Below are 72089 nucleotides of genomic sequence, written 5' to 3' on the forward strand. Positions count from 1 at the left end.
ATGTATGTAGGTTTATAGTAAGTAGATGTGGTCTAAGGAAACAGGTACTAAAACTTCTTGGTAATTCTTTTGACCATTTAGATTTTCCTGTTATATAATTATCTATTTTTTATTGAAATATTTGCCATGGCTTACTACGTGTTCTAGAATTTTTTAACTGTTATTACTTCTCTTTTATCTTCATGTCATTTGCTTCTTCATATCTACTCTTGTTTGTGTGTGTATTTTCTCTACTTTTTTATGATCAAGCTTGAGATTTACAGTTTGTTCATATTTTCATTAGCATTTGGATTGATAACATTCTTAATTACTTAATATTTTCAAAATTATGATTTTTTAATTTTTCAATTGTTATTTTCATAGTTTCTTTTTATATTTCTTTAGATTTAAGATTTTAATACATGCACCTAAGTTTAAATATTACCGTTTAATCCCTGCTTAGTTGCATTGCTCAAATTTCAATTTGTAGATGTTATTCATTATTCAACAATAATTGCAACAACAACAAAAAACAACTCTACTTTCCTGTAGGACAAAAAGAGAGAAGAGTTTCTATATTTATGATAGTGTTACTTTTTCCCCCTTTCACCTTTGCATGATTTTGACATTTTCTGAGGCTTCCTTAATCCTAGGAGTGTCACTGTGGGCTGCATTAAGCTCTGTGTGCTGGCTTTATGCTTATTTAAAAAGGTGATTGAAATACACTATCATCTAGGGTCAGGCCTTCTCTAATTAGGCAGAAACATCTGGTCTCCCTCAAGTGTCTATGTTAAATGGTTTATTATTAATTTTGTATGTTAATGATTTGGAACCCTTTAATTTATGAAGCCAGGAGGATTATTATTTTTGCCAATGACCTACATTACATGAGAAAATTGCTAAAAATTATTTTTTGTAATAAAACATTGATGTGATATGAACGTTGCTTAAAGTTACATAGCAATGTTTTACAAATTAATTCAATGATTATTATTTAAATCAATACAGAATAATCTTGCCAAAAAACCAAATAAATTAATTAAATAATTTGAATGACCAATGCCAGAATAGTTATCTCATCAAAACAAATAGTTCTAGTTAGCAAATAATTTAAAATATAAATAACTTAAAGCAATACACAGTAAATTTGATTTTTTCCAAAATATTTAATAAAGGTTACACATTTACATTTATAAGAGATTCAGAACCAATGTTTTAGGAGTGGCTATCAATGGTAAATTGCAGTTTAGAATATTTATTCTCAAATAAACACTGCTTTAAGATTATTTTGTATCTGTCAACAAAATTTGCTTAAAAAGTTTCAAGATCACCCTGAGAATATGCCCTAGCAGGCTATTGTTTGTGTATGTAAATATATAAATATAATACTGACTTATGTGGTTGGAACCAAGATGTAATTTAGTATAATAATCCTATGAATCATTCACACTTTCAAAATGTTAATTTGCTTGAATTAGTTTTTCTGAATTTTTTCACAAATTATTCCGATTAGGTATAATTTACTACTTGCTACATCTCCAAGTCTCTGTAAGATCAAGACCATAGATATTTCACATCCTCTATGCAGCAACTGGCACAGTTTCTCATTTTCAGGTCATCCTTCTTTGTCCTTTGGTTTTTCTCTAATTTGTATATAGTCAATATATTTTCATTATTCAATGTAATTTAGTTTCTATTAAGGAGAAACTAAATATCTTTTATTTCAAACTTGATATATGATTGCTTTTGTTATTGCCATTTTTAAATATAATTTTTCACATTACTTAGCAACTCTAATCTTATGGCAGATGCAGCCAATATAGCATATAGAAATAAATAAAAGCATCGATGTGCATTCTTCTCATGTAAATGTGTTATACATCAGAGATGCTGCCAACTCTTACTCATTTTCAACCTTAAATTAAATGCAGAATGTGGCTGGCAAATTATGTCTTAAATATCTGACTCAAAATTTCAGTAGATATTCTATCCCATTATGTAAATTTAGATATCCATCTGGTACATGGTATTTTTTTTTTTCATGGCCAACCTCAGGATTCAGACTATATTGCTTCTATTTCAAAATAACTAGATTAAAGCTCATGGTATCCTTATATTAGCAGTACCATAAAACTCTAAGTTTCCACAATTATGTTTCCAAATATTTGGGGGAAATCTGAATTGTCAAATTCCTTAGAGCTCTCTTACGGCTAAAATAAGTTAAATATATTATATATAACTTACATATAACTTTTAGCAATTCCAAAGTTAGTAAAACTAGGTTTTGGTAGATTTCCACATGAACTTGTACTTTTAGAAGTATAATTAAGTAATATATTTGCTGCAGGGAGGTTACCTGAAATAGGGTGGTGGAGGCAAAAGCTGGGTTAAAGCCTTATTGGGGGAGTGTAATGCCAATGAAACCAGGGGAAAGAAACAAGGAAGAGGCAGCCAATGGAAGAGACAGCTGAGGAAAGAGAAAATATCAGAGGTACATTTCCCAGCTGGCCACAGTTCTCAAAAACCAAACCGATTGCTCTATCTTGGGGACGTCTAGAGACAGTCCAAGTGAAATGATCACATCTTGGGATTTTTCTTTTTGGGGGTGGGAGTGGGATTGCAACAAATTGTGAGATATTCACTAATTGATCCTCCTGTTCTCCTCCCTCTCACCATCAAAGTTGGCTGCATAATCATTATCATCACTGCAATTCCGACTTGTGGTAGCTGGTCCCGCCAGGCCACTTCAGGAGGAAGAAGCCACAGCTTTAACTGCTTCAATCTGGCAAGTCTGTAGACCTGATGGCTTCTCATTGTCAGTCATTAGTACATGGGTATATTAGTTATCTACTTCTGAGCAATAAATTACCCCAAAACTTAGCGGTTTCAAGCAGCAAATATTTATTACGTTAGCTTCTGGAATGAGGACAGTCTGGTTGTTGCCTGGGGCCATTTTTAAAGGAACATCCAAATTTATTCATTTACGTTTATTAAATGTATGTGTTGTTCCTCTTTATTTTCTTCCCCACTCAAGTGGTGATTTAATTGGGAAATCGGTGCAAGTGTAAGTAGTTAAACGCGAAAACAAATCTTTATTAACAAAAATACTAATAGCTTGTATTTATGGTCTTGTGTATTTTATCATTCACAATTAGGCAGTATTGGTGAACTAGTCATCAGCAGGGTTGGAAGATCATAGACTTATACAACCAAGTATATTCATAACTGAAAGTAATTCAGAAAATTGGCTATCTGCAGCTAGGACAGACCCCTATTAGAAGAGTAAAAAGCAGAAATATGTAAGCCTAGTTCCTTCCTCATTCCAAACTCAGCAGTAAGCTAGGTCAGTCTTCCAGTGGGTAAGATGGTGGCAAGTCATAGGGAATGCTGCTAATGGCCAAAGACTGTAGCAGCACAAGAAAGGAAACAGAAGGAAAAACAATACTTGCATTTAATAAAGGAAAATGAATAAATTTAAATGTTGCAATAAGCATGATTCATAAATTATGAGCATTGGTAAAAATATGATAAAGCTGTTATTAATTTTTACAAAACCAGAATACTACCTAAATTTAAAAATCACGAGTTTTTATTAAGGTACACTTTTGGAAAAATCTCAGTGAGAAAGGTAAATTTATATTACATAACTAGTGATGCATTATGTGCATTTCTCATTGGTTATTTTTGAACTGTTGGCATTTCTGTATAAACTGGTAGAATTGAAAGTTAAGATTTGTGCTTACTAATGAAGAAGGGATTACATGCAACAAATCAGGATTAAATGGTTTACCAAGTCTTTATGAAACTAGGTAATTAATAATAATTTTCTATAAAGAAATAGAAGTTAGCTAATGAAAGTTTCATATTACTTTCCATTAAATATAAGTATTCAATACAGTCATTATTTTACTTTGTTGTGAATTATAAGCCCCGACAACATTTTTAAACGAAATTAAATCATTTTAACAATGTTCTTCTCTTGCATTAATGTAACCACCTGGTGGCACTATTGATTAAACTTGGAAAAGCATTAAATTTTTTATAAGTCCTTTTAAGAACATTTTCTACGTTAAAATTGCAAATGATATGTGATTTCTGTTACCATTTCTTTCTTTGAATATATCAAAGATGGAGGGCTGTTACTGGAAAAACATGTTGAAAATTATTTGAAATTTCAAATGTAAAGAAAATCCTACTTATTTTTTACATTTGCAAAAGTCAAGGACTTACAAATGGTTGTGGTAATATTCAGAAAGTGAATATAAAGATAATATTACACACTTATGATTTCTATATTTAATTGGTGAAATCATTTCAAATGGGATTTATGTATTAAAAATCAGACAAAAGTATGCCTCACTTTCTTTGGTGATCATCTTTGTGATTTGATTTCAGATAGCATAGCAAGAATATCAGTACTCTCTGAAGGAGAGATACCTGCATCTCAAATATAATCTTACATAAAATTCATTTATCTATAAAATTCTCTTACAGATTCATTTATAATCTGGTTGTATGCCTGCCAGAAATTTAAAGGATTGTGATGAACTACGATAGACCTTAATATTTTTGATCCATAAATTATGGAAACTTTAAAATTAACAAATTATGTGCAGGATGTATTTAAAAATATCAGAAGATTTTTAAGTAAAGTATTCTTTGTGAAAGCAGAAAGGAACAGGATATCAGTTTGCTGAGACAGTTTGGAACTCATTTGAGAGACAAAAAGGAAAAATGACCATAAAGCACTAGGAAAAAAAAAAGATTATAAACATTATTTGAAAGTAACCAAGTTCTGAACCAGAGAAAATATATGATTGTCTCACATTAATAAAAACTAAAATATATTGGTCATTTTAGGTTATTATGTATCAATAATTTTCTAATTTCAGAACGAAAATTCTAAGTTTTAATGATTTGTACACAGTTGATTTGATTCAAATATTCCCTTATATTTTGTTTTTGGAAGGATTTAGTTCCTTTATATGTTAAGGTATATAAATTTCCTTCTTGAAAGGATTCAGTTTACTTACATGTTAAGGTGTGCAAATAGGTTTTCATAACTAGCAATTATTTTGAGTCATATATTTTTATAATGTGAAAGAAAAAATCTTTTCTGAGATGTTTTGTGATTGAAATGATTTCAAATAATTCCGTGAAGAATTATAGCAAGTAAAAATAAATGGCTTCACCAACTAAAAACCATGGAATATTTTCATGTGTGCTCATGTAGTGCTGCCGTAGACAGCTAAAGTCAGAATGATATATTTAGGTTACATTAGTCTGGGCATTGTGTTCTAAAGAAATTCGAAAGATAGAAAAGGAAGAAAGGCTCATATTACGAACATTTATTATGTATAAACTATTATAGTTATAGATTAAAGTAGTCTGAATAAATCTAAGAAAAACTGAAGTCCTGGTTAAATTTCTAAACCTACCTACACACATACGCATTCACACACTCTACTACAGTCAGAAGTAGAAACATGTATGATGGTCTGAACACATTTCTCTTTCTTCTTTTGGTCTATAAAGACATATATGTACATTTTGACTTTAAGATAAGTTTACTATTGTAGGTTTATTTTACACTTTTGTCTGTAAGGTTATACACTGAGCCCCCAAATTTTAGATCTTTGTTCTACTGTGACAATCACTGTATAATTATTCTTGTCTTTACTGGGAGTAAAAGATAACCAAACTGTGCTTTGTAGAGTTCAATTACAGACACAGACATCAAAACCAAATAGTAAAACTAAGAATAATTCTTACATGATTTACTAAGTCCTCTGCCATTCCTATTTTCAGACACATGGATTGGACTACATATTTGCTAAGATAAACAAGTTACTCCTAATCATAACTAGATTGATCACATTGATATACCTCATACTCAATGCAAAAAAAAATGCAGAAATCAAAACTTGGCAGACAAATTATCCCATTATTAAAGTATTTTGAAAAGTTCTGCTCATAGTAAATTCACAGTTATTCTTTGAGATTATATTAGCCAGTCCTAAGACAAACAAAATCAGCAGGAGTTATGTGTACAAATATGTATTTATACACACACACACATATATATACACACACACACACACACACACACACTTGGAGAGACAGAGAGAGAATGAGGAATTGGCTCATGTGATGAAGGGGCTAAGTTCTATAATCTTCCATCTGTTCAGCTGAAGGCTCAGGAAAGTTGGTCATGTAGTGTAAAGGCCTGAGAGTCAGAGGGTCAATCGTGTATATTCTAGTCCAAAGTGAAGGCATGAGAACCGGGGTCTTCAAGGACAGGAGAAGATCAGTATCGAGCTCAACCAGTCCAGCAGAAAAAAACTTCAAACTCCTTCACCTTTTTGTTCTGTTCAGGTCCTCAATGGATAGTACGATGCCCAGCCACCCTGACGAGGGCCCTCTGTACTCAGTTGGCCAATTCACATGTTAATCTCTTCTGAAAACACCCTGAAACACACCTAGAAATGATGTTGAACCAAGTATCTTGGCATTCAGTGGCCTGGTCAAGTTGACACCTAAAATTAACCATCACAGTCACTCTTTTCTGGGAAGGACAGAGCTACATTCTCAAGTTGAAACTCAAAAACAGACAATACATACATATGTTCTCCATAATATCCTCTTATGCCTTTAAATGTTATGGCCATGCACTGGCTACACTATGAATACTATGTAATATTGCATAAGATATAAAAAGTTCAGTTAGAAAATATAAGAAAAAATTTGACTTAACTAGAATTCTTAACTAGAATTTACTTAACTTTACTTAACTAGAATTCTTTCTTCTCCAGTGATTTGTTACTAATGAGATTAATGTTTTGTAAAAATTAATAGTGGTAAGTGCTTGTTCAAAAATTTTATAACCTATAGATTATAATTTGTTGAATATAATTTATAATGTATAATGTATAGGTTCATTTAAATGACTACAACAGACACTTGTAATTGTTCCTGCTTCTTGCCTTTCCATACCCCAGATTAATAGGAAAGAAACACAGTCAGCCATGACTGCCTCCTACTCCTTAAAATTCAATAGACTTCTGAATTAACCACAATCCTCTCGGCCTACTACCTTAGTATTTATGCTATCTGCCTCATATATAATTCTTCCTGCAGTTACCCTTTACGTGGATAACTGCATGCAATTGTAACTAGTACTTTTTCCGTGCACTTAACCCTATTTTTCTACCTCCAAGTTTTTCTCTTTCAATTGGTCCACGCTGGAATGCCCTATTTTTCTTTTCTGTCTATTGAAACCAATGATTGTAGGAGACAATAGCTGGTTTTGAGTCTTATGCAATTTTGGAAAGAAATGCTTTTGACTAGATCTGATGATAATATAATGCTGGTAATGCATAAAATACCTCTGCCAACTTTCTTTTTACAAAGAAGCCTAAGTTTCCTAAGCTATCTACTATTCAAATTTTCTTTACAAATTTTACAAAAGTAAGCATCAAAGAAATGTCTTATTACTAAGGAAAAAAAAACTCAAGCCACAAAAGCACGATACATTGAGTGCTCCACTCACATTTCACAATTACTTTGTTCCCTATGCAGCAAACTTTCCCAATATACTTTTATCATATTATGATTCTTAAAATTTAATTTTTTTACTACATCAAAGTATATGTAACATTGTTTTTCAGTGACCTTGTAATAAACTATCAGTAAATATGTACTGAAAAAGTGTGAATAAATTCCAAATTTATGTATAGTTGACCCTCTCTGCAGTTCTTGCATTCATTTTTTAATTAACAAACATTTCATGCATACACTGTCCCAGGCACTGTTTTAGGTGCTGAGGCAATATTAATAGTGCTTACATCTGCAGAGAAGAGCACTATATGAGTTTTAGATGATGTATCCCAGTTGATATATTTTGGATTAATATAAACATTTTCTTGCTCAATAAGGCCAACATCGTATTCTTTTCAAAATTAAAATATGCTTACCTTCAGCCAAGGAAATAGTATAACTCATACGGCAATTAAATGTTGCTCTTAAATCAAATGCATTGCATTCAGTACCTAAAGTTATGAAACCTTTTTATTTTTGAGACACTTCAGCTTTAAGTTAATGTACAGGCAGGAAAATGCTCTGGTTTTATGGATATCAACCCCCTCAAGCAATACGGACTCAAGAGATTTCCCTGTGAGAGAGCACTGCAGCTGTGATTTATTAAATTAAACATGGTTCATGGCAATTAGCCATGGAAGTTTCCTTTGGGCCACTCTTCTTATCACAGAGAAATATGACACAAACGGCTGGAATTTCACTGACGGAACTGCCACTTCCCTGCAAAGTTTCTGCTCTTCAGAGTCCACCTGATACCTCTCACTGTTCTCAGGGCTATGATCTTATGATCTTCCTCAAAATTGTATCAACAGTATTTTTCACTACTTTTTCAGTTTTATATAGGTAAAACTTCCATTAGCTGAGCTTTGTATATCTTTTTTTTTTTTTTTTTTTTTTGCTTTGTTCTATTTTGACTGGTCCTTGCTCTGTCACCCAAGCTGGAGTGCAGTGGTATAACCATGACTCATTGCAGCCTCAACCTCCTGTACTTAAGTGAACCTCCAGCCTCAGACCCCCAAGTAGCTAGGACCACAAGCACACACCACCACACTCGGCTAATTTTTGTATTATTATTATTATTATTATTATTATTATTATTTTGTAGAGATGAGGTTTCACCATGTTTCCCAGGCTGGTATCAAAGCCCTAAGCTCAAGCCATGAGCCTGCCTTGGCCTCCTGAAGTGCTGGGTTTACAGGCCTGAGCCACAATGCCTGGTCCTTTGCATACTTTCGGATTTTTGTTATTGTTTTTACTATTTGCAATGGTTTGGCTGGCAATGGCCAAATCCACAAAAGCATAAATGAAAAACTAAGCCATATGGTATAACTTTTAAGAAAACATGAACTGAAATACTTATTAATAATTATCATTCACTCTTTTCTATTTCACACTGGCTGGAAAACCTTTTTGTTTCCTCTTTCTTTTGTATTTTTCACTGCAGCTGCAATAAAACTCTTAATTAAGTCTTGGCAATGCCATCTAATTGGTTGCATAGTTGCTTCCAAAATGACAGATTCACTGTACCCTACATCCACATTGAACTTTTTTCCTTGCGGTCTCTATGCATTTGTACCTATAATTTTCTCTGCCTAAAATAGTCTTGCCCAGATATTCACACGGCTGCCATTCATTATTTGCTTTTCAATCAAACATTACTTCCTTGGAGATGCACTCGCATGCTATGAGTATATCCTTTGTTCACTAAGTAGCTCTAACTACTTACTTATTTTAATTTTTATTGCACTTATTATTATAGGGAGCCATATCTCATTTACCATAATCATATGTCCGCCACTGAATACAAGCTGAATAGGAACAAATCTTTATCTTTCATGTTCTCTAGGAAAGAGAGCCTGACACAAAGTAGATAATACCTAAATATGTATAAAATAAATACATAAAACTATCTCCAGAGATGCCAAATTAAAGTTGCTGAGAAGTCCTTTTTCTCAACTCTTGAATCTTCCAATAGTACAGACATAAGTGCACATTACCGATACTATTGTAGTGCAGACCTATCTGTTTTATGATATGGAGTTTTTAAGATTATTTTGCTACTGTGAGCTTAGAAAGTCAAGAATATTGGGATTTACTTGAAGATATTAGGGGAAAGCACTGGTATTCATACATCCTGTAACAGAAAAAGTCAACACTCTTCTGTGTAGAAACTCTGCCCTCCTTGTATGTTTATACTAATTAAAGAGATCTGGAAACAAGTCTGGAGAAGGACTAGGAACACTCACCTAAGCAATCATATAAAAATACTCATCCCTAGTGATCATGAGATGATAGATGATGCTTAGAATATCCTTCCATCCAATATCAAATATATTCCTTTTTATGTTGCTCAATTCTCTTTTTTCCTTTTTTTTTTGCACTTTGAAACATAAGCTAATTTAGAAGAGTTTTAGATTTAGAGATAAAATTGCAAATATAGCACAAATAGTTACCTCATGCCTGGTACCCAGGTTTCTCTATTATTGATATTTTACATTAACATAGTACATTTGTTACAGTTAATGAACCAATATTGATAAATTAACTAAAGTCTATACTTCACTTATATAGCTACTCTGTACTTACATGTTATTTTTCTCTTCTAGAATCCCATCTGGGATACAACATTACAATTAGTTGCTCTCTCTCCTTAGGCTCCTTTTGGCTATAATGTTTTTGACTTCTCTTGTTTTTGATGACCTTGACAGTTTTGAGAGTACTTGTCAGGAATTTTAAAGAATGTCCCTCAAGTGGTATTTCCCTGATGTTTTCCTCTGCATTAGACTGGTGTTACGGATTTGAGGAGTGAAACAAACATAGATAACCTATTTCATCACATCATATCAGGGATACATACTACCAACATGGTATCAACATTGGTATTATTCTTGATCACCTGGCTGAAGTAGATCTTCCCAATGTAAATTTCTTCACGGTACCCTTTCCACCCAGTCACTATATGCAGCCCACACTAAAGGCACGGAGTCCATACTTCAATAGAGGGAGTTTCACTCCTCCTCTTTGAAAGATGACTGTCTACATAAATTATTTGGAATCTTTTGCATGAGAGATTTCTATTCTTCCATCTTTATTTCTTTATCTATTTAATCATTTATATGAGTATGAACTTGAGAATATTTATTTTAAAGTTTGGGTTGGAATTCAAAATACTGCTTTTTGTACTTTGCTGCCCAAAGTGTTCCAGCTTTGGTCACTGGGAGTCCTTTCTACAGGCTTCTATCTCCATTTGACATATCCTCTTCACTTTTGTTGTTGTTGTTTGATTACTTTTTTTTTTTTTCAGAAATGTCTGGTATTACAATATGCTCCAGGGTCATCTTGTATATTTTCTGCCTCAGTCTCAGGATCAGCTGTATCTCCAACAAATTCTGGTTCTTTTTATTGGAGAATGGTATTAGGAAGCAAGATTTGGGCACCAGCTGTACTTGTTGCTACTGGGATAGCATTGCTTCTAGGCCTCCTCAGCTAACAGGAAAAAAAAGAAATATATATATATTTCTTTATATATATTTATATATATTTATACACATATTTCTTTATATATATTTATATGTTTATATATATCAGTATATGTATATTTCTTTATATTATATATATATATATATATCAGTATATATACATATATCAGTTTTTGCCTCCCCCACCACCATTTCTGTCTTTTCTAGTTTTCATGGAACATTTTACAAGCATCAATTTATGTCTTTTCTTAGCATAAGAATTATACATCTTTTTAAATTTTTTAGAGACTCCCATAGATAGCAATATAAAGTTTTAAATAATTAAATCTAAGTTTAAATAATACTGTACTGCTTCCATGTAGTATGGGTCTCTAATAACAGAATAGTCCCAATTCTCTTACATTCAACATGTCATGGATACCATTCATTTTACTTTTTCATATAATATAATTACCCATTACATTATTACTATATTTTTTAACAAGTATCTTATAGATTATTTAAATTAAAAAATGTATTTTCACTAATTTCTTATCCAGCATTTTTCTTTCCGCAGTGCAGATCTAAGTTTCTGACTTCAATCATTTTCAATCTCAAAGATGATTTCCTTTTAAAATTTCCTGCTGAGCAGGTCTGCTGGCCATAAATTCCCTCAGTTTTTGTTTGTTTAAAAGTATCTTTATTTCCAGTATACTTTAGAAAAATTATTTTACTGGCTTGAAATCCAAAATTATTATATTTTCTTATTTCAACACTTTAATTATTTAACTCTATTTTCTTCTCTCTTGGGCAGTTTCTGAAGACACAACCATAATTTTATTCGTGGCTTTCTAAATGCTAAGTTCCCTCTCCCTAGCTTCTTTTAAGATTTTCTTATTTTTTTCTGTAAATACATTTTTTGTTTTGTTTTGTTTTGCAGTTCGAATAGTATATGACTAGGTGAAACTTTTTGGGTTATAATCCTTCTTAATGTTCTCTGGAGTGTTATCCTGTCTTGGTGTTTTCTACCTCGATCTCTTGTTTGGCAACTGTCATTAATTTTGTAAACTTCTTAGATTATTACTTTTTTTTTTTATGAGATGGAGTCTCATTCTGTTACGCAGGCTGGAGTGCAGTGGCACAATCTTGGCTTAGTGCAACGTCCACCTCCCGGGTTCAAGCAATTCTCCTGTCTCAGCCTACTGAATAGCTGGGACTATAGTCACTTGCCATCACATCCGGCTAATTTTTGTATTTTTAGTAGAGGTGGAGTTTCACCATATTGGTCAGGCTGGTCTCGAACAGATTGGTACTTCAAATATTTCTTCTGTTACTTTTCTGTCTTTTCTTTCTCGCAGGCCAATATGCAGAAGAAAACCTTTTAAAATTGTCCCTCCGGTCTTCAGTGTTCATTTTCTTTTAATTTTAATTATTTGTTTATTTACTTATTTATTTTTGTAATTGAATTTTAGTTTGAGAAGTTTATATTGACCTACATTCAAGCTCACTCATTCCTTTTGTGGCCACTCTCTGACTACTGATGAGCCCATCAAAGCTATTCTTCAATTTTGTGAGTGTTTTTTATTTCAAATATTTCTTTTTGATTCTTTCTTAGAATTGGCTTCTCTCTATTTCCATTACCTATCTGTTCTTGCATGGTGTCTAATACTTTGTTAGAGGCTTTAAGTCATTAATCATAGATATTTTAAATTTCCTATCTAGTAATTCCAAAATCTGTGTCATATCTGAGTCTGCTTCTGGTGCATGTTTTGTCTCTTTGGACAGTTTGTGCTTGTCTATTAACATACTTTCTAATTTTTGTTGAAAGCCATAATGTTTCAGGCAATAGGAAGTGAAGTAGATAGGCCTTTAGCATTTTAGGTGTGGTCACTCCTGTAATTCCAGCACTTTGGGAGGCCAAGGCAGGTGGATCACCTGAGGTCAGGAGTTCAAGCCCAGTCTGGGCAACATGGCAAACATTGTCTCTACTAAAATATTTAAAAAAAAAATTAGCTGGGCATGGTGGTGGGCACCTGTAATCCCAGCTACTTGGAAGGCTGAGGCAGGAGAATCACTTGAACCCGAGAGGCAGAGGTTGCAGTGGTGAGCCGATATCATTCCACTACACTCCAGCCTGGGAGACAGAGTGAGATTCCATATCAAAAAAAAAAAAAAAGCATTTTAGGCTTTATAATAATAAAGCCTCCTCTGACTAAGAGTTAGCTGTGTTTAATATTTGCAATCATTTCAGGTGCCAAAGGCTTTAAATTTCGTTAGTATTATTTTTGTTTCATCTGTGAAATTTGGGTTTCTTTAAGCTCTACCCTCAGAAAGAGTCTGCGTCTCTCAGCTCTTTTAGCTGTAAATCCTATTATTATACTGGATCCCTGTTGATATGGTGGTAAACTGTGCAGTAGGAGAACAATGCTATAATCTTGTGATTAAATCTTTTAGTGGCCCTGTGACCTTCATAAATAATTCTGAGTTTATTTTATTTTTGTTGAGATAGGAAATCTAGAGATGACTGGAGTAAATAAATGTACCTTTTCCTGGTAGGATAAGGCTCTAGCTATATCTTCTCCCCTAGATCATAGACCCTTGTTACTGACAACACCGTGGGGGCATTTCACAATATTTTTTTCGTCCTCTTCCCCACCAAGGCAACAGGGTATGTCTCTCAGCTCTTCCTACTTAGAATGTGTACCCCTTCCCAGGGGTTCCTGAAGTTAAAACCGGTGAAACTTTGGCAGCCCATATGTTGAGGATCCCGGAGTTTTGCGCTCACATTTTAGCCCATATTCAATCTTCCACAATTTGTTAAAATTTACTATTTTATTGTTTCCACAAGTTTAGAGCTCTACCAGCTTCTGTTTGAGTTCAACAGATATTGGATATGACCCTCTGGAATCATCTATCTCTCCAGATTTCAGGATGGCAGTTGCCCTGTGATCTCAGTTCTCCAAGGGGTCTAAGAAGTCATATATTTTCCTTATGTTTTGTCTTTTCTTGCAAGGACAAGAGTGATGACTTGTAATTTTTGTTTTACCTGTTGAAACTGAAGTCATGAAACTATAGTAACCTTTTAACATTACTATCTCATCATTCTCTTTGGTGTTAATAATACTGAATAAGTATATAGCAATAATTATAGGTTCTGAAAAAAATCGACTGTTTTCTTTGTGATTGAGATTAACATAGTAAGAAAGATGGGGATAGAAGATTTTCCTTCCAAGAGGCACACAGTTACATTTGAAGACATAAACTGATGCTCAGTCACCATTCCAGGAGAGGCATCATAAACTACAACATACAGCATAATTAAACAGAGAAAATTGATGAATCAATTTAAAAGAGTAGAAGGTGGTACTGCTAAGATATATATGCACACTTAAATGACAGTTGCAAAAGTGTGCATATGCTTCTAGTTGAATTAAGCATCTGATTAGGTGATTATTATGTTGATTTGATTTGCTCAATTTGTGTCTTGAAAGACAAGATGCTAATTAAGACATTAAAAAATTTACTTTCACAGTGCTATAGAAAAACCCCAATTTAGAAAAGTCAAAACTTTGCTGTTACATTAGCAGTAGTGTATTAACCATCTGAAGAAATGAAAGAGAAAAATAAATCATATTTTATAAACGATATTTTAAATAGAATGGAAAACATTAGATTTTTATAAAAGAACAGCTTGCCCAAGTTCTGTTTTTACTGAACACAAGTATTTTTAAGTCTATCTTCATGTTTGCTTTTTAGCAAACATGTTTAAAGAGCCTGCTTTTATTACAATTTACTAAATTATAATTAAAATTAACCAATTAACCTTTCAATCAACAGCAGATGCTCCCTATCTCTATCCATGATTCATCCATACAGTGAACAATTTAACAAATAGTCTATTTCCAATATCTTCAGCATGGAAAAAGAACAAAACATTATGTATTATACCATGATAGATAAATAAATATGAATTTTGTAAATTAGAATAGGATTAGGCAACAAATAAAAAAGATGAGGCATTCAGCATTATATTTGTCAAAACTCCAGCAAATTTGCTCAATCCTCTGTTTTAAATAAGTAAGAAAACCAGGAATGAATTGATTGGGAATTGTGGAAACAAACAGGTGAAACTGCAAGATCGACTTCTGTATAACACAACTCAACAACTAAATGATGTTATCTCAGTCGACTTCAGTGGTGGGTCTCTGAACTGAAGCAAACTTTTCTGCAACAAATTGTACTCCAAGGCAGGAAGAGGATTCTATTTGTTTCCAAGACAAACTAGACTGTCAGAAAGTTTTTGGAAATATATTGGTCAGGATTTAGCCTCAATATAAGAAGACCTCAGATGAGTAAACTGGGGTCTGAGAAGAGGGCGGTAGTTGGTTCTAATACTATCTTATTATTTTGCTAAAGTAAAAAACACATCAAAGTAAAAATGAGTTTGAGCCTGCTTCTCACAGGGTCCTGACTGAGCAACTTGTTTGTATTTCATACACTTTGTAGACTTAAAACAGTGTCATATAATCATTTAGCTATTTTTTCAAATGTACATGAAATATCAGTACATTTCAATTGTTTGGTGGTTTATCTCTTGGGTACACCAGGTGCTTTCATACTTCTACTGCTTGGACATATGGGAAGATTCAGCAAGAGCAGGACTATATTACTGCATTCCCATGCTGCTAATAATTTATGATGGTAATTTATAAAGGAAAGAAATTTAATTGACTCACAGTTCAGCATGGCTGGGAAGACCCCAAGAAACTTACAATCATGACAGAAGAAGCAGCAAACATGTCCTTCTTCACGTAATGGCAGGAAGAAGTGCCAAGCAAAAGGAGAAAAAGCCTTTATAAAACCATCAGATCTTGACCTGGGCACCGTGGGTCATGCCTGTAATCCCAGCACTTTGGGAGGTCGAGGCAGGTGGATCATTTGAGTTCAGGAGTTCAAGACCAGCCTGGCTAACATGGTGAAACCCAATGTCTACTAAAAATACAAAAATTAGCTGGGTGGTGGTGGCATATGCCTGTAATCCCAGCTACTTGGGAGGCTGAGGCAGGAGAATCACTTGAGCCTGGGAGGCACAGGTTTCAGTAAGCCAAGGTTGCGCCACCCCAGCCTGGGCAAGAGAGTGAGACTCTGCCTTAAAAAAAAACCAGATCTCATGAGAACTCAGTTACTATCACCAGAACAACATGACGGTAACTGCCCCCCAGGATTAAAAATTACCTTCCTCCCCACCCATGACATGTGGGGAATATGGGAGCTACTATTCAAGGTAAGATTTGTGTTGGGACACAGAGTGAAACCATATCAATGACCAATGACGCATGTAATACATTTAAGCACATCAATGTGATGTATGACATCATATATACATAGATTGATGAGTATAAGCATTTTTTAAATGGAGATGCAATCTACAATGTGTTAAAGCCTTCAAATACTATATGAAAAATACATTTTAATTTCAATAATAAGATTAGCAAGTCAACTTCTGTTAATACATCTTCCAATGGCAATGAAGTTCATGCACCAAGTGGAAAGCATATTAGCGCCTGACACTGATTATTAAAGTTAGATACTATATCCGATTCCATTTAATTATTCAGAAGCTCTGTAGCATGTAATAAGATATCCTCAAGTATAATTAGAAGCACAGCAATATCTTTTTTAAAAAAAACTATTTGTAGAATCTTAACAGCAATTACCACATCATATAGTTTTTCTAAGCTTTGAGGCAGGTTTTTCTAACCATTTACTGATTTCCTTTTTTGGATAGATGAGTTTTCTGCTTTTGTAAAATCAATATATAAAGGCATCACCCCCCTCCAGCAAAAAACATTTGCCTGCTATATAATTAATTATAATTATAAGCTTTATAATGATCTTTAGTCTAAACACAACTCACCTCTCCTGTACATGAACATTAAACACATTTCTTCAACAAACCTGTACTTAATAATGTAACGCAATACCCTTAGCTTCTTTGAATAACATTCTGTTTATAACACTTGACAAAATGTGCTCTTCCTGTAAGTGAAACATGAAAGCTGTATTAAGTAAGTAATACTGCATAAAATAAACAACAAGATTATATTTTTAATATTCTGGTATAAACAAACTTGCATTCTTATAGGTTGGAAGAAAGCCATAAATATAAGGTTTATGGTATTGATTCATTATTTTTCAATTCAGATACAAGTTTACTCTTAGCAGTAAGGTAACTTTTCAATTATTCAACACATTCACATCTTATATATGTTACAATATTAGAGGTTTGACCAAGATCTTACTTTATGTTCTTAATTCCAAATAATGACTTGAACTACCTACTCTTTGACAAACCTAAAGTACTACTTTTGATGTTAATTGATTTCCTCGTCTTATCTCTCCCAAAGGAATGCATAAGAGCAACAAACTCTGGTATTTTTAACACCTATTTTTGTGGTAATCCTCATAGCATAATCCTGCTTTGTGAAAAGACAAACCAGAGATTGCTAACATTAATCCCCTACTTTAGAGGAAAAAAGCTAACAGATAATATTTAAAATATAAGAGGAAAAAGCAACGAATTTATTTGTGAATTCAATACTGAAGTCTTTGTTATTCATTTTTAAACTATATAGCTTTCTTGTAGGGAGAGCATGTCCATTTTATGAATGTAAACCTGGCACTCTATCTAGATACTCCAACCGTGAAAGCCAAATTACAGTCTCCAACTTCTCAATACAAATCCACCATTCATTTGCTCTCCAATGTTGCCCTTCACAATAGCGATGAAACTTCCTTCTCGAAAACACTTTTGAGTATAAAAATTTAGTTTAAATATATATCACAGAAATAGACACTTGTAAAGGAGGACAAGAGACTCAGAATTTGTTAAATATGTTTCATGATTGTACATAACTGGAAAATTACTGTATGGATGTCCAAAAGTTTGACTTCAAATTTGAGAAATCTAAGCTGGTAAATAACATATTTTAGCATAATTTGGCTTGTTTAGAAAAGTTGGTGGGCTGGTATGCAAATGTTGTTGGGAAAATAAGTTATGTTAAATCATTAGAGTTCTGTTATGAAGAAGAAGATACATATTGACTTTCTAAGTGTAAGTAGCAGTATAAACTCTGCAAATCTACTCAGATAGTTAGGGGCTGTTCTTTTTAAAATCCTACTTCTTTAATTATTGGAGGCAAGGGGACTTAATACCAGGAAATTTCCGTAAAATGTATGGCAATTCTAGGAGCATTGTAACATATATTCTCGTTCTATTCAGTATTAAAATACACTACTACTATTACAGATGTTTAATTAAATTTGGTTGATGTTGGAAGAGTGGTGTCGAATGTTACATTAAACTATTTCCCAAATTGCACAGTGTTTATTTATTGAATTTAAGAGGTATTATTATGGAATCACAGCTGCATTACCACCTGTGTGACTTTTGATTGAAATTAGGAAAGTGTTGAAGGTTTGTTTCAGTTATCAGACAAATTTTTTCATAAATCACTGACACAGCTGTGATGAGGTATACATACAGCAGCAAGAATAAGAGAAAAATAAAACAATGATGTTTTTCTTATTTTCCTTCTCAATTTTTATAAGTTACACATGAGAAACATTAATAGGGTTATTTGGGAATGTTATGGGGTTGTCAGTATTTCACTTCTTAAGAACATGAAATGAGTATTTTTTAAAAGGTGAACACTCAAGTTTGCTTATGGTGGGAAAAAGTGCAGTTTTGTGATTAATGGAGCATTTAGATTGTGAATAATACACAACAATAAGAATGTGTCACTTCTTTTTATACCCATTTTTCTCCACAAAAGTAATTCTAACCTTAAATAATGTTTCTATAAATCTGTCACTGAATCAATATGCTTTAATGGAGATGAAATGGAACAGGTTGATGCTCCAGTGATATAATCTAATATGTCTTTAATTACTTTGAATTTCTTACTACTGTGATCAAACCATGCCAGCAATTTCAATATTTTCATTGTGTCATATAAAATGCTGTCCATGCAAACGAAAGAATAACATTTAATTATATTCTTATATTTAAGACTTTTCCATATCTAAAGGTACTGAATTTAGCATGCCCGCTAGTTGAAACTTCAGTACTATTACAAGATAGACTGTAATAGTACTGAATTATTAATTATTAATTATTGGAGGCAAGGGTGTGTCCTATTGCACACCCCCCTGAAACAAGCATATTAAATTATATGAGGTTGAAAAATATCTTTATGTTCAAAAATTTAATATTTTTTCACTTGAAACAGTGTAAACCTTCAAATTGTAGCCATTGAAAATTTATTAATGTCATAAACTTACAAGCCTGTGCAACACACCCATGTAGCCGTGTATGAGCACACAAATGTGGCACTAATCTCTTTGAATATGTCAGGATCAAAGAAGTTGCAACAAAAGAATAAGGAAGCCAGTTAAACATTTCTGGTGTTCCTATGTTTGTTTACTTAGTTTTCCTCAGTCCTTTTTATGTTGCTACTAAATCAATGTATCAGACAGATTATAGCCTCAACTCTAATGATTTTGGGTGTAATGGAAAGCTTTACTATTTCAATCTGGATTAATAGCAGTACTCATGAGGCTACATCACCTTATTTGAACCTATTGATAAAGTTTCATTGTAATTGCCCCACATCTATTTCTTGCAAGAGTTCTGCAGCCTGCACTGTTAGTGCAGGCAATTATTTATTCCCCTGAAAGTAGAATGCCATTGAGTTCTGTTTTGATAGTTACCTTTTTCTTAATGTGTAAAATTCTCTGTAAGGGCAGATTTATTTGTGTTGCTCCTGAAAACAATACAACAGATTGCGGTGTCCATTAGGTGAGATGTAAAATGTCTTCATTTGATGCTTAATACAAAGTGAAATTGTTTAAAAATTGAATTATTTCAATAACCAAGTAATATGGAACAAATTGCATTAAATATTTTCATTTAATCATCAAGAAGCTGACAGTAGTCCACATGAAAAATTGCTTCTAGGACAAGCTAAGTGTTTGATGGGAGTTTGGAAGAGGCATTCAGCATTTTGTTCTCAAATAAATGTCAATAATTTAGTATTAATGCATCCCTTAATTATCAAGTTTTCTTTTTTTTATTAGATTGACTGGCATCCCTGTTGGTATTACTAGTATATTTGTGGTAGGGCAACTATTAGCTAAACATGGGTTACTGTTTATTGCATTGAATTTCTATTTATTATGTAGAAGGAAAGATAAACTCTCACGCTGATTCATATATGTAAGGGATTTAGCAATATATATTCATTGAAATTTTTTTATTTACAATTTCACACATAATTTTCTTGAGTTCTTATTCTGGCTGTAGTACTATTACTGAATATTCTTCGGTCTAAATAGAACAATTCCCATCCCTTGCCTCCACGTACTAACTATTCTTTCATGAAATTCTAGTGCCTATAGAGAGTTCTACCATTTACCTCGAAGAACTCATCTATTTTGCTTAGCTCGACTTTGCTTCAAACCAGCAGATTTATTATTGGTGGAATTCAGTGTTAAATAGTTTGAACATAACCTTGAAGTGAATTCTCTTCTTTCCTTGTACTCAATTACCTTCTTTGAGCTTTTCATAAAGTAAAGGACTGTGCAAAGTTGCACTGTCAGTGCAGCCAAGACCAAAGTGATAGAAGTAGGAAATGCTCTGGGGAATATTGCAAATGCAATTTCTGCTTCTTGCTTGGAAGTCTGGAGCCAGCAACAGTCTAATAGAAACCCTTTGCTTTCTGGATGATCCATTTACAGAGTGATAAGCACTGCTGTGGAGTTAATATCATTTCCAGAAGCAGACCTTTTCATACAGTTAACTATGTGTAAAATTGTCTTCCTTTTCTTCCTTATTTGACGTATATCCCAAATTTATAACCAGTCTGCCATGTACTTCCACTAAACATTCTGATCTTCCTTAGTATTTGATTTATGATCAATTGAAAAAGAGATATGTCTAGAATGCTTTATTACATATATCTTCTTGATACATTTTGCTTGGTTTTTTAATTCTAACGAGTCTTTAATTTTCAAATTCATTTTTCTTAATATTTTTATCATTCTAAAATGTGAAGCAATTTATCTGCTTTTTTTCTTCTATGAATATACTCTTTTAGTGTTTGTATATTCTTCTCCATAGGGCATCATTTTCCTTACCCATACAGAATAATATACTGTTAATAACTGTATTGGAATGAACAATACTTTATATACAAAGTCTGAGTGATCCTGCCCAGGTTTCCCTTTTGTTACATTGTGTCAACTAAGTTTGTTATCAATAAATCAACTTTGGAAATCTTAGCATACTACATAGTAAATTATTAACCTCATTATTTGCAAAGTTGAAGGTTACTATCAAAATTATTCCTTTTGAGTAAGCCATTTATGCCTAGGCTAGTCAAATATAAAAGCTACATCATTGCCCCAGTGCGGTGGCTCATGCCTGTAATCCCAGCACTTTGGGAGGCCGAGGTGGGTGGATCACGAGATCAGGAGATCGAGACCATCCTGGCCAACATGGTGAAACCCCGTTTCTACTAAATATACAAAGCAGTGAGCTGAGATCACGCCACTTCACTTCAGCCTGGGCGACAGAGTGAGACTCTGTCTCATAAAAAAAAAAAAAAGCTATATCATTTATTAAATTACAAATTGGGATGCTCTTCACATTGTTAACATTGACGATTGGATTTGTTTTTATATTGGTATCAATTTAATGCAGTAACTGTTAGATTTTTACAAATATGTGACACACGTGTACCCTAGAAGTATGTATGTCTACTATGCATCAATCGATCAATAATCGAATGTGTGAGATACACTATTTTTGTTTGTCTTGTGTAACTATGCTATAAAAACAGAGCCTGTGGCAATGGAAATGTGCAGCTACTTACTAGTTGTTGAGATCTCTCACAATTTCTGTATCCTCATGGAAAATCCTTGCTTAAAGAGAGAAACTTGTATTTGAATTCTTTTTCTGCTACTAACCTAAGGATTAATGATTCGCTGAAACTTACTTGACTTCAATATTTCCACATATAAAATGCTGGCCAAAATACTACAATGATTAATTTTGCCTGTATTGGCAAAAAGAAAAAAAAAGAAAATAATCACATAAGCACCTTAAACCTGATGGGAAATTATTGTCTTGTTGTTATAGGAATACCTGAACTAAATGTGTCTCCAGGGCTATTTAATGCTGTGACTTGTCTGCTTCATCAGGGACTCACTTTGCTTTCACTTTTTTTTGCACCACCATTTTAACATTCCATCTGTTTTTTGTTTGTTTGTTTTGTTTTGAGACGGAGTTTCACTCTTGTCACCCAGGCTGCAGTGCAATGGTGCCATCTCGGCTCACTGCAACCTCCGCCTCCTGGGTTCAAGCAATTCTCCTACCTCAGCCTCCTGAGTAGCTGGGATTACAAGTGTGCTCCACCATGCCTGGCTAATTTTTGTATTTTTAGTAGGGATGTGGTTTCTCCCTGCTGGCCTAGCTGGCCCCGAACTACTGACCTCAGGTGATCTGCCTGCCTCAGCCTCTCAAAGTGCTGAGATTACAGGCATGAGCCACCACACCCGGCCTCCGTCTGGTTTTTAATTTAGTAACATTTATTGATTCAACATGAGATAGCAATTTTGACATTTGATTTTTTGCTTCCTATTTTATAAAGTTAAAGAAACCCTTCCCAGAAGCCCTACAGAAAGTTCCTACTAATTACTCCCTGAACAGAGTCGCATCACACATTTCACATCTAATCCAGTCTCTCTGGTAGGTGTACTGAAACCACAGTGCTTAGCTGAGGTCAGTAAGGACTTGATAGTGGTGGATGCCCAAGCAAACTAGAGCCTCTGGCAGCAGAAAGTAGGCAGGGATAGATGCTAGGTAGATAATTAGAAAGACAACCTACAAATATAGTAAGTTTGTTGCCCAAGGTAGAATGAGTACATCCATAAGTCACCCAGCACAGTAGCTGTCACATAGTGATACTTAAAGAAAAAAGTAAACTGAAATTACTGCATTCTACCCCAATATATTGAACTTCTACAACGTTTCAGGTGCCCTGAAAGCCACTAGCAACATAAATGTATTGAACACATTTGCTGAAGTCAAACACCTAATGATGGATGAGTCAAAAAATACAGTATATAAATAAAACATATAAACAAATGGACATACTGACTCACAAGTTAATGATACGGATGCTATGATAAAGGGAAACACATACTGAAATGAACACAAATAAGAGAGTATTAATCACAGATTTGGATACAAGAGTGAGAAGCAAGTGAGAGTCAAATTTGAGTGAATACAATGATGGTGTATTTTATTCTAAAAGTATGTTTTTGCCAGTCAGGGGAAGAAGAATAAATCAGATTTTCTGGAGAAAATCCTACACTATGAATTGCAGGGACAATCCTACTATTAGGAACATATGAGGGGAAAGGATGATTGTAGAGGTATAGGTCCCTGCTTCTGGTCATATTTGGTTAGCAGGGAAGGGCTTCATTCTTTTTCAAATGTAACAAATTTGCACTGCATGTAATATTGAAAAGATTTGTAATTTCGGTAATATTTCAATAATAGTGAAAAATATTGGCAAACTTAAATTTAGAAAATTCTAAGCAACATTAGGACACATGGTATATGTTTAACATTAAGTTAAATGAGGGTATTAAAGATATAAATATGGTTTAAATAGGAAAATAGTATATTCAGGGTAAGAAAATATTTTTCTATTTTGTTTCAACCATTTTGTAGTTTTTCTTGATAGCAAAGATTTTCTGATTTCTAAGTTATTTTGTAGAAATTGGAAGAAATGCCACGGAGGAATTTTGGCCTCATAAAGTATATCAAACACTTTATGGCTCCTGTTTCATTTTCGTACTTCCTAGTCCTTTTAAACACAGCAAACATGCCTTGGGGTTTTCCTTAAAATCATTTTGAAAGTGTGTTTCTTCTATGACCCATCAGTATGAAATATGGTTTTCTGATAGCATGCGGGCTAAAATAAGTTTTCTTCTTTTTTTCACAGATGGATGGCAGGTTGTATATGTGAGGCCTCTCTATGTGTCTTTATGTCAAGAATTCAAACATGTTATTGAGAAATGGTGCTTTAAAATGCAAACATGCAATATAGGTTCAAAAGATCTTTTACCATGGAAGGTTATTTCTTTATATTTCAAAACTAATTTGAGGTTCAAAGGAAACAGAAGCCAAATCAACTGTTAAATTTCTATTTAACTGATTAGTGTATTTACATGTTATAATGAAAACCCAACATTAAACTTAATACTTTTATTTTACACTTTACATGTGACATACCTGTCTCAAGCTCTTTTCTTTTAGGAAGTTCTGATGATTGCAGGTCATGTTCCAGTCTATGTGATATAATGTGTTAACAAGTACCACAAATTTCTGTAGATCTTGATGCAGTGGTGTGAGATTGCATTTTCCTGTCACTTACTATGTATAATTATCAGCTCTAAGTAGCCAGTTAGTACTTATGTAGGATCCAGTGGCTATTCTTTTTCTGTTTCTTGCACTGCATGTGGAAAGGCACTCTCCTTCAATGCTCATAGTTTAAGTGTAATAAGCTGTTTGAAATAACAAAAACGTTTTATTTAAGGGATAAACAAAGACTGTAACAGCATAACAAGAACAAGAAACACATTAAACACAGGTAATTAGCAACGATATACTTAAATTTTTGACACTGAAGATGTCTTGATTGCTTTCCATCTTTCTCTTCAGATCTGAGTTTGCCAATTTCTGTTTAGCATTCCTTTTCTACTGAGACTCTTATTTCATTTATTGCCCATATTTTGGGCCATAAAACAAGTTTCAACACTTTTTTTAAAAAATAAAATCATACAGAATCTGTTCTCTGATGCTGATGGAATCAAATTAGAGTTAAATAGCAGGGAAATCATACAAAATTTTCACATTCAGAAATTAAACAAGATACTTCTAAAAATACAGAGATTAAAAAAGTCTTACAAAGAACAAAAAATATGTTCAGGTAAATGAAAATAAAAAGAGAATACACCAAAATTTCTGGGATGCAGGTAAAGCAGTGTTGACAAGGAAATTTATAGCACTAAACGCTTACATCACAAAGGTGGAAAAATCATGAATCAACCATCTAAGCTTGCAGTTTAAGAAACTAAGGAAAAAAATATATACTTAACATGGCAGAGGAGATATCATAATCACAAAGGTGGTTTTCCCAGGGCAAGCCTTATCCACTGCATTCCAGATGTGCTCACCTCTGTGATTTCCCCAAATGTGGAAAACTGGACTGCATAATTTGTGGTAGCGGGGGACTGCATTAATACCTTCCTCTGGCTTTTTATTTTATTTTGTTCATTGTTTTAATTTAAAAAATAGTGAGAAAAGGAGAAAATAAGCCCAATGCAAGCGGAATGAAGGAAATAATAAAGATAATAACAGAAATAAATGAAATCGAAAAAATAAAAAAAAACAGAAAAATCAATAAAGCAAGTAGTGAATTTTTTAAAAAGATCAACACAGCTGACAAGATTTTAGCACAAGTGACACAGAATTTTATATATATATGTCTCTCTCTGTATATATATGTCTATTATGTCTATATGTATGTCTATTATATATGTCTATATATAGTCTATGTATATGTCTATATATATGTCTATATATGTGTCTATATATGTCTATATATACATGTCTATATATATGTCTATATATATGTCTATTATGTCTATATGTATATTATATATGTCTATATATAGTCTATGTATATGTCTATATATATGTCTATATATGTCTATATATGTCTATATATACATGTCTATATATATGTCTATTATGTCTATATGTCTACTATATATGTCTATATATAGTCTATGTATATGTCTATATATATGTCTATATATGTCTATTATGTCTATATATATGTCTATTATATATGTCTATATATAGTCTATGTATATGTCTATATATATGTCTATATATATGTCTATATATGTCTATATATGTCTATATATACATGTCTATATATATGTCTATTATGTCTATATGTATGTCTATTATATATGTCTATATATAGTCTATGTATATGTCTCTATATATGTCTATATATATGTCTATATATGTCTATATATACATGTCTATATATATGTCTATATATATGTCTATTATGTCTATATGTATGTCTATTATATATGTCTATATATAGTCTATGTATATGTCTATATATATGTCTATATATGTGTCTATATATGTCTATATATACATGTCTATATATATGTCTATATATGTCTATTATGTCTATATGTATATTATATATGTCTATATATAGTCTATGTATATGTCTATATATATGTCTATATATGTCTATATATGTCTATATATACATGTCTATATATATGTCTATTATGTCTATATGTCTACTATATATGTCTATATATAGTCTATGTATATGTCTATATATATGTCTATATATGTCTATTATGTCTATATATATGTCTATTATATATGTCTATATATAGTCTATGTATATGTCTATATATATGTCTATATATATGTCTATATATGTCTATATATGTCTATATATACATGTCTATATATATGTCTATTATGTCTATATGTATGTCTATTATATATGTCTATATATAGTCTATGTATATGTCTATATATATGTCTATATATGTCTATTATGTCTATATATATGTCTATTATATATGTCTATATATAGTCTATGTATATGTCTATATATATGTCTATATATATGTCTATATATGTCTATATATACATGTCTATATATATGTCTATTATGTCTATATGTCTATTATATATGTCTATATATAGTCTATGTATATGTCTATATATATGTCTATATATGTCTATTATGTCTATATATATGTCTATTATATATGTCTATATATAGTCTATGTATATGTCTATATATATGTCTATATATATGTCTATATATGTCTATATATGTCTATATATACATGTCTATATATATGTCTATTATGTCTATATGTATGTCTATTATATATGTCTATATATAGTCTATGTATATGTCTCTATATATGTCTATATATATGTCTATATATGTCTATATATACATGTCTATATATATGTCTATATATATGTCTATTATGTCTATATGTATGTCTATTATATATGTCTATATATAGTCTATGTATATGTCTATATATATGTCTATATATGTGTCTATATATGTCTATATATACATGTCTATATATATGTCTATATATATGTCTATTATGTCTATATGTATGTCTATTATATATGTCTATATATAGTCTATGTATATGTCTATATATATGTCTATATATGTGTCTATATATGTCTATATATACATGTCTATATATATGTCTATATATACACATGTCTATATATATATATATATATATATATATATACATATTTACCCAGAAACTCTGAGACGGGTCTTCATTAATGCAGACAGTTTATTTTGCCAAGGTTGAGGACACACACCCGTGATACAGCCTCAGGAAATCCTGAGGACATGTGTCCAGGGTGGTTGGGGCACAGCTTGGTTTTACACATTTTAGGGGGACATAAGACACCAATCAATATATGTCAGAAGTATGTAAGAAGAATGAGACACAAATGAATATACGTAGGAAGTACACTGGTTCACTCTGGAAAGGTGGGACAACTCAAAGCAATTCAAAACAACTCAAAGCAAAGGCAGAAAGAAGCAAGGAGGGGCTTCCAAGTCACAGATAAATGAGAGACAAGTGGTTACATTTTTTTGAGTTTCTAGTTAGCCTTTCCAAAGGAGGCAATCATATATGTATTCATCTCAGTGAGCAGAGAGATAACTTTAAATAGAATGAGAGGCAGGTTTGCCCTAATCAGTTCCCAGCTTGAATTTTCCGTTTAGCTTAGTGATTCTGGAGGCCCAAAATATCTTGGGGGCCTAAGATATTTACCTTTCTCTATATAGATAATACATAGATATATAATATATATGTAAATGCAGATGTAACACACAGTAAACAGGAAGAGAACATTAAGAACAAGTCTACAGACATAAATTCAGCCACTGAGAGGATAATCAATTTATTAAAAAGTACAGCTACCAAAACTCAACCAATATAAAGTAAATAATTTAAATTCCCTTGTAGCAATTAAATAAATTGAATTTGTACTTCAAAATTTCTTCCCAAAATATATCTCCAGTTACTAATGGTTGTACCAGAGAATTCTTTCAAAGTTTAGAGAAAAATTAACACTGATTTTATCCATTCTTCTAGAAAATGAATGAAGAAAGAACAATTTACAACTCATTTTATGAATCCAGTATTACCCACATATTAAAACCAAACGCAAGCAGTACAAAAAAGGAAAACTACAGACAAGGCTTCCTCATGAACATAGGTGCAAACATCCTTAAGAAAATATATAGCAAATAAAATATACCAATATATAAAACTGATTATAGGCTGTGACCAGGGGCTTTTATTCCAGAGATGCAAGGCTGGTTTAGTATTTAAAATCAGTCAATATAATCCACTTTATCAACACATTAGAATAAAAAATTACATAATTTTATCAACTGAAAAAATCAGAAATAGAGGAAAACCTCCTCAACTTGATAAAAGGCATTATAGGAAACCTACAGCTATTATATTTAATGATTAATGACTATATTTTCTTCTTAGATCAAGAATAAGGCAAGGATATCTGTTATCACTTCTCTTATTCAACACTGTCCTGACATAGTATCTTTCCCATTGATTGAAAATAAAAAAATAAAACTGCCCTATTTGGTAATGATATGATTGTATATGTATAAAATTCCAAGGAATGTGCACAAAAACTTCAATAATGGGCCGGGCGCAGTGGTTCATGCCTGTAATCCCAGCACTTTGGGTGGCCGAGGTGGGCGGATCATGAGGTCAGGAGTTTGAGACCAGCCTGACCAATATGGTGAAACCCCATCTCTACCAAAAATACAAAAATTGGCCGTGTGTGGCAGCGTGCTCCTGTAGTCCAGCTACTAGAGAGGCTGAGGCAGGAAAATCACTTGAACCCGGGAGGCAGAGGTTGCAGCGAGGCGAGATCGGGCCACTGCACTCCAGCCTGGGCAACACAGCGAGACTCCGTCTCAAAAAAAAAAAATAATAATAATAATAAAAGAAATATTAATTCAATAACTTGTAAGTAAAATCACTAAATTAACATAGGTTTAGATCCTGACATGAGAAAGGCTTAGTTAAGATTAACAACTGTGTAGGGGAACACAAAAGTAAGAAAAAGCTATTGTGCTGGTCCCGAACTTAAAGAAAATCAAGAAATTGCCTACAGGTCCTTAGTCATTCCCCATGCACATACACAAGAAATAAAAGTGGAGGATTTGGAAAGTAGATTTTAAAAAGAAAACCAAAGCAGAAAAAAGATTGCACAGATTGCAGTGTGTAAATGATGCCAAAATTACCGTAGAAAGTTTGGAGAGTACTACATGGGGAGATGCTGCAAAACCCTCAAAATACCCAAAAAAACACCTTTCCAAGATGACAGGGACCCACACTGGGAAGAAATATCTGCAGAAAATAGACTGTATATTTAACTGAATAGAAATACTGGAAATAAAGAAGAGAGAGAAGATGCAGATACAGTGGTTGTCTAGTTGTCTAGAGATTTATATCTCCAGACATAACAACCCTCATGACATAACAACCCTCTTTGCCACTGATAATTTTTCGTATTGTAAACTCTACTGTGTCTGGATCAAATTTAGTTATATGAGAGTTACCACGATGTAACCATTAAGGAATATGATGATATTTAGAAAAATATTACACTAGAAATTGAGCTACCTATTTGGAACACTTCATATTGTGAATGCAAGAGGATTTTTTTTTTTTTTTTTTTTTGGACGGAATCTTGTTCTGTCATCTAGGCTGGAGTGCAGTGGTGTGATCCCCGCTCACAGCAATCTCCACCTCCTGGGTTCAAGCAATTCTCCTGCATCAGCCTCCAGAGTAGCTGGGATTACAGGTACCCATCATCACGCCTGCCCAGCTAATTTTTGTATTTTTATTGAGACGGGGTTTCACCATGTTGGCCAGGCTGGTCTCGAACTCCTGACCTCAAGTGATCTGCCTCTCAAAGTGCTGGGATTACAGGCGTGATCCACAGCATCCAGCCTCAAGAGGCTCTTAAACACTAAATAATTTCAACTTATTTCTTGGTCCTGATCTTGCTTAATTTTTATTTTGTCCTATGATCTTTTATCAAACCACATGTATCAATATATGAATAAATACATAAATAAATAAATGCGCATGTATGTTTATACATAACTTTGTTATTTTGCTACTCTTTTTTTTAAACTTAAAGTCCTTTATATCCTCTGAAATTCTAAAGCTGAGAACTTTTGAAAAAAACCTTTAGAACTCCATACCAGTATCATTGTGTAAGGCAAGTACACAGTACAATAGAGACTAAGGACAACCTATATCTTGAAATAGCACCTTTGACTAAGTGTACAGAGATTTCAGAACCTTATGATAAAAGTCATTAGCATGATACAGATTCTTGATTACTTTTGTTTAAAAAAAGCTTTGAGATTATCTTGCTTAGTGTTTTGGCCAACTCTTTTGATTAGTTTGGAGTTAATCAGTTCTATCTTCATTCTTTTAGTAAAGTAAAATGTGTTTCAAAGTTCCTTTTTTATAAAGGGCATTGGTATCAATGCCAGTTCATTTTCTCCTGGGAAGCTATTGCAATTTTGCTGTGCTAAATGTTTGCACTAAGCACTTAGTGAAGGCTGAGGTCACCTCTCTTGTTAAAGAAGAAAAATTGTAACCCTTTAACTCAAAGTTTTCCACAGTGCAGTGTAAATTGTAATTAAATCCTGGAATTAAAATTTTTTATGACATAGTTGTAAATTTTATCTTTACCGTTATCTATTTTTGCTGTGTGGTTAGGTAAATATTAATTTGAAACAGTATATTATGACCCAGAAACATTCATTTTATTCCATTATGGCAAATGCCTCACAAAACATAGTGATACAGTAAATCAGTTTTCCTTCAGTTGTCCTAAAACAATGCCATGTTTCAAATAAGCACATCTTCTATGAAAGTGATAATGAAGTAATTATCAGTGTTTGGGTTTTCACTAATTGATATTTTTTAATATGTGGGGTAGCTAATACTATTGCTGATAGTTCTTAATAGCAGCGATGCTATGATAAATGTTTGAAATACCCATTTAAACTTCTTATGAAGTCTATAGTCTGCTTAGTGTTCTGCATGAATGAGTTGTAGTAACGTTTTACATTTGATCATATGACACTTGCTGATTTGATCTTAGAACTCTTGCGTCTTAGAGAATGCTTTAATTTCTAAAGTAAAAATAATTAACAACATTTGTATGTAGTAATGATTAAAGGAGGTACTATGAAATAACTTTGCTATGCAGAAAATCATTGGCATTAAATTAGTTCTAGTTGCTTTTTCTTTAGTACCTATACACAATAAGAAATGTAAAGATTTAGACAGTTCTTTCTGGGCAAGAAAATAATTTTTATAAGGTATATTCTCTAGAATTAGAAAATAAAAATGTGAATTTTTTTTCTGAGAGTTGAATTTTTACATTAATATATTTAGTTGGATTAAAAATATATGTTTTAAAATAAAACAATTTCCAGGAAACTGTGCTGGGTCCTAATCTGAAACAAATATATGAAACAGAAATGTATGGTAGAGTAGGGGAACTATTCAACCAGAAAATCGTGGAAAAGAACAAGCATTGTTAACATTCATTTAAGAGGACCTTTTTAAAAGGATAATTCAATCTATTGACTTAAACAAATTGACCTCACTAGCTCGCCATACCCTATGAAGGATACACATGCATTTATGTGACTTAGCCTCTGCCACTAAATATGAAAACAGGCTAACTCAATTTGCTTACATACATACACACCAAGCAACCTATTGCTCCTTTTAGGAAGCGGATGAGCTCGTCATATACTTGTGAGATTGGCTGTGCCAGTGAACTTTACTTCTCACAGTAAAAATATTTTTTTAAAAAGCATTCTGATATCATAGAGTTTTGATTTTGTCTCTTAGAAAAGACTGTGACACTTTGGTGCTGCTAAAATGTTAGGACTGGTGGCAAGAACACAGACTGTGGTAAATTTGTTAAAATAACGACAATGCCACTGTGAGGCTTCTTGAGAATCATGCCACAGATATGAACAAAGGCAATCATTAGGTACCTATGTACACATGGTTCGTGAAAAAAATACACCTAACTCTAACATGCACACAATTGTGAAAACACAGAAAAATCTCCTAAGGACAAAAAGAAAAAAAGCAATATTAACAAAGTGGTAAGCAGACATTGTTAACTCATTAGTCCTAATATGATTTGCAGATCTCTGCAATGTATTAGCTCTTAGTGGCTTGGTTTTAGGTTGACAAGGCCTAAACTTCACACAACCTTGTGCATTGAAAATCAGACACTTCCATAAAACTTGTGATCTTGAAATCTATCTCCTCAGTCAGGGATCAAAATAGAAAATAAAGTGGCTCATTCAGCAAAGGGGGATGATAGAGACAATACTCACAAAGTGTCTCACAAAAACAATTTTTAAAGGATGTCTTTTAGTGAAAAAGATTACTAAAAGGAAGACACAAAATTGAACAATAAACATTTCTGAGAAGAGAAATTGAAAACCATGTGAAGAAATCCAGAAGTTGACTATTTCAAATATTAATACTGCGTTACTGTTTACTTAGAGACCGTAAAAATAAAATGGAAATTAAAAAAAATTAAAACTCACTTGAAGGTGTGAGTGTGGTGCCTGATATTATCCTTTGTAAAGATTTTTTATTTATCTTTTTTTTTCTTTTTGAGTTGGAGTCCTACTCTGTCGCCCAGGCTGGAGTGCAGTAGTGAGATCTCAGCTCACTGCAACCCTCACCTCCAGGGTTCAAGCGATTCTCCTGCCTCAGCCTCCCAAGTAGCTGGGATTACAGGTGCCCGCCACCATGGCCGGCTAATTTTTTTTTGTATTTTTAGTATAGACAGGGTTTCACCATGTTAGCCAGGATGGTCTCGAACTCCTGATCTCGTGATCTACCTGCCTCGGCCTCCCAAAGTGCTGGGATTACAGGTGTGAGCCACTGTGCCGGGCCTCTAAGGTTTTTTGTTTGTTTGTTTTTTCTTCCTTTTATCATATAAGAAATGGACAAAGATATGTTTTAATTTTAGATTTTGTAAGACTAGGCATTCAGTTTGGTATTTTGGGTTACCACTAAAAAATGAGAAGTGGAGTATATTCTTTCCAAACCAAGGAATGAGAAAAAATCATTTTGAAAACAAACCAACCCAAATAAGGCAAAACAAAACAAAACAAAAACAAAAAACAAAACAAAAGAAGGAGAGGAGGAAATAAGAAAGGAACATAAGCGATTTTCTTAGGTCCAGTTGCACAGAAGCTGATCTTATGATGAATATTCCTATGTAAGTGATATTCTAAATATCAAAGGAACGCTGTTTAAGTAAATGGGGGAAGCAAGACAGAAAAAGGAAGGGAAGCAAGACAGAAAAAGGAAGGAAACCAAGCAAAGATCTGATTTCAAGCAAAGCCTTATTAAAGGTATCTTGAATGTAATCTTTCACGAGAGCTCTGGGGTTGTAAGTTACACTTCAGTAATTCCCAGGTGCTCGGAGGTCTGCAACAGCAGGCAGAGTGTGCTCCAATGGCCTGAGCATAGTCCTCCAAACAGTCCTTCAAACAAGCTGCAGATGCAGGCTACTGCTAAATCCAAGGGAAAACACAAGAGCTAAAAAGGATCTAAGGGAACCTACACAAGGTTCAACATCATCTGCAGAGACATACAAGGAAAGTGCAACATAACATGGTTTAAATATTTCAAGTATGGCGAAAATCATAAATATCCAATTGTCTTAATTATCCAGTGATAAGCAGATATTGCAAAATTGAGTTGAAACAAAAATCTATGTTGGGTTTAATATAAATGTATATTATATTTATAAGAGATTCACATAAAATGCAAGGATACAGAAAGATTGAAAGTAAAAATTTTAAAAAATTAAAATCGAGAAAATACTAAGAAGTTAATACAGCTGTTAATATCAGGTGAAATTTACTGAGACCAGGAGTATTATTGAGGATAAATACGGTCCTCAGATAATAATTCAGTTAACTAAAGGATATATATAACAAAAATTATTTATTCTTGTTAAAAATGTGCTCAAAAATATATGCAACAAGTGACAGGACCGTATAAAAAGTTTACTAACTCACCTCAATAGAAGATTTCTTTTATATAAATTTTTAATAATGTAAAATATGCGTATTTTAAAAGCATACAAATTTCAAGTTTACAAGGTAATGAATTAGTACTAAATAAACACTGCCATGTAGAACAAGGAGATGATTTCATGCAAAGCTCTAGGTAAAAAAATAGAGCATTAAAAATATCCAAGAGGCACTCTCCTTTATTTCCCAGAAATATCCATCCCCCCTGACAATCTTTTAACTGTTATGCTGACCTAACACCATTGGTTCACATCACTTATATTTTTTGAGTAAAAACATATGCTGCATACCATTATTTTGTTTGGCTTATTTTTTTCAATAATCTGTGGGATTAATCCATGTTGTTGAGTGTAGAAGTTTTATAGTTCTCAGTGTTGTATAGTATTCTGTTATATAAACAGAACATTTATCCATTCTCCTATTAATGAATATATGGATATTTCCAGTGTTTTTCTATTTCTCTATTATAAATAAAGTTGCTATAATCACTTCTGTACATAACTGTAAATCTGATATACAGGCATGCATTGCTAGTCTTTAAGATGTGTGTAGATTTACCTTTAGTGGGTATCATTAAGCAGTTTTGGAAATTAAAATTTCCACCAGCATTGTATGAGAATTCCGTTTGCTCCATACCCTTACCAACACTTAGCACTGTAAGCCATTTTATATTTAATCATTCTAGTTGGCATGTAATTATATAGCATTGAGGTTTTATTTTGTGTTCCCCTACCTGTTAAAGAGGTAAGCACTTCTCATGTGTTTATTGTTAATTTAGATATCTGTTTTTCTGGGAAGGAAATGCCATTCAAAGGTTTTGCATATTTCCTAATTCTCTATTTTCCTTGTTGAATTTTAGAGTCGTTACACATTATGGATACTGAAGATTGATTGTATATGTTAAAGCTAACTTTTACCACTTTGTTCATAGCGTTTTTCATCCCCTTAAAAATTGTTTGATATACATACACTCTTAATTTTAATAATTCAATTTATTAATTTGTTTTGCTCATAATTTTTTACTTCTCATAGGTTAAGAAGATAGTCTAAGCTTTCTGCTAGAAAATGTACAATTTTAAAGTTAATATTTTGATGAATATTTAATTAAATTATTCAATTAATTAATTTTTTAAGACACAGGGTCTTGCTGTGTCATGCAGGCTGGATTGCAGTGGTGTGATCCTAGCTCACTGCAGCCTCAAACTCCTAGCCTTAAGTGATCCTCCCACCCTAGCCTCCTAAGTGACCTAGATTTTTTTCCATGTTATTTTAGAAACTAATTTTTTTCTATATTATTTTAGAAACAGGATCTTGCTATGTTGCCCATGATTGTCTCAAACTCACAGCCTCAAGAGATCCTCCTGCCTCAGCCTCTCAAGGTGTTGGGATTACAGGTGTGAGTCACTGTGCCTGGCCACAATAAGTATGTTATACCCATTCCACTCAGAACTGATTTCTTTTGGTAGGAAGAGTGAATATTGTTTTCTTAGTTGAGAAATTCACCTGACTCTTTCCCCACTGATCTGTAATGCCAACTTTGTTATAACTTGTGTCCATGCATATGTGTTTCTAATTTCTAAACTTTATTCTGTTTCATTTAGTTATTAGTTTACCCTTGCATAAGTAGCACATTTTTATTACAACTATAGCTATTTACTATTAATATCTGCTATTATAAATCTTCTAATTGTTTCTACTTCAAAAACTGGCTCATCTCGGTTATTATTTCCCTTTGCATTTCCACTTACAATTTTGCATCAGCTTGTCCATTTCCTCCAAAATAACCACTAAGCTTTTGATTGGTTCATAATAAGGGTCTACATGTCTGTTCGGAAAAAATATATTTTAAATAGTTGAGTTTCTTCAATTTATGAACATCTTATGTTCCTCTATTATTTACACCTCCTTTAATTTCTTCAATTTTTTATATCTTCATAGTGGAAGTACCGCACAGTTTTCATTAGATTTATGGGTATTGATTTTTATGCTATTTCAAATGGCATCATTTTGACATTTTAAGTTTTTATTCGTATATAGAATATCATTTATTTTTTAAAATTTGATTTTTATCTCAGAGAACTCATTTAATTCACCTGTTTTTAACTGAGTATATGTCGGGTTTAGTTGTGTGGGTTTTTTTTTTTTTGTATCTATATATTCACAATCATTTTGCGTTAAATTATAATAGGTTTAGTACTCCTTTTGTGTTCCTTGTATTGTTATTTTATTTTATTTTATACTTCTTAGTAAAACCTAGAATAAAATATTGAATAAAGACAGAAATTACAAGTATTTCATTTCATTTCTGTCATTTAGAATAATATTTTTAATAATTCATAATCAAGAATGATGTTTTTGCCAGATGTTATGTAACTACTTTACATGAGATTTAGAAAATTTCTCACAGCCAAAGCAGTTCTATGAGGGATGTTTACAGCATCGAATGCCTACATCAAAAAAGAATAAAATCTGAAATAAACAGCCTAACATTACACCTTAAGGATTAGTAAAACAAGGACAAACTAAATATAAAGTTAGCAAGAGAGAGAAAATAACAAAGATCAGAGCACAAATAAATAAAATAGAGACTAGAAAAATAATAGAAAAGATAAACTAAGAATTGCTTTTTTGAAAAGTTAAACAAAATTGGCAAACCTTTAGCTAGACTAAAAAAGAAAGAAGACTCAAATAAATAAGTAAAATGAAAAAGAAAACATGAGACATGATTATTAGTAATATATAAGACGCTACAGAAAAAGAGAAAAGTACAGGTCAATATTACTGATGAACATAGATGCAAAAATCCTTCACAAAATACCAGCAAACCATATTCAACATTACATTTCAAGGATCATTCACCACGATCAAGTGGAATTTAGCCCTGGGATCAAAGATAGTTCAAAATAAGCAGATCCATTAACCACCACATTAACAGGATAAAGGACAAAACCCATATGATCATTGCAACAGATAGAGAAAAAATGTTTGACAAAATGTAGTATTTTTTCATCATAAAACCTCTCAACAAAATAGCCTTAGAAGGAATGGTGCTAAACACAATAAATATCATATGACAAGCCCACAGCTAACATCATACTTAAGTGTATATGTTAAGTATACATATACTTAATAATTAATTAATTGCTTGATTCCTTGTGAAATTGAACTTAGACCTTGTCCAAATATATTATATATTCTTAATAATTAATTAAGTATATATATACTTGATACCTACTTAATTGCTTAATTCTTTGTGAAATTGAACTTGGACCTTGTCACTGACTAGTTCTGTGATACTAGGTATTCCCTCATCTGCCAGTTTTCTCATTTCTAAAATAAAGATCACAACTATAGTCATATCATACGCCTGGAGTTAACATTAAATGACATATCTATCTATCTATCATCTATCTACCTACCTATCCATAGCCTTTAGTACACAGCTTTTGTTTCCTGTACTTGGTAGCACATTTTCCTATGGTTTTCTGTATGCCAAATAGGCAGAGAGGGGAATAAATTACTCTAACCAGCATCTTCAGTTAAAGCACGCTCATTGTTCTTTGTCTTATGAACCATGTAGTCAAATTGTCATCACAGTGTATCTGAACTAGAGGCCAAATATCTCAATAAAAAATAACTTTCTTCTAAGAGGTGAGCTTATAAATTATGACACTACTTTCTAGACTTTGTTTACCAGAGTTGTAAATCAAAGAAAGAGATTTAAAAACTACCATGAGATTGTGGGCAAGGAGTAAGTGTGTGGATATTGTGATGGTCCAGTGCATTTCTCTGACTGCTGGTATCTTGCTATTTATTGATCTGAAGAATCTGTAGGCAGTCAATAAGGATCAATCAACCATTACAACAAAAGAAAAAATAATTTAAACAGAGCTTTATATAGAGCCACTTTAGTATATTGGTCAGTTTCATAAAACCAGGCAATGAACAGAATACAAGTATTGCTAATCAAGGATAGTATTTCTGTATTCACATCAAACAATTTATTGTAAAGAATGTTGTTTACTCGTTAAAGTCAATTAAAAATTTATATATCCAATTAAACTAAATATATAATTATCATCTCTCACAGACTAATGTAGAATTTCTCCTAATTTTATGGCTGCTATTTTAGTCATGAAGCTATAGAGTCATTATTCAAGGCTGTGGATAAAGATCAATGGAGCATTGCTATTTCAGTTTTGTGAAGATAATTGTGTCTAACAGAAAGACAAATTTACAGAAAGTTTTTCAGTGATTCCCTACAGATTTTTAGTTTTTAAATTTATTTTTATTTTTATTTTTATTTTTTGAGATGGAGTCTCGCTCTGTCACCCAGGCGGGAGTGCAGTAGTGTGATCTCGGCTCACTTTGATCTATGTCTCTTGGGTTCAAGCGATTCTCCTGCTTAAGCCTCCTGAGTAGCTGGGATTACAGGCATGTGCCACCACTCTACCTTTTTCTAATATTTGGCACAATTTTTGCACAGCTAATTTTTGTATTTTAGTAGAGAAGGAGCTTCACCATTTTGGACAGGCTGGTTTTGAACTCCTGACCTCAAGTGATCTGCCCACCTCGGCCTCCCAAAGTGCTGGGATTACAGGCATGAGCCACCACGCCCGACCCAGATTTTTAAATATCTTTTCCTTTTTTTCCTCTTCGGTGTCTAAGTACAAAGAAAACATGGAAAGTTTGAGATAGAGTAACTTGATTAGATTGGTTTTGGAAAACAATTCTATGTGATTTATTTTCCACTAAGCATCAAAAATTCAAAAAGAAAAGGCAAGCGTTTAAACATCTCCACGCTGTGAATTATATACATTAAACAAACAACTCTGGGAAATACCTCCCAAAGTAAGCAACTCTAAGAGAACAAGAAAAAAGTAGGCAGTTTACAGTCAATTGTTTTATATTTTTATTAAAATGTCTTCTGTCTTTTGGCTAAACCCAGGTAAGGAAATCCAAACAGGAAAAAATAAAAATATGACAAAAATTCAAGGCATTCGGTGTAAAAAAAGAATTCTGAAGAAGTAAATTCTTATAATTAAGATATACATTTGTAAGTTCTAAATGTTTGCCAGAAATATGGTTTTGTGGTATTGTTTTTTTGAAATTATTAATCTCTTGTTAATTTGACATTATCATGATCCATGTCTTCTTATAAAATGATCTATATGTACTCTAAATGTTTCTTCACTTAAAAATGTATATTTTTATATTTTTAGTTGAATCTGAAGTATTACAATATTTAGTCATCGCTAAATCACATTCAGTGTCACTGCCAGTTCTTTTTTAGCACTTACGGAACCTGACTTTGATGTGGTGAGTGTGTGAGTGGGTGTGCGTATGCATTTTTATTAACATAAAACATAAGACACACAAGTTAATTGAAACAGATTTCATTTGCATATGCTTAAATCATAATGAAAATATGACTCTAGCTGTCTCGGATTTCTGTTATGTACTTCTATTTAGAATTTACAATTTTGTACCCAAATTTGCAAAGAATTGCCTTATCAACTTGAAAAATAATAAATTTAATTTTGCATATAACTTTTGCATTTATCCACTTGTAAATTTCATTTTCATTAGTTTTTTGCTATTTCAAACTGTTCTAAAAAGAAGAAACTATTAAATATGTAGTCCATATTGGTAGATTTAGATAAAACAAACAAGATATCAGAGAGGTACAAATGTTATCTAGTAAAACTACTACTTCACATGCTTTGTGTTTTGTTCTTGCTGTCTCCTTTAAGTGAACTTCTGCTAAATCATAATCTTACAAAGTCCAACACATTTTCTCCCATGGCAAAACTGAGGAACAAATAAACACATTGATTTTTCCAACATTGTAGATCAATCATTTCTTAGCAATGATTTTTTCATCTATTCCAAAATCATAAAGAATTCTGTTGTAACAAAACATCCACTGTTTTTGTTAGTGGTTCCTTCATGAAATTGAAGGTAAGGACAGTTGGCATCAAAATGTAATGAATACACGCCTTGAAGCTAGGATGTCTTCACAAGTTTGTCTCCTCGGAAACTTAAATTTACTCATGTATTGGAATGATACAGTAATACATGTCTTTGTATGATTAAATTGCATAAGGCTGTAAAAGATATTTTATATTATCCACTCTCCTTTGAAACTGGTCATTCACAATTTATAACTGTATTCTCTCATTTAGTGAATATATTTATGTTATGATTGAAGCCATGTACTTACTGAAATTGGGTACAAGAACCAGGTTTTAGTTGTATTTAATCCAACCAATTATTGGCCCTTTCCTTATGGTTTCCTTTTTTATCCATAATTGTTTTCCTCCAATCAGCCTTATCTAAAGTAATAATTTTTATTTCTGACACTGAAGTTGTAGTTTTGGATATAGAAATTTTTTTTTATTAAAACCGTGTTTTTCTTAGAATTTGCCCATTTTTGCTGAGTGTCTTTTAAGAAAATATTTTACCTTTTATGGTCTCAAAAGAAAATTTTATTTAATCCAAATGCCTTAAATGTAAAAATTAAAACAGATACATAAAGTGTGAAATAACTCAAATTTTAGTGCTTCAAATAGATTAAAGCCTATTTACTATAACTCATACGGTCACATCATATGCCCATGGGGTATAGATATAAATATCTACCACAGGGAAAGGCAGCAACAATTTTGAACAATTATACAATCTAAATAGAAAAAATAGAATAATAGAAAAATAGTTAATTATGTAATTTGAACTTAAGGAGTACTGGTGAATTGAAGGGGTATCACGAGAGGTGTATAATATTTATAATGGAAATGGAAGTGATGGGACTACTAAAAGAGACAATATAGGTGAGAAAATGAGAATAAATAAGGATTGATTTTTTTCTCATTATTATTGCACTTTAAAGAGAACAATTATGCTTTGGTAATTTTAAGTAACAATACTTTTTAAAAAGATAACTGAATAATGGAATACATTAGTATGTCTTGGTTGTAATTCAAACTATTTTTTTTCTAATATTTGGCACAATTTTTGACATTCTTGGTTGCAAAAGAAGAGAAATTTTCTGAAAATTAGAGAAACTTTTTATTAAGGTTGAAATTTATTTCTTAGCCATATATTTTTGCATTTTTCATAAACAAGCAGAAGACCTTTATAGAATTTAAAGGTTTTTGGATATTCTGGACAGTCACATTTCTTTGAGTACAATTTTATATGTATGTCTCAAAGTTCGAACATTAGGAAATCACTTTTCACAATCTTCCTTCCCTGTGGAGTTTATCTGAATGTACAGCCATTTTTAAAGTTTGTCCTCTCATCAGCTCAGCTGGATACTTACAAAGATAAGAGCGTAGCACAAGTTAAAGTCAAAATTCTAGAATTCACAGTATGCTTCAGTGGACTGATTTTTTTTTATTGATTCTGAAACTCTTAAACTACTCATTGGATCTCATTCTGTTAACTACATTTTATTATTTTGGTTTCCATAATAAACCAAATGTGAAGGCTTTGAAATTACTTGAATAAAAACTTTATATATCAAATAGCCCAAATAGGCAGAAGTTGGTATGTATCTGAAACTACTTAACTGTGTATAAATATAAGAAAAATTGAAATAGGCAAACAATGCTATAAAGGACATTTTTGTAAAGTTAGCTATTAAGACGTGTTTGTCAATCCCAGACCAATGATAGAAAGTACAATTTTATACTTAAATATATATTGTCTCTATTTGTGACAATTAGAGACAATTTGATTGAGACAATTAATTATCTCTATCAAAGTGTATTCTAAAGGTTTGGTTTTTTTAAAAAGCAAGCTCAAGCATTTTGTCTAAAAGAATTGTACATCTAATGGATAAGCACATACATAATCTATTGGTGGGATAATCAGTGTCATTGAATACATTCATATTTGAATTTGATACTATAAATATTACCCCCAAATAGGTAGTACACTTATCAGAAATGCATAAGAGTACATTTTGTTTCCCCCTGCACAATGCATTATCAACTTTTATTTTTTGGCACATATGACAGTGACACATTTATTTTACTCAGATTCCTTGAGAAGCAATTGTTCCGAAGCACATTCATGTTGATGTTAGTCCTTGTAGGTTGGCTGAGTGGATCTAATCTAGAAAACACTCACATCATTTCTATGCATTTTTTTGCTCTGTTGAGCAAAGGAGACAGAAACTGAGTAGATTGGCCTGCACTGTAAACTCATGCTTGTTTTAAAGAGCTGTCCCAAGGATGACATTGAGGAGAGAGAAGCTTGCAAGTCACTTTGTATTTTTCTTTAATCTACAACCCACAACTTTAACAGCAATAAAGTTAATATCTTAGAAATTAATAATTATTCTAGTTTATTCATCAAAATTTCAGAAACTGTAAGAAGACTAGGAGTTTTCTTTATCTAAAGTAGTCTTAAAACTCCTAATACCTACTAATTGTAATTTAAATTCAGTGATTCTTAAATTACTAATGGAGCTGGAGACATAATTATACATTAAATTGTCTCTGCCTTTCTTTTTTATGTGAAAAAAAAGCCCTTGTATTTTTCTATAGTTTGTTTAGATTGACATTTATTTCTCTTTTTTTAAAAAATTTTTCTTTTAAGTTTAGCAGTACATTCATTTGTTTGGTTTGTTACACAGGTAAACTTCTGTCAGGGGTTCATGGTACAGATTATTTTGCGTCCCAGGTATTAAACCTAGTACCTATTTGTTATTTTTCCTGATCCTCTCCCTCCTTCCACCCTCCACCCTCTGGGAGGCCTCAGTGTGTGTTGTTCCCCTCTATGTGTCCATGTATTCTCATCAATTAGCTCTCACTTACAAGTGAAAATATTCAGTATTTGGTTTTCTGTTCCTGTGGTAGTTTGCTGAGGAGAATGGCCTCCAGCTCCATCCATATGCCTGCCAAGGATTTCTTTCTTTTTTATGATTGCATAGTATTCTACGTTGTATACGTACCATATTTTCTTTATCCAGTCTAGCACTGATGGACATTTATGTTGGTTCCGTGTCTTTGTTATTGTAAATAGTGATGCAATGAACATTTGCATGCATATGTCTTTATAATAGGATGATTTATGTTACTTTGGGTATATACCCAACAATGGGTTTGCTGAGTTGAATGATGTTTCTGTCTTTAAGTCTTTGAGGAATGATTACACTGTCTTCCACAATGGTTGAATGAATTTACATTCCCACCACCAGTGTGTAAGTGTTCTTATTATTGATATTAAGTAAATTAGCTCTTTCATCATTCTATGTATTAAAATGTTTCCTAATTTGCTATTTAAATGTATAATATTTTAATAAGCATTTTATAACACTAAGTTAAAATTTGTGACTAAAATCTATAGAACAATTCCTACTATAATGAAGGAAAAGTAACTCAGCAGAATACCATTTTTACCTTACATTCTTCAAAAAGAATTCATTTAAGTTCATGAACTTGCTGAACATTTCATGTATTAGAATCTTCTATTCTATCACTGATATTTTGAACTTTAGAACATTAGATACATTTTTCCCATGAAAATGTTTTGTAATATTTATAGATCTCATTAAATTATTGTACTATACTTTATAGAAATGGAATCTGAAAATGTTGGCAGCCATCCATGAGGCACTTTAACGTATAATCTACTCAAGTTTTTTCTTCAATCATTTTTATCATTAGGCTATTTATAATGAGTAACATATAGTTTCATAACCTAACTGTATAGGCTATCATTGAACCAAGTTTAGTTGATGCTAATAACTTCTCATGATTCATAATGCAACAAATATATCTGAGTAAGAATTTTTAAGGTCACAATTATCTTGGCTCCTAGAAATTTTTTTTTTCATTTTCCAATAAATGGAAATGTCTCATTATTCCTTTTCTAAACTACTTAAATAACTTCCATTAAGTTTCTGATTTACATATTTATGAATCAATCCCTATTACATGAAAAACAAACAAACAAAAAACAGTATGGCAATCAGTAATCTATTATTTAATCCTAATTTAGCCGTCTCAATTGTATAGTAATTTTTATTTTCTTCGACTGATTTGTTTCTAAAGATGCATTGGAAAACTACTGTTTACTTCTGGAAAAATAGAACTAAAGAATTTTTAAAGTAAAGAGTTTTCTAACCAGTGTTTGTAACACTTACACCAAGCCCATCGTAAGCTCACAACTCTTTATCTAGTAATAAATGAATGGGTACTCACATCAAGTGACTTCTTCATTACAAGACCTTTTATGAACCCTCTTCAAAGAGAAGATCCTTTACCTTTTGAGAAAATGCATTAAAAAGTTAGAACACAGATAGGTAGATAGATTAGATAGATGATAGATAGATAGATAGATATACAGATACAGATTAATATTTCCGTCCATGGTCCACAAAGGGAAAATTCATGAAGAACAAAGCCTAAAATATTACAACCCACCGAGCAGAGAATCACTGTGGTCCAATTCTAATCATCCTGATAAACAGGGTCCTAGATCTGTTTCTAGGTGGCTGGGATAATTGTACTCGCCTATGTCTGAATTTGGAAATAAGCTGATTCCTTACAATTTTAGGTAAAAACAGTTACTACAAAATCTAAAATTGGATCTTTGTCTCTTGTTAATTCAAGGCTGAAAATGAACTGAGTGTATGATTCAGAGCCCAGAGCTTAGCTGCTAACACAAAACCAGCTAAAGAGCTGTGAACAATGAAGAACCAAGTCATGGAAAATGTTTGTGCCATCTCACTGGCAAACCTTCGGGAAGAGAAACCTAGCAGAAAGTGAACTGTTACATTAAAACATTCAAAACATGTAAGGAACGTAACCATCATGAAAGCAGAAACAAATTAAACGAAACAGAAGGAGAACAAATCACATTCAATTATCTTAACAAAAATGAAAACAAGCAGACTTTAAATTCAACATGGAAACATAAAGTTTCCAAAAGCGTTAAGTCAATTTTAAAAAGAATTATTAGCCAGGCGGGGTGGTGTGCATATGTAGTCCCCCCTACTCGGGAGGCTGAGGCAGGAGAATCCCTTGAACCAGGGAGGTGGAGGTTGTAGCGAGCCGAGATTGCACCATTGCACTCTGCCCTGGGCGACACAGTGAGACTTGGTCTCAAAAAAAAAACAAAAACAAAAAACAAGAAAAATAGAATTGAAAGAGAATTGTCAATGCGCTGTGTCTTCTAGATATCAAGCCATTAAACTGTAGGATAATTTATTATACAGCAATAGATAACTTATCCGCCAAGAGTCTCACCCTTGTTCTAAATTCAAGACTCTAGTCTTCATTCCTGTCCACTAGTTCAGCTATTTGTTTTGGATATTATTTCTGTTTATACAATCACTACACCTAAAGTAACCTCTAGACATAATGTTAGGCCAATGGAGTTTCTTGGCCTAACTACATACTTTATAGTGGCAAAAAGTATTTTTATGAACATTTTAATAGAACCTCCATACATTTGGAAATAACTATTTGAAATTTTAATTATTTCAAAAGCAATCATTTGATGGTAATTATTTCTGAAAAAGCATCTAGTCTCACACAGAAAAAGACAATTTTCCCATCGACCGGTTTCCATTTATATAAATTACAATTTCCTTAATAATAAAATGATTTATCTAAATCATAAAATGAAACACTATCTTGCCAATAGTTGTATCAATGTCTTATTATAATTTGCATATGAAAGAAGTATTCTTGGTCTTTGTTTCTATTTCTGTTGATATCCACCACAATTAATAGTGTATTTTAATTTAAATTAGGAAATTGTATTAATAGACAGTAGAGTAATGCATTATTGACATGCATATATATTATGTTTAAAACTTTTCCTAAGTTATTTACTAAAACTTATGAATTATTTTTAAAATCTCATAAGCAATATTTAGTAGCATCTGAAACATGTTATTTATGTTTTTATGATGCTTATAACTGAGTAATATAGACTAAAATATACAAAAATATCAATGGTGTATCAATTTGGAGGATGTGTTCTTAATTGTTCCTGTTTTAATGATTATGGATGTGATGTGACTTACCGAAATTTCCTTATTTAGTCTCTGCTGATAGCAATGGAATGAATTTGTGAGCTTGAGGCATACTATATTCTGGTAACACAAGAAAGCAGATAGCTTCTTTGTAAGTTAAACTTTTTTTTCCTGGCAACATTGGCATTGAAACCTTATCAAAGAATTAGCTACTCATAGTCTGTAATGATCACCAATTCTCAATGATCTATACTAAATAAATATCAGAGAGGAACTGTATATATGAGTTAAGTTTTTCTCCACTTTTAATATATGACAATAAATGCAAATTCATAAAAGTTTTTAAAGTGCAGTTTTATAAATATTTTAATTATTTTTCAAAATGCCCTTCTCGCCTACTAGACACCAATAATTCAAGCTGTTTTTCATAAAAGAGGATCAAAAGCACAAGTCGCAAATTTATTTTCTTGTAATCTACAGTCTATGAAGATAGAAATAACTACAAAAAATATCATAAGGAAAAAAATGTTTGCACAGTCAACTAGCTAAATAAATTGTTTACTAAATTTGACAGAAAAATGTTTTGTTTTTAATTAATCTAATCCCTTATTGGTAGAAAGTATGTTTTTCATCCTACTACAAGTACTAAAATTGCAGCTAATATTTTATGGAAATAAATTGGTATTACAGATATATAAAATATAAGTAGTCTAAAACTATGTTTAGGTTACCTATTTTAGATAGATAGACATATAGATAATCATCAAGGTACCTATACAATTTATTATTATGTATGAGAAAACATTATTTAAAAATCTCTATTTTTAATTTTTTTTTAATTCTAAAATTGTGTGAATGAAATGGCAGTCCCTGTTGAGAACTACAGTCTTTCTGGAAAGGCAGAACATTTCAAAGGCTAGAAAAAAGTTCTTCCAAGAACTACGTGGCCTTTCAAAGGCTTCTCCATCTCAGTGACAAACTGGTAACATCCATCTGACACTACTGTCTTTGTTCTTCATAAGGCTGGTTACAATTTACTTCAGAAAGACAAGAAGAACTGTTCTTCACAATGGCTGCAATGAAAGAGAATTGTGCCTTTTATCTGTCTTTTTTTTATAAGATAAATGGAGCAGGTGTAGAGGAATTAATGAAGCAACTGCCAAATTGCAGGGGTCATTGGTGTGTTGAAAGCTATAAATTAGCCAGGTCTTGTGGGAAATTACCCTTTACCTCTATTGAGATTCTGCCATTTCTAAATTCAAGTTCAAGACAAGACAAAAAGCTGTTTGAAAGTGGAAAAGAAAAATGCCAGTTAACTTTCATTATTTCGGGTAATTCTAAGCAAAAACACACATACCAGAATATACGGGGAATTCTAAGCAAAAACACACATACCAGAATATATATATATATATATATATCACTGTAAATATATATAAACTGTAAATCTAGCTATATAAATATGGTTAAAATTTTACTTACTGTATAAAAGAAAAAAGTTTGTGCTTTGTTAAGAATATCTATTTCTATTGATGGGAGCAGTTTAAAACTACTAGGAATACAATCTACACCAGTGTACACAAATTTACTGATTTGTTAAATTCATATTAAATCCAACGTTTTGCAGGAAATTGTTACAGTATAAAAACTAAAGATTTAAAGAAATTTGATTTTAAATATGAGTTCACAGGATATACTTCTCTCACTCTCTGCCCCAGACTCTTTCTCATTAAATAAAATGTTAAAGGAAAAGTGCTATGTTTTAAAAACATGTAAGAGATAATAGAATAACAGCTCAAGAGGATCTTAGGAAATCTTTTGAAACATGTTAAATTTTTATTTATTTTTATAGTTACAGAAGGACAAAACAATAAATCTAACACAGTTGTGTTGTAACGAAAATAATATATTTGTACTACAGTTGCATTTGCAAATTATGTCAATTCTTATGAATATTCTGTCATTGCAAGAATCTAGGATTTCAGTAAATAGTTTGAATATACATACATTATTGCATTTCATACATTGATAAATGTGGAAAAAATAAAAAATTGTATTGCTAAATCATCTCATCAGTAAAGAATTAAAACTCTTCATTTACTTGTCATCTTCTACGTATAGCAATGAAGTTTTAAATTTACCAATCCTATTAACTTACTGTTTTATGCAACAGTTCCTTCAACATCTGAATTTTCCACTCACCAGTTTGGATCCCATATTTCATAATTCTGAGACCTTACATAACAGTGCAACTATCTTGCCACAAGCCACTCTTTTAATGATGCAGGCTTGAAAAATCCCAATTCATATCCACAGCAGGGCAGTTAAATATGGGTAAATAAAATCTAAAAACTTGTTGAGTAGCCTTATTTTGAATCTAGAAATTATAACACCAATTACGCCCTTGCCAATTGATTGGCATCAACTATTCTTGTTAATTTTACTGTATTTCTGCAAGCCCATTTACCCTTCCATTCTCCTATACGCTCCTCTTTCCTTTTCAAATGCCTCCACCTTGAGCCTTGTTCTCAACTGATGATTGTCCTTCCTGTTTGACCAACAAGATTTAAAAGGATAACAAAAAAATTGTGAATGACCCCACCAACCCTTTATTATCACAGATTTGTTTGTTGATTTACCCTCATTTCTCAGGATTCAAACATTGGAGCATAACATGGAGCCATCTTCAGTCTTCATCCCTTCCAATGTTCCTTGGGTAGATTATTGTAAGTATCATTTGGATGCTGGTTTGTCCTCAATTTTATGAGCTGCCTAGCTTTCCTCCTTAACTGAAGACATATGCATCAAGTGCCTTTTCAAAATGTCCCCTTGGACATCTAATAGGTTTCTCAAGCTTTACATGTTCAAAATGAAAGTCCTAATTTTTTTTCTCACAGTAACCGACTCCTTTGGCATTCTTCTTCTTGGTAAATTACACTTGCATTCAGTCAGTTACTCAAACTGTGGTAGAAACTGGCCATCTGACTAAACCGTTTCCTCTTGCAGAAAATACACCACAATTTCCACCGCGGTAACTGAGATCATGTTACTAATTCTAGCCACTAGAATGTGTACAGGAGTGATGTGTATCACTTTAAGTCCTAGCCTGTAAATAAACACTACTTGCAGTCCTCCTTATTCCTTTCTGCTCTTGTGGCTGGGATGGAGATCATCCCAGGTCAAACGTGGAAGCCCCATGCAGAAAAGGAAGAGCCATAATACAGAAAGAGGTGGGACTCCTCATTCTCTGTTTGAATGAGGTTTTCCTGACCAAGAAAATACAGAGTAGATTAATACGTGTGCAAGAAATGTACAAATGTTATGTCTTTGATATTGCTAGAATTTGTTTCAGAAAATAGAATCATCATGCATCTCAAATATATTGAACCATCTTAATTCTTTGTATTGCATATTCATGTATTAATTATATTCATAATTCAGCCATTCTTACAACTTCTCTGTTGTAAGAGATCATCCTATTCTGACTGTTATGACTCAATAGGATTACTCTAATTCTGCAGAAATATTTTTCTTGAAAACACATTTACATCCTTTCTCCTATTATAATTTTGTTTTGAAATGATTCTGTTAAAACTTGCCAGATAATGTCACACTCTTGCTCAAAATTATACAGTGAATTCTCTTCTCAAAATAAGCAACATAGATTTATATGAAACTTCTCTCCCTCACTGCCACTGTGACCTTCTCTTCCACTGTTTTATTCCTCACACTCTGCTGGATTTCTGTGACCACTTCTAGATCTTCTGATTTACTCAGTGTAGTCACTCATTTGTGTCTTTTACTTAATCCTTCTGCTTGGAAGGCTTTTCCGCGAGATATACGAAAAGCTTTCTTATCCCATTCATTCAGCACCTACTCAAAGTTTGGAGGGTTAGAATATAACGATGCATTTATATCTTTTATTTTAGTAATTTCTATTTTGTGGCATATGAGCTGTTTTCACTTTTTATGGTTTTATAAACAATGCATGTCCATGAGCATATTTGAATGCCTTTCAATATAGCATTTACCAAAGTTTACATGTATTGTACTATAGTTTAATTGCAGAGTGATGAGATATGAGATGGTTATAATATGCCAGACAATCCAAAATGATAGCACCAATTTTTATTTCCAGAAGATGAGAATTCCAAAATTCAAACTGTTTACAAAAACCTAGACTGATCTATTTTTATTTTTTTAACTTTTGCATTTTTTCTTATAATCTAATGAACGCGGTTTTAAGTATCAGTTCCCTGGTCATTAAAACGTTTGGAAAAGTTTTTATACATTTATGGACCATTTATGTGACCTGTTTTGTCACATGTCTGTTCCAACTTTTAGCTTATTTTATTCCTGTGGTATTCTATCTATTCTGTCAACTGTATGAGTTTCTTTTGTTACTAGTTATTTATGTGGTATAATAGTTGGATATATTTTCCCTCAAGTTGTAGTTGGTCTTTTAAATTTTGCTATCTCTTTATGTAACACATGTTAAGATGTTAATAATCATACATAGTTTATCAATTATTGTATTTTTGTACTTTTCATTTTTTGTGCTCTAATGAATTCTTTTTCTTTTTGATCAGAGGGGCTTATTACATTTATTGGCATACAATTTTAAAGTATCATTTATCTTTAAAATACCTGCAGCAACTTTAAATGTGCCCTTTTTCCACTACTGATGTTTAAAAATATATTCCATTATCTCTTAAATGTAAATCCTAAATCTATACAAAACCTTAAAGAAAACCTACAAAATGCCATTCTAGACATAGATTCTGGGAAAGATTTTGTGATGAAGATGCCAAAAGAAATTGCAACATAAACAAAATTGGGACCTAATTAAACTAAGGGACTTCTGCACAGCAAAAGAAACTATCAAGGGAGTAAAAATCCTACAAATTAGGAAAAATATTTGCAAACTATGCATCTGATAAAGTCTAATATCCACAATCTATAAGAAACGTAAACAAATTAGCAAGCAAAAATTAAACATTAAAAAATATTAAAATGCCCATTAAACATAGAAAAGAACACGAACATACACTTTTCAAAAGAAGAAATACAAGTGGCCAACAAGCATATGAAAAAAATTCTCAGTATCACTAATCATTACATAAATGCAAATCAATACCACAAGATACCATCTCACACCAGTCAGAATGGTTATTATTAAAAAGTCAAAAAATAACAGATGCTGGCGTGCTTGTAGATAAAATGAAATGCTTATATGCTGTTGGTGGGAAGGTAAGTTAGTTCATTCACAGTGGGAAGCAGTTTGGAGATTTCTCAAAGAAATTAAAAACAGAACTACCATTTGACTCAGCAAGGTAATCACTGGGTATATACCCAAAGTAATATAATTTGTTCTGCCACAAAGACACATGTGCACGTATATTCATTGCAGTGCTATTCACAATAACGAAGACCTGGAATCAATCTAGATGCCCATCAATGGTGGACTGGATAAAGAAACTGTGGCACATACACACCATGGAATACTACACAGCAATAAAAAGGAACAAAATCATGTTCTTTTCAGCAACATGGATGCAGTTGGAGGTCATTATCCAGAGCAAATGAATGCAGGAAGAGAAAACCAAATACCGTGTATTCTCCCTTAAAAGTCAGAGCTAAACATTGAGTACACATGCACATTTAAGAAGGTAACAGTAGACACTGGGCCATACATAAGCGTGGAGGGTGGGAGGAGGGTGAGGAATGAAAAACTACTATCAGGTACTGTGTTCAATAGCTGGATGATGAAATAATACGAACATCAAACCCCATGACACACAATTTACCAATGTAACAAACCTGCACGTGTACCTCCTGAACCTAAAATAAAAGTTGGTAGGGGAAAGAGAAAGAACACTTTCCATTGTGTCTTGTCTGCACAGTTTCTCTTAAGCAGTCAGCCATCAGTGAAAACACATATTTTCTTTTAGCTATTTTTATGATTAAAAAAAGAAAAAAAACTTTGATTTTCTTTTCCTTTTTTTTTGAGACAGTCTCACTCTGTCACTCAGGCTGGAGTGCAGTGGCGCAATCTCAGCTCACTGCAGCCTCCGCCCCCCAGGTTCAAGCAATTCTCCTGCCTCAGCCTCCTGAGTAGCTGGGATTACAGGCATGCACCACCATGACTGGTTAATTTTTGTATTTTTAGTAGATATGGGGTTTCCTCATGTTGGCCAGGCTGGCCTCAAACTCCTGACTTCAGGTAATCCATCCTCCCAGGCCTCCCAAAGCGCTGGGATTACAGGCGTGAGCCATCACGGCCTGCCAAAACTTTGATTTTCATTAATTTTTTGTTTGTTTGTTTGTTTGTTTGACAGGGTCTCCTTCTGCTGCTCAGGCTGGAGTGCAGTGGTGCAATCTTGGCTCACTGAAAACTCTTTGAGAAAATTTGTGTTTTTTTTTTTAATAATTCATTCTATAGTATGTTTACTGACCCTGAATCAATTGTTTTTCTCATCTATTACCTTTTTGAATATTCTTTCATCATTGTCTGTTTTTTTTTTCTATTATATTTTTTCTCTTGCTTCTTCAGGTTGGGAAATTTTTAGCTTGTCAATTTATATTTTTTATGTGCCCACTTACAGTTAATTCTATACACTAGCTAATTTCAGATATTGTATTTTTCCATTCTATAATATGGCTATGATTATTTTAAAGCTGTTAAATTTCTGGAAAAACTCTCCTTTCTTTTGTCTATTTTAGCCACTAGTCATTATCTATATTTTCACCATATTTGGCACAGTTATAGTCAGTTTTTTCATGCTACTCCAATTTCTTGACAATTTTCACAGCTCCTAGTATTATTTTTCTCAAAATTTTCTGTCATATTTTGGTCTATTTGAGTGTCTAGTAATTTTATGGAACTCTAAATTTTATACTGTAGAGACTTTAAATATTTTCTTTCACTAGAAAAGGCTCTTTTTTCCCTCTGTCATGCAGATAGAGTGAGAGTATGATCATTTCTCTCCAAACATGGATATAGTTGGATCAGTACTAGACTAAAATTTGAGGAATACTTGGTATACTCTACTTCATTCCTATTCCTTAAGCATAGGCTCCTGGGATTTTGATTGAGAGAGGGTATCTGATGTTTGCAAGCTCATCCCTGAAAGACTACAGAACATCATTGCTATCCTTTGATATTTTCCTAGTTTATATGTCTCTTAATCCAGTGCAGAATAAATATTGGCATATTTATTGTAGGTGAAACCACTGCTTTATTCCTTGAGCACAATAGAGGAAATTTTACTCCACCTTTAGAAAGGCTCTTTCTAGGTCTTTAGCCTCCTGAACAGTCCCAAGATTCAGATAATATTTTCTGGTGATATCTAGGCATGTGGATGATGCTCCTCAAGTTGTAACATTTTGATTATTTAAAAAGCATCATTGCTTTTTGTTTCTTCCTTCCTCCAGCATAGTTTGTCTGCTGTGGTGAGCCCAATTCTATGGCCAATTCTAGGAGTGGAAAAGTCACCCAGCTTCATAAGGAAAACAAAAACAACATTGGTGAGCATCAGCTTAACTCTAACAGTTCTAATCTCTTGAGTAAGATATAAAATTCTAAAATCCATGAATATCTAGTGAAATCTCTAGCAATTCAACTATATTAGAATAATAAACATTATTATTATTTTCATATCAGTTTTACACCAAATGAGGTGGCACTAATTTTGTTGAAAACACGTGTTTTTAGAGGTCACTTATTTCGATATTTGTGAATAAGTGGCTTTGGATCTGCTAGTATTCCACTAATTTTCTGATTAACACAAAAATAGTAAAGTACTTTAATCTCAATCGCCCCTTGTTAATGCGTATAGTATTTTTTTGCTGTATGTTTTAATTTCAATGTATTTTTAATATCAAAATCATTATTAATGTCATTTAAAAATGATTATTTATGTCATCCTGTATATTTTTCTATTATTTATTCTTCAATCTGACCTTCCATATGAAATAATTTTATTTTTTAAATGTCATTATTTATTTATTTATTTAATTCATTTCTATTTAACGAGATTTTGCTAAGAGAAAATTATTCCTGTTTTCCTTTGGTAAAAATGTCTAGCTAATATTCTTAAGATATATTTGCATTGGGTACAGAATTCTAGCTAGACATTTATGTAATTTTATTACAGAAGATAAAATTCCATTTTTCTAATTTTATTTTTGATTTTGAAATATTAGTATAATTTATCATTAAAGGTAAACTAATGTTTCCTTTTTCACACTTTTATATTCTTCTTTACATTCTTTCTAAAACTTAATATAGTCTTTAGGTTTTCTAAAATTTTACCTTGTTTAACATGTTTTACTTGTTGATTACCCTGATCAGGATTTATAGGTATTCTTATGTATTTGAATTGAAATTTTTAAAAATTCTTCATCATTTTTTCTTCTAGTGATGCCTCTGTCTCGTTTTCCCACTCTTTCGTAAGTCCAGGTAGACTTGTTATGATTTCTTACAATTTGTCATTCCTTATAAGATCACCTTCATATTTTTCATTTAATTGTCTCTTGAAAATAATGTATTTAGTTTTATCTCTCATTTCTCTAATTACCTCATTAATTTATCTATTTTGTTTTGAGTTTTTAATTTGTATTGTATCAAGTTAAAATACACAGAGTAAACATACAAATCTGAAGTTTATAATTAAATGAGTTGAAGTAAATATGTTCACCTATGTATCCACAATTGTAATTAAGACACAGAAAATTTCTCTTACCTGAAAATTCACTTATGCCCTTGTCAGTCATTTCCTACACCCTATAAACATACACAATTTTGCATTTTTTTGACTATAGGCTGTCTTAGTACATTCAGGCTTATATAACAATATATCATAAACTGGATGGACTATAAACAACATAAATATATGTCTCACAATTCTTGAGGCTGGAAATTCTAAGATCGAGGCACTGACAAATTGAGTGATGGTAAGGGCTCACTTCCTGGTTCACAGACAGCCGTCTTTTCACTGTGTCTTCACATGTCAGAAAGGGTGAGAGATCTCCTTGAACTCTCTTCTTAAAAGGGGACTAATCACATTCATAAGGACTCTGCTGTCAGGCTAACTATCCCCCAAAGTCCCTACTAGCTAATACAATCATCTTAAAGGTCAGGATTTCAAGGTATGAATTTTGGGGTGATACAAACATTCAGACCATAGCGATTAGTTTGATTTCTAAATTATATAGTAAGTTGCTTAATTTTAAATCTATTTTTTTAGTATACTTTAATTAACAAATACAGGAAGAGTTAGAGAAATGCTCTTTGGCTAAAATCATTTTGTCATTTACCTCAACTATTGTATTTTTATTATAATATATCTTTCACGTGTAGTATCTTCAATTGGCTTTCCTTTACAAATGCCTTTGTGCTTCACATTATTTATATATCTTGGAATGCTTTAAGTTATGATGACTTTTTACTTTTATTGTCTGGTTTGTTAATTTTATCTATATCTTACAAATAGCCTACTTACATGTCTGGTAATATTCCTCAAAGAAGTCATTTTACCATGGTGTTATTAACTGGTTATATGCAGAGCCCTTGTGACCCACCCAACCACCAGCCTGGTGCCAATTGTTTTAAATAGTAAGAGAACATCATACGCAATATTTTAACTGTTTTTTCAGGTCCTTGCCCCTATTTTGATTTTGCAGACTTAGATTATGAAGAAGAAGCCGGCAGTCCATGTCAGTTTGCCATACTGTAAGAAACTATATAAATCATATTTATGGAGCAAATTGTATGCTACAGACTGTGAGAAATAATAAGTCTGATATGATTCCTATAAATATGCTGTATTTCCAACTCTTGATGAAACAGTAGGTGACTATGATAACTAGTAAACAAAGGAGAAGAAATTTATCTTCAAAATTTCTGTAGGCTATATAATCCCTTAAATAAGTATGACAACAAGTTATAAACATTTCTAAGTCTTCAATAACCTCAACTACAGAAAGGGATCTTTTCAGTCTAAACTATCGAAGAATATATGATATCCATTTCACTACTTCAGTAGTGAAATTATTTACTACATAATGAGTAATTATGGTTACTAATTTGAAATAAATGTGTTATCAGGGTTTCTATTTCTGTATGGAGCTTATTTATTTTTTAGAGACAGGGTTTCACTATTTGCCCAGGCTGGCCTAAAACTCCTGGGTTCAAGTTAGCCTCCCATCTCAGCCTCTCCAGTATCTGAGACTACAGACATGCATCACTGTGCTAGCTGTGTGAACTTTTAAAGTACCTTTTGATTAATTATATTATATTTAGTAACACTCTAGTGAATTATATGTGGCAAAACACTTGATTTGAAATAATTATTTTTACTAATAAATATAAAAAAACTTGCTATACTACAAATGTGGAAAAAAAGTCAATAAAATGGCATCATAACATTAAGACAGATACATTTCTCTACTTTCTGTGTTTCAAAATACATTTTTTAACTATGTACCTTACTAGTTTAGAGTTATTGAAAATTCAAATCTGGCCTCCAAAAATCCTAAGGGTTACTTACATGTTTAAGTTTCATAGCATTGTCCAGTTTATTTCATGGTTTGCATTGTTCCAAATTTAGATATAATTTCTCTATTATTTTTATCTGAAATTGGAAGTATTCAAGCAGTAACACACTTTGTAAGGAAGTACCCCTGAGAGAATTTCACTGACTGTGTTTTGTTTTAATAAGACAAGATATACTAAGATTTCAGTTCCATATTATTGTCGTGATGCAGAAACTGTCCTTATTCAATGATACAGAAAACATTTAGTTTCCTCTTAAATTCATAGATTCCTATTGAGATACAAATGAATTGGATCTGGCCTTAGAGTTTTCATATTCATATTTTAATTTTTTATGAATGTGCTTTTCCCCTATTAATCTCTTCTTGTTTTTCAGCACACATTTTCATTAATACTAAGTAACAACTTTTGTCTTAATAGCATCCATACTTGCTAGTGACAGATAGATTAGCATAGAAAATCACTAATAAAATAACTTAATAAAAGAGTTCTCAAAGTATATGACTTAGACACTAACAAGTGTTTAAAAAGTGAGATGCCCTTAGCTGGCAGGGCAGTTGGGGTGGGGGCGTGCAGAAATGTAGAAGACCCGGTGTTAAAGTTAAGTAGATTTTTTTCCGCAAGAAAGACAAAATATCCTAAATTGCTAACGGGTACTGAAAATATACAGTTGAAAACACAGTATTTCACATTTTCTAAACAAATTTGCAATACCTCATATGACTAACTCCAGTTCCTATTTTGAAGAATGCTAATATAATGGCAAAAAAAAAATCAGAAAAGTGTGGTTTTCACTAAAAATAGGGAAAATGGTAAAGCCACTTAAATATACTGATATGTTGTATTACAAATATCAAACACTTTCTATTACGTGATATAGACAGCATATAGGAGGCCATAATTCTAACATCTCTTGTATCATTAGTTAAGAAAGGAATCTTGGACAGGACTTAAATGAGTTGAGCCCTTGGAAATATAATAAATGTAATAATTGTACTAGATTAATTTTTTCCTAGTCTTCTTTTTGTACGTGTGTTTAAGAACTCTATAGAAATAGTGTTAAAATAAAGATCCCTCAAGGGCTATCTTTTCACATCTTAGTTGAGAATATCTGAGTAAGCTTCCAGCAACTGTACTTTTAAGTTATTAGGTGATTTGGGGATTCTCGTGCCCAACAATGTTTGAAAATCAATTGTCTAAAAAATCAAGAGTAGAATAACTACAGCCTGCAGGCCAAATCTAGCCTACAGCCGTTTTAGTATGTTTACCAAGCAAAGAATGATTTTTATACTGTTTTGATGTGTAAAAAATAAAAGAGAAGAAAAAAATATGTAATAGACACCATACGCAGCTCATACAGCCTAAAATATTTACTTTATGGTCATTTATTTTAAAGGGTTGGTGATCTCTGGCTTAGACACTATTTTTAGTAACAGTTTCATTGAAATATAATTTTCGTACTATACAATTTACTAGTTTAAATGTATATCCTGGTGGTGTTTAGTATATCACACAAATGTGCAATCATCAATATCAGATTTTAGAATATGTTCTTAACACTAAAAAATACAAACCCATGCTTATGGGGAGTCACTCTTGACCTCTCCCCTTCTCTTGACCCAGACCCTGGAAACCACGAATCAACTTTCTGTTCCTATGGAATTACCTAGTATGAACATTTTATATAAACAGAATGATGCAATATGTAAACTTACACGACTGGCTTCTTTCACTTGGCATGATGTTTTCAAGGTTTTTTCATGAGGTAGAATGTATTTCATTCCTTTTTTGCTGGATAATTTTCTATTGCATGAGTATGCTACCTCTTGTCTCTCCAGTAATTACTTGAGGGACATTTGTTTTTGTTCAAGTTTCTGGCTATTATGAATAGTATAGCTATAAACATTCATGTATGAATTTGTGTTTGGGCATATGTTTATTTTGGGATATATATTCAAATCCCATTGCCTATTCAAGTCTTTTGCATATTCTTAAAATACATTTAATTTTTTTTGCATTGTTCTTTATATATTACTTGTATATTCTGGATTCAAGTCTCCTATCAAATATATCATTTGCAAATATTTTCTTGCACCATATGGTCTGTTTCTTTCCACTTTATTGATGTTCTCTGCAACATAAAAGTTTTAATTTTAATTGACTTGTTTGTCAATTGTGTTTGTTTAATTTTCAGTGACAAAGTTTTACTCCCATATTTTCTTCTAAGAGTTTCATAGTTTTAGCTCTTATATTTAGGTCTATGATTCATTTGGAATTAATTTTTGTTTACAGTATGAAGTAAGGATCTCACGTCATTCTTTTGCATGAGGATATCCAGTTTTTCTGGTACCATTTGTAGTCTAGAGCATTTTTTGCTACCATCTGAAGCTTTTATGTGACATATATTTATGTTACACATGAAAAGCTTTGTATATTAACATATCTTCTTATCTGACATAAATTACAGTCTTTCATCTAGGTATGTTAGTGTATTTCATAATTGGGGCAGAAATATCATATTGTTAAGCTACAATTATAATGCAAAATCTAATGTTTCCCGTAACAAACTAGTTTGAATGTTTCTCTGCTGGGTCTAGTCTAAACAAAAACAAACACGTCTAATATAGAACACATCAAAGTTACTGCATTTATATATGCCAACGTTATATGGGACAGTAGGAAAGACAACATGTGTGGCACCTGTTGTGCATGTATTAAGCACAAACTTCAACTTTTCTCAGTTTAAATAATATAATTTTAAAGCAAATAAAAATCAAGGTGGACATATTATCCTGGAGGAAAAGAAATAGTACTTGATGTGAGTTATTTTATTGTTGCATGTTCTTATTTTTTTCTTTTGACTCCTACCAAGTATTTTGATATGTTTCTACTGTAGATCACTTTTACCTGTTTGAAATGTGCTGTTTCTGCTGTGGTTCATTAGTGAGTTCATATTCTACACTAACTTATACTTATTGTCTTGTCCTAGATTAATTCAATAGAGTTTGAGTTTATTATGGAATACAATCACATCATAGCACCAAGCTTTGTGGAGTGGATAGTAGCTGACACAAAAGGAATGTAAGAGTATTTTATTTGATGTTTAGTAGCATGTCTTATATTATTTTTCTGCATGCTGGGGGTTTTCATGGTTTGTTCCAAATTTATAAAAGGATTTCTAAAACCCCACTGTCTGAAGTTGTTAGCTTCTGAAAGAAAATATGTAAAGTATTTCACTGAATATGTTAATTTGCTACAATTTTTTATACTAAAATCACTCTCATTTATGTGTTAAAAATTATTACAACTTAGCAATTCCATTTTTATATGCCACGACAACAAGGATTAAATAAATGTAATACTTCTCAAAACAACCTAATGAGGTATTAAATGGACTTACTATAGTGAGCAAAAATGTAATATGTCAAAGGTCGCAGAGTAAAAAGGTAAATGTAGTTGTGAACGAAAACTGTCAATTTCCAAAGTCTCAGCTGCTGCACCAGAAAATGATGGTGAAAGTAAAATCCAACTTTATTTAAACAGAGAGAGCGAATTTGTTTTGCAGGCAATCCAGCAATCCAGCAAGGGTTTTAAAAGCTTTTTTTCTGTTTTAGTTTCCAATCTCTAATAAAATACACATTTATACTTTAACTTAATTATAAGCTTCAATGTTATTGGAGCATGATTTCTCCATGATCATTGTAAGTATGTTTAAGTGATAGAATATAATTAATGCCAGAATTTGTTATCACTTGAGGTATGCACCAGATAAAAGCTGTAAGAGAGGAACAGAGCCAGAACCTGAGCTCAGAAACAATGCCTTGGGAATTACTACTTAGGTTTTCATACATACCAAAGCAGCTACAAGAAACATAAAAGAACTGAGGAACAGGGCCCCTCTATCATTGATGTCTGGTCAAATATTATTAGTGTAACTTGAAATTCTGAAATTATACAATGGATAGAAGGAGAGGAAAATTAATGAAAGGCCATTTAAAGAGGAAAAAAAATAAATGATGGAAACTAAAGATAAATTCACTTCTCATGCTTTGCCTTGTAAGTGTCACTCAAAGCAATTGCAAAACATTTGAATAGAATGAATATCACTTCTGAAAATTTTCAAGTACCGCAAAAAGATAATATTCTTTCTGCAACCCATTTTAAAGTCATTACTCTTAGCACAGGTTGCTGTGCTGTATTTTATTCCTGTTTCTATTCATCAGTTATAGAAATGCTGATGTAGATTTATATAGATAGATTCATATACTTTGAGACCTTAAGATCTAGCAATTCTGCTATTGATAATTAATTTCTTCCATGGTTTTGTTGCTCAAAATCTGCTGTGCACATTTTATCTGTAGTAGGGCAGTGACATCATTTCTATTACAGATACTTAAAAGGAATAAGTTAGGAAGGGATTTCTGTATACTCACTGTCATTAACTCAATTGCTAAATCTGTCTCTCATAGGGATTTTGAAATGTTTCAAATTATTTACTTTAGAAAATTGAGGCACTTAAATGAAAAAAAAGTACACTATTTTAAAAGTACTCTACATCTATGATTAATGAGGTAAAAACTGACTTCATCTGACACAAAAGCAAGGCATGATATCGATCTCAAATGTGAGATCATCTATGGGTATAATTTGTGTCCTTTTTGTGATTATGACATGAGATGTGCATGTGTGTGTGAGAGAGAGAGAACAAAAAGAGAAAATCACTTTGAAAATTTTGTTCGCATAACTTTTTAGAGCTCAATATTTCATTTACTCCTAAACATTAGTTTGGTTCTATTCAAAGTATAAAATATCACATGCTTTGAAACACAAAATGTAAACTAACTTGGAATCATTGACAATAATCACTCTGATTGATCAAATCCATTTTCAGAATCAGCAAACGGCAAGAATAAATGTTATCTTTCCCAAGAAAAAAACTTCTACTCTTCTGTATTTTTCTCAGATTAGCTATACATGCCAAATAGATATTTATCTGTATCAAGATGATAAAAACAGCAGAATTTTCAATTCTGCTTTTCTTCAGTGATTAACTAAAGGAGCTATTGATAATGCCATTCCCATTCAGGCATCATTAAGAGGTCGCCTTTGTCTAAGCTATTTAATGTTTGATCTAGTCAAATAATTTCAATATTTTCTATTGAAGTTTCCTTCTAAATAATGACATTAAAATTGAGGAAATTATTTAATGGAGATTTATAAAATGAGTCTAAGCCTTTTAAATTAAATTTCAAGAAAATAAAACAATTAAAATGTGCTTTATTTGCATAAGTCTCAGCAAGTTGAAAAATAAAATTAATATAATAATATACAAATTTGGATGCCTTACTTTACTCTCACAAAATAAAATCAGTGTTTCCAATATTTTAAAATTAATTTAGAGAGTAGTCATTTGTGGACATAAAACTCCTAATGTAGAATTAATTAGGGTCCCTCCACATGACCTTCAGAAAAATGTGTCCCATTCATAAAGGCTGAGACACAATGCTGTGGCTTGAATGTTTCCCCTCCAAAATTCAGGTATTGCCATTGTGACGGTATTAAGAAGTGAGACCTTGAAGAAGTGAGGAAGCCATGAGGGGTCCTCCCTTATGAATGGGATTAGGCATCCTTAAAAAGGGACTTGACTGAGGGAGTTGGTCTTTCTCTCCCACCTACTGCCAGGTGAGGATACAGTAAGAAGTCCCACACCAGACGCAGGCACCTCGATCTTAGATTTCCAGATCCATGTGTGAATGGCATGTTGGGAGTTTAATAAAAATCCCTATCACTTCAGTGTTGGTGTTTATCGAAAAGAAAATATTTAAAATTTGGAATATGCCGGAGTGTGAGGGACATTTAAAAACTGTAAGCTGTATTTGCATTTAAGAACATAAATATTGTGAAACCACAACAGGTCTCTCAACAACAACGTTTTATGATTAAAACCATGATTTGAGAACATATCCAGCTATTTTAAAAGAAAATAACAGGAAATAAATAATGCCTGGAAATAGAAGAGACCAACCATACTATTGCATAAGATTCTTGGAGCTACCATCGTGTTAAAAAAAAATGTAATACACTTGAAAGATACCTTCAGGGACAGTGATTTTTAGCCAGGTGCTGTGGGTTTTGCTTGTAATCTCAGCTACTCCGGAGGTAGAAGCAGGCTCTTGAGCCTGGGAGTTTGAGACCAGCCTGGGAAACATATTGAGATCTCCATCTAAAGTAGTAATAATCATAACTTAATTATGAAATATAATAATTGTTATATTTTATAACAATTATTATAAAATAATAATAATTTCGTGGTAATAAGATAGAAACTGAAAGAGAAATGGCAGCAAGTACTTCTTTAATATGTGTTTTAATATTACTGCACGTGATAACATCAGGTATACATAATGTTCAGCTTAAAACAATAGAAATTAAACAATTAAAATGTCCCATTTGTAGTTAAAGACTGAACTGTACTTCAGGTAATAAAGCATAAATGAGGTAGATAATTTGGGAGTAATTCTCAATAAAAATAAACATCCAAACAAATATAAATAAGAATATTTGGAAATTAGAATTTACAGAATGCAGTAGAAGAAAAAGAGGCAGTGATTTTGGAAAAAAGATAGAGAAATGGTTGTCATGAATGTGGTTGTCAAACATCAATGAAATCAAAACAAAAGTGTTACCAGCAATATCGAATGCTTCAGAGTAAACCTAGAATGAAAACAAATAAAATTGGAAAACACACTGTTCAAGTAGAATGAGCCAAAAATTTAGGGGTGAAGCCAGGAGAAAGTGGAGTCATGGAATTTCTTACATGAGATATTTTCAAGAAGACAACACTGATCAGAAAAACTCAAGCTTAGTTAGATTAAAGGTGGTTTGGGATCACAAAAAAGTAGGTAACAATCAAATCAGCAATCAAAATAATTATTTTCAGAATCACCAACTGATCACCAACCACATACAAAATACTGTTCTTATGATATGACATCTCTTCCCTTGCTTGGGAATCTTCATGTGGATTAAAAGGAGCTAGGGCTCATGTGGAAGAGATTGGCTCCAGGTTCTGAAAACAAAAATTCTCAATACTTGCAGTCAGTCACTGAGGACGGACAGTCATTTTTAAGGGGAGAAATTTTCCTTATTTAGAATTGTTTACTCTTTTTTAAGTAGGTAAATTTCCCTGGCTTTGATTTTTTTTCAAATACATTATTACTCTGTAAACTAATCAAATACGATTTTCAGAAGTCCAACATTTTCAAATCAAGAAAAAAATATCTACTGAATTCGGTTTTGGTAATAAGTAAATGAGTGCATTACTTTTAAAAATATGTGAAGAATAATGCATATTCATTTTAACAACTCATGAAAATGAAAGAAAAAAAATCAGCACAATTGATCATTTTCTGAATTGAAACACACCCTTCAGGCCAGTCTTTCTCGCTCTGTCACACTGGCTCTTCCTCACATCCTGACCTCACAACACCCAACTGCTCTAAGGGACAGCCCACCAACCTCTCCCGTTTCTATGTATTCTCACTCTATTGATGTTTTACCACATTTAGTGGCTTTATGTATTCTGCCTACATTGGTGATTCTCAAGTTTTCTCTACTGCTCTGACATCTCCATTGTATACCACTAATATATCTCAATGTGTATTCAATATCCATTTTAATAAATAATAGCTAACTCAGCATGTCCAAAAGTCAGCTCCTAATCCTTCTCCCAACAAATTCTTCTCTTACCATAGCGCTCCCTACCTCAGTTAATCAAAAACTAGTTTTGCCAGGGTCTTAGACCAAACATATTAGAGTCATCACTGACTCCATTCTCTCCCACCTCATATGCCATCTCTCCATAAATACTAGGGATACTTTTACAGAATCTCACCACCTATTGCCTCTTCGACTGCCTCCAGCCTGCTGCTAGCTCCCGTTATCTCTTTCCTAGATCGCACAATTACCTTACAGCTGATCTCTCCTTTTTTCTTTTTCTCCTTCAATTATTCTGACCCCAGTACCCACAGTGAGACCTTAAAGTGAAAATCATTCTTTTTCTTTTAACCTTCTGCTACATTCAAACTCACAGTCAAAACCAAAGTGTTTAAACTGATTTGCCTCCTCTCCATTCCTGGAACTCATACACCACTACTCTTTCTATCACTCATGTTATTTTAGTCACACTGGCCTTGGAATAGATTCTTGAATATGCCAGCTGCATTCCTATATCAAGACTTTCACCAGCTGCAAATTTTCTGGGAACCCTCCTCAAAATATTCATGTAGGCTTTCCCCTAACTCCCGCACCATTCTTTGCTCTAATTGAACTCTGTACTTGACCACTCCCCATACTCATTACTCTCTACACCTTTTTTTCCCCTGCTTTCTTTTTCTCCATAGTACTTACTCACATCTATTTGTGTTTTACATATTTGCTTTTTTTTAGTAGGTGGTATGGTTTTCTCTCTTCCATTAGAAATGTAAGGTCTATAGGGTGTACTAGTTTTGTGTCACTGCTATAACAAATTAGCACAAAATTATCAACTTAAAACAGCACACATTTATTATGTCCGTTTTTGTAGGTCAGAAGTCCAGGGGTAGCATAGATCTGCTGGGTCTTCTGCTTAGAGTCTCATAAGGCGGAAATCAAGGTGCCAGCAAGGTTGCCTTTCTTTCTGGAGACTCTGGATATGAACCTGCTTTCAGACATATTCAAGTTGTGGGAAGATTTCAGTTGCATGCAGTTGTCAAACCAAGGGTTCTTTTCCTTTAATTTCCTGAATCACAACCACTTTCATCTTCAATGCCAGCTTGGTGGCTTGAGTTCTTCTTATGTTTTAAATCTTTCAGATCTCTTCTTCTGCCTCATGTCTACCACTTCCAGCTAGAGGATATTCTCTTCTTTTGAGTTCATGTTTGGCCCACCCCAGTAGTCCAGAATTGTCTCTCTATTTTAAGCTCTACAACCCTCATTATATCTCTGAAGTCCATTTTGCCATGTAATATAACATATTCTGAATCTCCAAGGATTACAATTTAGACATGGTTTCTTTTGGGGGTGTGTGTGGTGGGGGGATACGTTATCCTGCCTACCACGAAGGTTATGAATTTGTGAGCGTGTGCATATATATTTTTTCACAATCCCTGGCTCAGATTCAGTGCAAATTAATATGCGCTTTATACACTTTAAATAGCCAACTTTTGATGAATCCTCAGTTTAACATGGAAAGAGCAATGTAATATATTCTAGTAGTGTTTAAAATAATGTTGCCAATTAAAGAGCTATATTGTTTCTAACACATGCCCAAATATTTTAGATTCCTTTTAGTGCTATTATTTGTCTTAGAAGCTTCAAGAAATATAACCAAATTTAATACTTGGCATTGTTACTACAAAATGTATAATCTACTTAATGGCATAAAGGAAGGTCAGAAATCACTATGAAATAATAATACGATATGTCATGAAAATATTTATGCCTATTGAAAATTATGAAAATATATAGTGACAATGGTAGAAAGAATCAGAAAAATGTTTGAAAAGAAATGGGACTTGAAGAATTAAAATAATTTCAATTATACATTATGCCTGTGGAAGAAACCATAAATAAAATATGACAAAGGTATAGATGTAAGAAAGCATAGGGCCTATTTAAATGAGAACAAACAGAGTACGTAGATTTTCCTGGAAATAAATGTTATAAAGGGGAACAGAAAGAAATAAGCCAGGACACAATGGCATTAATAACTTCAATTTATTAAGCATAATGAAGAACCATAGACACAAAGTTCCAATGGGTGCACGCAGAAAATAAACAAATACAAAAATATATAACCTATCAGTTGGTGGCAAATATTGTAGAAAACTATAGCCTGGAAGGAAAGATTGAGTACATAAGGAAGGTATCTTTCAGATCACATATGTTAAGGACATATCTGAAAAAAATGTGAAAGATGGATCTATGCTGATCTCTGAGGGAATAATCTTCTAAGAGAAGAAAGAAAATACGCAATGATCTGCTGTAGGATGGGCCAAGAGCAAGTTTAATTTATTTTAGAAACAGAAAGAAGGCCCCTATATCAGGAACAGAAAGAGTATGTGTAGGGAAGAAGAGTGGCAGCAGATGTAGTTATAAAGGGATTTACAGCCTCATTGGAGAGGGCCTTGACTGAAAGAGTGAAGAATTCTGACTAGATGCAACGGATTGACACTGAAAACCTCCAGAGTTTCATGGAAGTAATTTGGAGTTTGTTTGTTTTGTCTTTTTAAAATATGGCTCTGGAAATAATACATAGTGCGAAGCTGAGCTGGAGGAGATTAAGGGTGAGAGACTTGTTACAGGGCTATTGCAATAATCTGGTGGGGAAGCAGAATATTTGTGCCTGCAGACGTGGTGATTGTGTTGAAGCCAAACAGAGCATGAGATGCTGTAAAAGAACAACGGAGGGGAGACAGAGGGGAAAAAACAGGAATAGAATTTGATATAGAATTGCCAAACTTAAGTAAATGAAAGTTAGTTAGGAAGGAAAAATCATTCAGGGGATAAAATATACTTCAATTAAAAAACATTTTATGTGTCACTGCTTGGAGGTTGTATACAACCGCACTTATAGGATGCCTCAGATTCTCCAGGTCTTACCTGTATCTAGAGTTTTCTTGACTTGATTCACCCAGCAGCAGCTACAACAACCAACTCACTGTGCTTCTGATGTTTTGGCCCCTGCAAGGTCCTACCACCCGAGGCTGTTGAATCACATCTTGAACTCCTCCTCGTCAAGGAAACTCCATTTTGACATAAGAATTTTAATTGTCTCCTACTCTCTGGTTAAATGAATTAAGAAGCAAATGAACTAATGACTACCCTAATTTCATGTCACAAATGATTTAAAGAGTTTATGTAGAAAGAATAAAAATGAATGCATGAAGAGAAAAACAAGGCACAAAGCACAGATTGGAATAGGAGTTACACACCCGAAGAGACAGAGAGGGAGACAAAGACACCATGGCTGAGTCGCATATTTGAATCTTAGCTTACTGGCAGCCTAAATAAAAAGGTTAACAAAAGCAGTAATAATAATGTCCTTGCTTATGGAGTAAGAACACTGTATTCCTCTGGGGGACACTAAGCTTTCCTGGAATAATTTCTGATTTGTTTTTCTTTTGTGCACATTACATCAGCGACAATCTATGACATAAAGCACAATGGCCTCAACCACATTTCCTCAACAAATGTAATTGCGGGTTTTAAAATCTGATTTTGATAGGTCCTTTGAAGAATGATGAGACTATGACACTGAAGCGAAACTCAGATAAATTTGGCGAATGGATGACAAGGAATGCGAGAAAATAATCCACACTTTTTTTCTAGTAGAAATTTCAAATAAAATTACAAATAGCACGCAAGTTTACAGCTTTCCAATGCTTAGCTTATTCTTCTCTATCTCTAGTGGAATAGATGTACAATTATGGAATCATATGTCTTTGCTATTTGTGGTTTAGACATGAAGCTTTTGGTCTATTTTTTTTTTCTTTTGGGGGATTGGTGAGGACACCAGGGAACTCACAAATCTTTGACAACCATTATATTCCTTAACATGCAGGGCAACACTTCTCAGTCACTACTGCCTCCACACTGGTGAATTTGTCCTGACCCAACATTGACAGGCCTCCTTGTTCTAAAACACTTTAAAATCTATTCCCAGAAATATTATCTATAGATATAAGAACTCTGTATAGAAAAAATATATATGTAAAGATATATAGATATAAGAACTAATATCTAAGATTACAAACTCACTTATCAATGGCTACAATTATTCTTTTTTCCTGCTCTGCAATTTTTTTCCTTTGGATTCACTTTTGCTGACATAAAACACTCGGTAGTTCTTCCACTGAAGGCTGTGGATAGTAACATTTCATTCTGTTTGTATGTTAAGGTTGATTTTAAGTAATGTACTTTTTATCATTCTCATGTTTTTAATGCTTTCTTGTTATTAATATACGTTAGTATTATGACTACACATCTAGAACTGAATGTAACATATTTTATTTATTTTTAACTTAATTAATATTATTATTACTTTAGAGACAAGCTTTCACTTTGTCACTCAGCCTGGAGTGCAGTGGCATCATTACAGTCCACTGCACCCTCAAACTCCTAGGCTCAAATGATTCTCCCACTTCAGCATCCTGAGTGGCTGGGATTACAGGAGTGTGCCACTCTGCCTGGCTAATTTTTTTGTAGAAATGGGGTTTCACTATGTTGCCCAGTCTGGTCTTTAACTCCTGGCCTCAAGCAATCCTCCTGCCTCAGCCTCCCAAAGTTGTGGGATTATAGGCTTAAGCCACCGTGCCTGTTCTGAATTTACAATCTTAATTTGAGAATGCGTGTCTTTTCTGGGACCCCTTTTTCCAACTAGTTTTAATTTTTATTTACTAGCAAATCAAATCAGAATGGTCTCTGAACCACATATCCAGCAAGTTAGTAGTTAAGCTGCCAATCTTTCTTATTTCAGAAAAAGTTAAATTTTGATTTTCCATTCAGATATATTTTCTTTTTTGTCTATCATTACAGTGTATTTGGAGATGGGGGTGAAGTTGAAAGCATTAACTCAAAAAATCCATTTTGAATGATAAATGCATTAGTAATATGGCTAATTTTCTTGTTAATGCACAAAAGTGATTTTGAGTAAAAGAGCTCAATATTTACTTTTGGAAATGTTTCATCATTTTTTTCAATATTAACAATGATATTTTAAATGGTTAAAAATAAACATATTTTAAGGTAAAAATTATGAATGCAAATATGTTGGGGAAACATACTTTATCAGGGGAAAGGATTTGCCGTCATGGAGTTCCACTCAGTATTAATGCCAAGGCCGTCCCTTCTCCACTGCTTTTGATCTTCTGTGTATCAGGTAGCTAAGCATTTAATTTGGATTAAATTAAGTGTAAAGATTTGAGTGAGTGGGTTATTAAAAATACATGTCTAGTTACAGCATTTCAAATGGGTTTCAGTCAGTTTCTGGGGCACTGACAGTCATTATTCTGTTAAAAAATTTAAAATCAAATTATAGAAAGCCATTGACGGAAGACACGCAGTCCGCAGTGAACGTGGCTTCTAATGATAGACCATTATTATACTTGGAGGCACTGGCCAGACAAAGTGTTTATAATGTTTCCAGGTGTAGTCTTCTTGTCTCTGGCTTCAAATTCTAAAGCAGACCTATATCTAAAGAGTCCATCATTTATTTCCCTGAAACCAGAAAATCTAGCTCATTTTATATTTTATTTACAATTCTACTTTTGTAACATAAACTGAATGCTTGTTTCTTTCAGTTCGTCCCTTTTAATTCTCAGCAATTTCTCTTGCAAGTCAAAACCTAAACGGCAGTTTTTATTTCTCCTTTAGGTTCCAGATTTAATGATCCTTCTGCAGGTAATTTAAGCATCACTGACTGATTTGCTCTAACTCCAAGGTTCATATATTTCCCATCATGCCATGCTCCCTTCTTCTTGTCTAGCCCTGTAGTGAATCAGGAAAAGGTTACCTACAAGCTACATGGTTTGGAAAATAAGGAAGTTTAATATTTCAAGTTATTGTCTCTCTTCACAATTAATTTGAATACATATAAAAACGTACTCATAACATGCAGCCTCTAAATGATACAGAAATACATGGACAATTGTGTTTTTATATACTCTCACTCTTCCAGCAAGATGAAACTTTCATTGGTTCCTTTTAGACTGAAATTCTGGAAATAGCGTAAGTATGCATTTTAGAAACAATGAAGCAAATTTCAAAAATCAAAGAAGAGTGCTCTTACATAATCATCTAACTCATCACTCTGCTGAGTAGAACTACAACTAAAACACAGATATGAAACTTTTTTTCTTTAAAATTAGATCAAATGCATCAGCATTTTTGCAGATTCAGCACAGATGTTAGCATTTCCCACACTTAGCTTATGAGACACATACAGCTATTTTACACTCTGGAGGGTTTCCAATATCACTACTTACCTAAATGACATTTGAGGTGGTGGCACTTAATGAGGTACACGTAATACAGTACTTAACTCATGACATCTACCAGGCAGAAAATACTTTATTAGCTGATCCTGTTCTATGACTATAAATTGATTTTTCCTCATGGTTAGGAAAATTGGCTCTTCAGCTACACTTCAAGATAGAGTTAACTGGGTCCATCTAGCAAATTAGAGTAGGTTTCCTTGCATAAATGATGGCATAAATGCGAAAGGGTACTTAAGTCTAGTGATCTTTGTCCCTAGGCATCATGTTTATCGATTGCCCTACATTCAGGTCAGGAAGAAAGGTCTTACCTTACAGTTTGTAGAGACCCTGGCATTTAATCACTGTGCTACAAAGCATTAGGTAATTCTATTTTGTTCAATAAATGAATTCTTTAAATGTCAGTGTTTTAGCAGACTAGGACCTTGAAAAAGTATATTTTCTTTCATGTTCCTTGTTTCTGAATCACACTGTATTTGATCCAGAAATACAAATACATTTTAGTTATTGTTACAGTAACTGATATTGTTGAGTATATAGCGAAGGCCTAGGACCACGTCATTGAAAATGGAGAAGGTCAAAGAAGCATGGGGCTGCTGTTTTTTAAAATACAAAAAAAAAAAAAAAAAAACTTCCAAAAAAGGAAGATAGATAGAAGTAGAGGTAAAAAGAAAGACAGACATTGAGAGAGACAGAAAAAAGAGACAAAGGAGCAGGGTAGAGTTGAGAAGGGAAAAGAGAGAAAGAAGTATTGAATACAAATAGTAAAAATTTTGTAATTCAAGCTTAATAATAATGGGTCTTCAGAAAAGGGGAATTTTCATCTAGGTATAGTAAAGAGGAAATGTTTATAGAGGAAATATGACTTGAGTCCAGTTTTAAGGATATATAGAATTGACTTAATTGGAGAGCAAAGATAAAGTGCTTCCAGTCTGGTAAAGAGAATAAGTAAACTTCCTGAGGTAGAAAAAAAAATTAATTTGTAAGTAACAGAAATGAAAGCTACTTGAATGAATGATGTGGAAGAGAGTATGAGATACAGCACTACTAGGATACACTTTTTAAAATTATTTTAAATTCGTTAGAGACAGGGGT

General features: G+C 32.6%; 1 long non-coding RNA gene and 1 other non-coding gene across 2 annotated transcripts; one reads left to right on the forward strand and one right to left on the reverse strand.

Annotated features, from left to right (window-relative positions):
- Nucleotides 1–8500: 8500 nt before the first annotated feature.
- On the reverse strand, nucleotides 8501–49365 carry LOC129022604 (uncharacterized). Its single transcript, XR_008496484.1, has 5 exons — nucleotides 49046–49365; nucleotides 44626–44687; nucleotides 24397–24668; nucleotides 16951–17072; nucleotides 8501–11061 (listed from the first exon to the last, which is right to left on the reverse strand). It is a non-coding gene; the product is annotated as an uncharacterized LOC129022604 (long non-coding RNA).
- Nucleotides 25254–25418, forward strand: LOC129022719 (U1 spliceosomal RNA). Its single transcript, XR_008496521.1, has one exon. It is a non-coding gene; the product is annotated as a U1 spliceosomal RNA (small nuclear RNA).
- Nucleotides 49366–72089: the final 22724 nt, after the last annotated feature.

Source organism: Pongo pygmaeus, chromosome 22, assembly GCF_028885625.2.
Source record: "Pongo pygmaeus isolate AG05252 chromosome 22, NHGRI_mPonPyg2-v2.0_pri, whole genome shotgun sequence".
Taxonomy (NCBI): Eukaryota; Metazoa; Chordata; class Mammalia; order Primates; family Hominidae; genus Pongo; species Pongo pygmaeus.